General features: G+C 41.7%; 2 protein-coding genes across 2 annotated transcripts; both read left to right on the top strand.

The window, feature by feature from the left end:
* Positions 1-3,109: 3,109 nt before the first annotated feature.
* dusp3a (dual specificity phosphatase 3a) lies at positions 3,110-19,394 on the top strand. The gene is made up of 3 exons (XM_067487247.1): positions 3,110-3,453; positions 9,826-10,058; positions 13,166-19,394. Exons 1-3 carry the CDS (start codon positions 3,275-3,277, stop codon positions 13,393-13,395), a joined length of 642 nt encoding a protein of 213 aa, XP_067343348.1. The 5' UTR covers positions 3,110-3,274; the 3' UTR covers positions 13,396-19,394.
* Positions 19,395-30,310: 10,916 nt separating this feature from the next.
* sost (sclerostin) lies at positions 30,311-35,793 on the top strand. Its single transcript, XM_067488873.1, has 2 exons — positions 30,311-31,323; positions 33,538-35,793. Exons 1-2 carry the CDS (start codon positions 31,074-31,076, stop codon positions 33,945-33,947), a joined length of 660 nt encoding a protein of 219 aa, XP_067344974.1. The 5' UTR covers positions 30,311-31,073; the 3' UTR covers positions 33,948-35,793.
* The last annotated feature ends 27,886 nt before the right edge of the window (positions 35,794-63,679 follow it).

The following is a 63,679-nucleotide window of genomic DNA, read 5'->3' as shown; positions in this document are numbered from 1 at the left end:
TAAGAATGGTTGTCTTTCTCTGTGTTGGCCCTGAGATAGACTGGTGACCTGTCCAGGTGTACCCTGCCTCTCTCCCAGTGACAGCTGGGAAAGGCTCCAGTGCCACCCATTACAGACTAAGCATAGAAGATCAATATACTGGACATTACAGGAGCTCAGTAGTTGAGACTGAATCAAAATCCCTGTCTGTCAAAACTGTTAAATTCACGGCTGTTTTACAATGGACACACACATGCACACAGGTGTGAACACAACATAGAGCTCAAATTGTGTTCCAGAGGATGCGTTGTTGCCATGGCATTGTGCTGCATCTCCTTATATTGCCATGGAAACACAAAAAATGATGACTGGTATGGGGCTTTAAGTGAAGTGGGTCAAGAGCATCTGAGTCAAGGGAAGCCGATCTGCACTAAATGGTCTAATTAACGCAGTGATTGTCAGCTGTTCAGATGTGTGTTCTACACATGCAGCCATGCAAGGATTAAAACTTCAAATGCTCTTACTTTAGCTGGAACGGTTTTCATTTTACACAAATAAACTGCACGTGCAAACACTGAGTGCAAATTTCACCCAAGCGTCTTCTGCTTACAATATTTTTAATCCACTTAAACCTTCATCTTTTGTGAAAGAGACTCAATAATGCAAAAATGTGAACCCTGAGATGAGATGGGAACCGTTAAGCATGTACACGTGAGTACTTTGGACAGGATGTGATCATTTGTGGTCCACTGGCTGAATGCACATGAACTGTTTGGACTCATTAACCTACTTCATAAACGTCTCAGTCAAAGTCGCCACCAAGGGGTTAAATAGGAGAACGACCCCCCCCAGCTCGTTTACATGACAAATGAAATACAGTCCATTGTCATCATAATTATATTATTATTTACTGTTTATTACGTGCTTTGTTTGGTTTAATGGAGCCTGGCTGGGCCATAAAAAAGATCGTTTCCCATGTGTAATTATGGTACAAGTATGTTTTATTGATAGACATGTGGCTCCATCTTGTGGTTGTTTGTTACTGTGCAGTAACTTAAAGCAGAATGTGGCAGAATGTGTAGACGTATCTTCAAATTCATCTGTATCAGTGTGAAAAATCTGAAATCTTAGATAAGACAAATATTTTAGCTGTGGTGAAGTCTTTGCTGTTCTATTGTTGCTATCCGGGAAAAGCAACACATAAACGTGGACGCACACACGGACGTGCTCGCTGTATTTGAGAACCTTTACAGACATTCTGTGTCCGTCGTTTCCCACGACAATCCCATAAAGTTCTGCTTGGAGGCTTCTTCCCTCTCCTCCTCAGTGTTTGTCCTGTATTGCTGTATTAAACGTCCTAACCAAGGAGACAGCAAAGCTTAGAGCTAAGCCAGGATAAACCTGCAATTGAGTGATGTTGTGTAAACTTTGTATGAATGACTAAATCATACTTTTGTGTCTTTTTCTTCCTTTAACTCACACACACATACACACACACACACACACAGGCCATGCAATATTCTGTCATTTTGTCCCCCTGTCCCCCGTCCATTCCCTGATGCACCTGCTGCTTATTGCCCCCTGTTTGGTAGCAGTACTAATAGTTGCCTTCCCCGTCTTCCGTGTCCCAGTGTCTGTTGTGTCCTTCCAGCCTTGGTACCAGCCTGACCCTCCAACCGCGATTTTTGCCTTTTGCTTGTTTGCCAAATCCGATAAAGATAAAGAGTCTTTGTCTGAGCCGAGTGTGAGTGTGTTGCATTTCGTTTTGCAAGAGGAACTTGCGCGGGGGTCTGGGCAGTTGCCATTTCCCTTCATTAGGAAGCAGCGAGTGGCATAAGCAGAGTTAATGATCAATTCTGCTTTTCCGAATATTGTATAAAATACCCTTTTGAACGTTTGACTGGCTTCACACTAGGTGTTGAAGGTTAGAGGAGATGGTTAAAAATCCCACAGGTCAGGTTGAACTGGCGATTACACATTATGCTATAGGTGAATTATCCCTCAGCTTCCCCTTTGTCATTATTGCTATTTGATTAGCTTCAGCTTAGCACCTGCACGCATACATTTGTTTATCTGCATAGACTCCTGTCAATGAATAAAACCTAAATAAATACGATAGCAATCGCAAACTAAATTGATCGGTTTGCGCATGGGTCACCTGATATCCATCACCCTAACCCAGCGACAGCGGGATTTCATTGTTTTGGGTTTGAACCACGAGCAGAGCTGCTTGCTTAATTTACTATAGAGAGATAAAAACGACAAATCAGGATCCAAAACCTGAACTTCGGGTTTAGCTAACACTTAGTAATATTAGCAGTTTGACCAGGAAAATTAATAAATGACTTCTTCTCAAACCATTGGGCCCAGTGGGGGATTCCTGTCTACGGCCATGTGTGTCCTTACAAACAAACACATTATCTGCAAAGCAAAAACATACACTTACACGAGTTAGTATGAAACCTGACCAGAACTTATTTGGGGCGGCTATGATCGGCAATTGAAGGCACCACGGTGACCCCTCTTGTTCCCCCCTCTGGCCCAGCTCTCCTCTCAGGGGGGTGTCTGACTGCTGATGGGTGTGTCTGCTGGAGACAGTGGTGCGCAAAGGCAGCTGGGTCAAGTGAGCCGCAGACACAAAGGCACCAGATGTTGTCGATAAAATAAAAGCCCAGCACTTCCGGTTCTTTTTCCTTTTGGAATGGCAGCACATAAGAATAGACTCAATTGTATTAAGATACGAAAAACACTACTATTAATTGCTGCATCAGCCTCATCTCCTCTGGTTTTGTGGTCTGCAGGGATTCGTTCATACAGTAGTTAGTGTTCAGGTCAAGTTAATGTTAATAAAAGGTAATGATTGTTTTTCTCGTATTATCTGTGTATTACTTTAAAAATCTGGGACTCCCACCTCATTTATCTTTCTACAAGTGCGTTTATTCGAGTACTATAGGATACCTAAGTACACATTTGGGGTACTTATTTGTTCTCTAGCTGTTCCAGTGAAGGGCAGATGGATCCATATGTGAGGACAAATGTCCTTTAAGCCGGAGAACAAATCATAAAAACACAAAGATCAAAATCAACGTGTTTCTTTATTTTGAAATTTTGACCGGAACTACTTGTAAACAGTACCATGTACTTGACAGAGCTGGTGAAAAGCTGTGGCGCTCCCGCCTCGTCAGACACCTTGTGGACGAGAGAAGACGGCGTGCGCACGACTGGTGCGTGCGGCTAACATGCAGCTGAAGAATCGGACGTGGGTCTCCACCGTCAGTCCCGGAGAAGAGGAGCCATGAAGAAACACCTGAGTCCTACAAAACAACAGAAGCAACCACCGCCTGATGTCCCGGCTCCCGCCTGCGAGGTTACCGTCCAACAACTCAACGAGCTCCTGTCCGACGGCAGCGGCTTTTACAGTTTACCGACTCAACACTTCAACGAGGTCTTTCCCAGAATATTCATCGGTAACGCGTGAGTCGTTTATTTATTTATTTATTTAATACTGCAAAGGTGATGAATGAAGCTGTCCGCGGACAGGTAGGGCAGCGTTCACATACAGCGAAATAACACAGATGCTCGCTCTCCATCCACCACCCAGACGCGACACAACAGTGGCGCATGTCGCGCAGCGCGCACGTGGCACGCGCTCGTCATCTGTGGTGTCTACCCGTTCATCGAGGACGAAACGACAGCCTGTTGTCAACAAATAACCGGTTGTCCGCGAAATAGCCGCTCACGCCAGCGAGCATCCACCTGCTGGATATTACGTAACACTTGATCACAATAATAAGAATTACCGTCATGTTTTGGAGGCGCAATCGGATTCGATATCAAAGACGCGGTTTTCCTCAGTGAAGCCCTCCATCATTAGTAAGACTGCTGTGTAATCACGTCCTCATCAAGCCGCTCCCCGCTCCAGCTGGGCCGCAGAGCCCCAACACATACGTCTATAAGTGTGTGTGTGTGTGTGTATATGTTCTCTCATTCATAATTCTGCAGTACAACACATGCGAGCATGTGACAAGATTCGACAGCGTGTGCGTCCCGCAGTCGTGCGTGTGAGATTCCCGCTCTCATTATGAGCAGGTAACGTCACACCTTTCTCGTCACCTGTCTCCCTTCACTTCGTAGCGCCGTGTAAGTTTTTAATAACACACACAGTCACCACTTTCAATTTTGTAGAGGCTTTGAATCAGTTTATGGATTATGAATGTTTTTATACTAACAGTTGTTACTGTGCACCTGGTGACCATTGCAGCTACCTGCTATGCAATGCAATGTAATTCCAGCAGCTTCTCATGCGTCCAGAGCACAATCACACACGTACACTGCGTATAGACCTGCAGTACATGTTTATTCAACAGGGCAGGGGCCAAACCATAAATCCTGCTTGTTGGGTGACTGGGTGCCATTGAACTAATGCTGACTCTTTAGAAATGTGCAGCTTGTTACTCCAGCAAAGTCAGTTCCCCCTGATTCCTGTACAAACGAATAGACAGGTTGTGTTTGCCTTGTAGAATCTGCACCATCGGTTTTGTAGAGGATCTTCAAGTGATATGAGCTGAAAACTGCGTGTCATCTTGTTGCCAGCCTTTGGTTTCAGATTTCAATACGTTTTTAGTTATGGAAGGAATGGATTGATCACTGAATGGGCCACAGGAGCCTTGAGGTCCTACATATTGGCAGAAGGAGGGGTGGAGTGGGTGGGGTGTTTCCGTTTGGTCACAGTGAAGAAAATCCATTATTTTGACATTGTCCTTGCAGATGCCGTGTCTTGTTTTGTCCCACAATTTAATTAAATAAAGAATGTGAGAGAGAATTTTTTGCCACTTTGGTTAAAACACATCCATTACTGTTTTACTGATTAGCAAAACTGGCAGATTGTCTTTCTGTCAATCTACAAAATTATTACTTGTAGATTTTGTTTGTGTTTGTTTTACACAAACACTAAAAATGATCAATAATAGCACAGATCATTGAGTTTGTTTTGAAGGATCAATATTTTTTAAAAAAATATTTGAAAGTTATTACAGCTAAATAAATGTAGTTATAATAAAAAAGAATTGTGAATACAAATACTCACACTTTATAAATTAGATCACAAATACAGGATAAACATTTTTCTCACCCACCGGAGTAATTTAAATTCTTCTGGAGCCTGTAAAACATCAGGTTGTGCAAATATTAAAAAACATTTTTAGTTTTCAAGTGTCAAATGTGTCAGAACACCCAGTGAAGAAAATGGTGTAAGAGAAGATTGAAGTTTCAACTATCTTTTGCTGAGTTGTGATCTTATATAAGCTTTTACAGAGCAGTTCAGGATCGAGAAGCCATCCAGGGGCGCCCCTGAGAACCTCGGTGCCTGTATGCAGTCCCTCACTTGGCTCCAGTCTCTGCCAGCTGAGGAGGGCGAGCAAATGAAATACAAGCACATTACTGTACTTCAGTGCTACAAGAAAATCAATGTGGATATGCCAATCGGCCCTGCCAAGTCTCCAGACAAAGTGCTGGCAGTGGTCATGCGCTCAGCTGAGCCTGATCACACATAGCTGTAGGCTTGAAGGAGAAACTCAAATGTGCTCTCAGCTTCGTGATTTCTCCTGAGGAGACGCTTCTGTTCACTGATTATGAAGAACAGAGGTTAGATTGGTTTTTGAAAGTAATATTTTTATGTTGGCTCTCTGTGTGCTTTGTTTTACTATTACAGCCAAACCTAAGTGTTTGCTTCCATTTACCTAAATGTCTCAGAACAAGCAGGGATTGATTGCTGATTCAAGCCTGAGCCTCATCCACTGTTTGAGCCACTGAGACCCAACAGGTTTTCTTTTTTTTTGGCTGACGTATCCTATCAGTTGTACTTTGTTACAGCTCAGATAATGTAGTTGCTGGACAAAATAAACCAAAACAAAAGCACCAATTGATACGATGCTCCAGCAGTACATACATAGTGCAGGCCACTGAGCTGTCCTTGAAAATATTAATGAGTCTCTTCCTTATCATAGGGTCCCTTAGGAATCGGGCCCATTAATTGTTTTTAGGCTGTAGAGTATTATAAATTACTTTTTTTTTTTTTTTTTTTAGGTCATGACACAGTTAGATATTATTAATAGTTCAGAATATTCCTGTTTCAGCTGCTAATGTGGATGATAGAATTACTTGTATTTCTGTAGCATTGGTGTCATATCTTTTTGTTTGTTTGTTTTTTATTTCTCGTTGACCAGAAATATTCATGGTTACGCTGCAACATGAAACCTCGTGGCAAAAGTGACAATATCTGCTCTTCAACACCTCAACTGTAATCAGTAAAGGAGCTTCAGCGTCCAGGACGTCTTTTAGGTTTTGATTATCTTGCAAGAGAGAAGTTCATCGACAGAGTTTCAAGTCTCCGTCCTGTGCGGTTCTAAACTTCATACATCACACATTAGTTTTAAAACCTTCCGTCAGGCTACTGCTCCCAGCCCTTTGCTCCTTTTCTGGAAACTTTTTCCCTTTTCAGCACTTTGATAAGCACCTGTGAGCATGGAGTGACTCTGGGTCACTACAGCGTGGGATGGTCTGCTGTTAGACAACAACTGACCCTGGAGCAGTTTTGCAAACACTTCAAGACAAAACGTGTATATGAGACACAGTTTGAACAACATTTTAAACATCCTTCAAAAAAACACTGAGTTCTAGTTGCCATTATAACGAGGTAAAATGCAATCAGATGTTCCCTCACAAGGCTCTGCTCTGGTTTACCCAGCCCTCCCTCCCTCAATCTTTGCTCTTCTACCATCTGATAAGATGGTACTAACACCAACCCTTTTGGTGTTAGTCGTTATTAAATTACATAGAAATTACTGGTCAAACAGAAACACCTCGCCACTATAAGATACGTTTTACAACATATTTCTAGTGAAAACATTTCCCTTTGCAGTAGAAAAGAGGTATTAATGTTGCAAACCCTAACCCGAACGTTTAGTTAGCTGTAATGAAATTGTTTTTCTCCACAGAATTAGAATTAATTAAGTATTTAAAGGACAGATTAGGTCAGCAACAATATAAAGTATAATAAAATGATGATTTGCATTTGATGATTTATAATCATTTTGTATTTATTTTTTGTCCTTTCGTTATCCCGTGAGTTCCCAGCAGATCATTTGTCCGCATGTGGATTCGAGACAGTTTTTACACTACCAGCTTTGTGTCAGGAAGGGTGTCCTCCCCAGTTTCTGCTGGGCTTGGGACTGGCACGGCACGGCTGGGGATGGGGATGGGCTGTTGGGGGTTCAGTGTCTTGCCCAGAGACACTTGGACATGTGGTCGGGAAGAGCGTGGCGCGATCTCTGATTGTTGTCCTCAATTTAATTTGTAAGCTGATTGTATAAAGCCTCCAAAAAAGTACATAAAATACAAAACAGGAAAAGGCACAAATTTAAAGTGATCTGTGGCCAGTTTCAGTAAACAAGACACTGACACATTGCTTGTGTTCACTCTACTAGTCAAAATGTTCCCAACACTAAATGGATAGTGGCTGTACTTTCTGAGCTCCTTACGCTTGCGCTCAGATCCGTTCTAGTCAGCACTCAAACTGTGGTGTGCAGCTCAGGGACAGACGTAAGGTGTGGTACCTTAAGTCTGTCCCTGAGCTGCACACGTTGGAACGTGTTGGCTCTTTGCGAAGCTGGTCTTTAATAATGCATGCTGTGGGACTGCAGATCCCAGGGCGAGTAGCCCGGGACAGGACAGGTAAATAGGAAGAGTACCAGCCAGTGTACCTCTGCATCGTGTTGTGTAGAAGTACAGTAGTGCTCTGATTTGTGCTTTGTACAGTCACTGCAAATGCACACGCTGCACCTTTGTTGCTGCACCTGCTCATACTGCACCTGTAAACATGCATTCAGTCATTTATGCACAAAAGACTAAAAAGGGGGAAAACGTGAATGTACTGGGAGCTTTGCTTATCACATTTGTGAGTCAGAGCCCTGCAGCTGACACACAAGCAGATGAGTTGCTTCATCCCTTCTGTTATGGGTTTAATAAAAAATGGTGGCAGAGAACGTTTTTTTATTAGTCTCTCAGAAGGGGCTGTGCATCCGCCTCCTCCAGGGAGCTGTCCAGGGTCACCCAGCCTCGCCTCACCAGCCTCATATTGAGTTTAAGCACATAGAGCTGGCAGTGCTGTCAGGGAAGAGCATTTCACATGAGAATATATGGTTCTTAGCTCTGAATAGGAATAAAACAAATACACGTGATGCTTTTAGCTTTTATAAAATTTACAATGATGCACTTTCTGCTTAGCCATTATACAAGTCACCGCCACTTTGGTGTAATTCCAGATTTGTGCAACTTCTGTAAGTCTTTAGCAGCTGTACAGTGTGTAGAACAACAATATGGGGCTGCTTTTGTTGTTTAAACATAAACTGTGCAGATAATTAGTGAAACTAAATGCTCCATAAAACTTTAACATATACAAAAAAGGAATTTTGTAGAGAATCGATGGACACTGCCGGTGGCCACGTTGGATTGTTGTGGCCGTGGACGGAGGCATTTTGCCAGGCAGGCCAGAGCGGCCAAATCGTTTAGCGCTTTGTTAGCTCGATGAGTCCGTTCGCTCCGTACAGTGCAGCTCTAACATGCAGTTCTTAAAGACAAAGATTTATTAGAGCACAAAAGAAGAATAAAGTATGAATAAAGAATTTTTTGCTTGTAATAATTCCCTATCGAAGTTGCAAATGTCTTTGTTTGCATGTGTCTTTTTTGTCTTACATTTGAATTTTTAATCCATCTCTTTTAGTCCCATTTTCTTCCTCCTTTCCTTCCTACATAAAGCAACCACCATCCCTCATCCATTCCACCACCAGTCCTCTGCTTTGACACCCACCCATCCACCCTGAACTGCCACTTATGCTCCTGCCACCTTTATTCTGGTCACTACATGTCACCAATGTATCACATGGCTTGTTGAAAATGACAGCACTGGCAGGCAGTAGGTCACCTACTGAACCATTAGTTCAGAATGATAATTGCTGATGCAATTTTAACTCAGTTTCACATCACTATAATCATTTTTAACACCTTTCATAGAGGATAGTGCATCAAAGCAGCCAAATCTCCAATTCCTTTGTTATGGTTTGCTAGCTGAATGGGTCTGTTTGCTCTGAACAGTACAGGCCTAATATACAGAGCAGGCATAATATGCAGCTTTGTGGTTCCTAAAGGTTTATTAGGGCAGAAGGGAAGTACAATAGAAAAGATGTATTGTTTCCTGTAATTATGTGGCACAGTGAGCAATGGCGACCATGTCTTTGACATGTCACTGCAGAAAAATTACAGGTGTAAATAAAATGAATGAGCTTTGCTCAGCATCATCCTGAGCTTAGGTCGAACTACAATAAATAAAATCAGCCTTTAAAATGTCACTTTTGCTAGTGGCCACTATCGAGACAGCTTTACAATTTAGAAGGACATTTAGGTTTGATAAATGTTGCAAAGCAACCACATGCAAGCCCTGCTTTTACCCCTCCCAACAGATATGTTTGTTTTTGTTTGGCTGTGATGCAAGAGATGCTGTGATGCTGTCAGCATCATGCTCGGTAAAATGCATGCAGAGACGCTGTGAAAATCTCATTTTAAAATAAACTGTGCTGAGACGCTGCAAACCTGTGTCTGTCCGGTTTTATTGTCAGTGCTGTTATTGGTCTATAAAATGTCTCATTTTGCTGTTTTTCATCATCACCAGACACTGTAGTAGTTTTTACTCGTCTACAAACTTGTCACAGAAGTCAGCAAACTACTAAATTACATTACCTTTTATTTTATTTTTTTCTACTCTAATTCACGTATCTCATCTTGCCGGCTCAGGTTTGTAGCCCAGAATGCCATGCGCCTGCAGAAACTGGGAGTGACGCACATCCTCAATGTGGCGGAGGGTACTTCCTTCATGCACGTCAACACCAGTGCAGAGTTCTACGCCGGCACAGGCATCACGTACCACGGCATCCAGGCCAATGACACCGAGCAGTTCAACCTCAGTGCCTTCTTTGAGGAGGGGGCCGATTTTATCGACAAGGCCCTCGCACACAATAATGGAAAAGGTGAGACTGATTTGAAGTGGGAACTGTGATGATACTGTAGATGATAAGCTCCACTGATGGAAAGTGGACTAAAATCAGATCATTAGAATAGAAAATCACATCTTATCAGTTCCTGCAAATGCACCTAAAAGCCAGAGATATCCCCCACCCCCCCTTTTTCACTTCGGTAGTGTTCCCTATAAAGTAACCTCTTCCCATAAGTTTAGTTAAGAAAACTAGTTTGTTTTGAGTTAAAGCATCTTTAGGTGATTGAATCTCCGTATGCTTCAGTGCTTTACGTCTTAAAGGGAAGACAGGAGACAATCATAAGAGCTCTGAGTATCTCCGGCTAAATCTGAAACACTCCTGAGCCCTGTTCTACATTCCACTATCAGACGATGTCCCTGAAAGTCTACGTTATCAAAAGGATCTATGCACAATTCAACAGTAGCACCAAGGCCAGATCCACCTAGTTTTCTTCCCGACGATGGCTTAATTTGGTTGAACGGGCGATAAGGCTTTTTTGGACTGGGTAACAGAATTAAACAAGTAAAAGAAACAATAAGTCCCAGGAGATCTCAGCCCTCCCCCACCTCTAGTTCTCCCAAAGCCGCAGCTAACTTCAGTCACATGCAGGTGATAAATGGACTAACCTGTTTAATTCGTGTGGTTAACCCTTTATTTCATTGCATAGATTTCTTGTCAGTATTGGCACCGAAAAGCATTGTTGCCTAAATGCTGCACCTGTGGTGTCAAATTGATGAACTTGTTTTATTTTTTATTTACATGCGTTTTCTCAGATTGCAGTGCTTTGGGCTCTCAGGGCCACCGTAGTCATGTTCACAGCTTCATTTTGCACCTTTTACTGACATTAGTCAAAACTATGAGCCCCACATACACCTACAGTTGATCCTCCACACATACACAACAAGATGAGGTGTAGGCGCATGCTTTTGTTTTATTTTAGAAAGATTTAACTAGTGGTTCAGAGGTTCAGTATGGCTGAAGTGAAGACTGGAGTCCACTGTCTGTCATGTTGACGCGTTGAACGACACAGGATTACGATGCATGCTTCTCTTCACGACATTCATGGTGAAAACGGATGAAAATAGATAGAAGTTAAAATCCAGCATGATTTGTCACATGCTGTACGTCTGAGCAGTCATACTCACACACAGTGAATAGGAATGAGAGAGTGAAACATTCTTTGACAGAATGCATGCTTAAAAAAAATGTAATCACAAGAGGCGTGAGGGGGAGAGGGATGAAAGAAAACAACTAGTGTGATGGAGTGCGAGCATTCAGTGAGCCAAAGATCGGGTGTGTCTAACAAGAGGATACACGAGAATCAACATTGATCTGTGGCAGGCAGGGTGATTAGGTATTGAACAGGTCCTTTCATTGGCAGAGGAGGGTTCTTGGTGAAGAATGGAGAACGAGGGGATAGAAGGTGATTATACAACGGAGAACAGGGACATGTTGGGTGTAACACAAGGAGAGGGACACAGAAAAGTGTTGGGTTTCCAAAAAAAGTGCTAATTCTGCAGATCTGACCTGAGCCCAACACACCAGCTGCTCTGCAAAGTGAAATCCCTCGTGGGGGTTTTGGCTTTGCTGTAATGAAAGTGGAAGTTCGACAGATACGCACCTGAGAAGGGAAACACAAACAGAAAAAACCCAGAACCAAACAAAATTCAGCATAGAGAACACGCATCAATCCTGTACACACACACACACACACACACACACACACACACACACACACACACGGCACACGTTTGTTGCTAAGCGCATTGACCCTGTGAAATCGGCAGCAGAGGCTGGGTCTTGGATTGGCATCTGCTGGCACAGAAAATGCAGCTCTAGGCAAGTTTGGTTACAGCATGTGTTCCCCAGCCACACTCACTCTCTTTGGTTTTCTTTGTTTTTTTTTCTTCACTTTTCTCCTAGAGTTTTATAGTTTTCTTGATTAAAGTCATCTGTAACTCAGATATATTTATGCGCACTCCACTGATTAAATAGATTTGGAGACAACTGCTCGACATTATACTACATTAGCTTGTAGGTTGTGGGTCCTGCTGTAAAGCTCGCAGCTACTGCTCACCGGCAAATGATGTGGTTCCTTAGCGACGACTGCAGTTTGGGTAAATTGCACAGAAAGTCCATCCAAACATGAACTGCTAATGGCTAATTTGGCCAAAGTTCAATTAGGGCTACATGATATTGAAAAATCACTCTTTGTGATATTTTCTATTCCGCATTGTATATTAAAATATATTATATACTTTCACCAGATGACGTAGTTAAAACCCAACTGACCTATATGTAGAGTCCCTGAATGCCTCTGCTGATGTAGGATTAGGGAGCGATTGTCGCTGATCGGAGAGTGTGGCGATGCCCATCGAGCAAACCGAGCATTTGCTGCTGAGGTTCACGGTGTGTGTTAGCACCCACATTCAGTGAATCATAGAACACTGGCTATCGTGTGAACACGCGAGCACCGTGACCACTGGTTTTACACGGGCAATGTCATCTTTTCTGTAGCCAAAATAATCACATACAACTGATTCGTGAAGAACCCATAAATGTGAGCATTTCGGCTGTAATAGAAACACGTCTCTTGCATGTCTTTGTTCGTACCAAGCAGAAGAAAAGTTAAGGGGGGATGTGTTTGAGTTAGTTGGCTGCAAATCCTGCCATGTGACTATACCAGTGGCGATAATGCTTTCATTGATGCTTTTAAGTTAGCAAAATGCTAACTGATATAACCTAAAATATGGGAATCGGCCTTCATTTCTAAAACACATTACCTAAATTATGCAACAAAAAGAAAAGAGCATTTACAGTTTCTACTGAAACTTGAATGATGTCTCTGATGTTCTCTTTTGTAGTTTTTGATGAGTTGATTGCACACACACACACTATTTCTCCATCCACACGTAGGAATTAACTCCTGTTTGGGCAATGATTGCTAAAAGCTGCTATTCGACCTTTTGTCAAAATGTAAGTAGTTTTTGAAGAATTCTGGATGGGATGGTTAGAAAAGGACTAGAATGTTGTTTGCTTTGGTCAGACACCTTAAAATGACAGTAGCTGTCCTCCTGCTGTTCTCCCTCTGTGTCCCCCAGGGAAGGTGTACGTACACTGCAGAGAAGGCTACAGCCGCTCCCCTACCATGGTTGTTGCTTACCTCATGCTGCGCCATAAAATGGATGCCCGGCTGGCAGTGGCCACCGTAAGGCATAAGAGAGAAATTGGGCCTAATGACGGCTTCCTTCGCCAACTGTGCCAACTAAACGAGAAGCTGGCAAAGGAGGGCAGCCTGAATGGGGAGGTGGGCAAACTAAAGACCAAATGAAAGCAGGAGTAAATATGGAGAGACCCTCTGCCCCGTCGCGCCTTTGACGGGCTTCAGCTGCTCTCGGAGACGGACCCCACCCTGACCAAACCAGCACCCATCTGACACACCCAGGGTATTCAGAAACACAAACATACATGCATTTGTCTGTGTAGATAATTATTCCCCGTGCACACACAGAGTCCCACACACATGCACATGCAGATTTCTTTCAAATTCACATCTGTCACTGCTGCTCTGTAAGACGATGGCAGTCAATGAACGTTATCTCCAACACTTAGTGCAAACAGACCCCCTTTTTTTAACTCTGACGTCTCGCTCGTTGTCCCGATCTTAAAGCATTCCTTCAATTGCCACACGCGGACACGCGAGAATTTAAATTTTACCTAAACAGTTCTATAAACAAGATTATAGCACAATCATTCCATAGTTTTCCACTGCCAGGAATGTCAGTGACGTCGCCGCCAGCAGAAGTACTCTATAAATTCCAAACAAACTAAATATCGAAAGTGAATGGATGGAGGAAAATTCCAAACATTCCATGAAAACTGATTTGCTCGTCCACGCAGCCCTTCAAATGATTTAACTCCTACGATCACATTTTAATGCACAAACTATTCTCACTCTAAATGCAAACTGTGTGTAACCTCTACGTAGAATTTCAGTCAGCATCCTTGACTCTCCGGCCTCTAGTTTGACAGCAGCAGCTGGTTTCTGACATGCAGCAGCAGAATCGGTGAAGCTGCAACAAGCAAAAGCAAAGGTCAAGCTGGTTAAAAATAATGAGGTGTGAGTGTTGGTCACATTTTTTAATTTAGATTTGTGTTTTTTTTTTTTTAAAGTTTAAAAAACAATACATTTAGAAGCTTTAGTTATATTATATTTATAAGTCTTATCAAATATTTGTTTACTAGACATTGCATTTTAAAAAATGAATGTGGAGAGGTGCTGTCGCTGTCAAGGCCTCTTGAGAACAGCACAACAGAGTGAGTCTCTTCCTTCTGATTTCTGAAGAATTGTTTAGTGTAATATGCTGTATTGTTTTTATAGTATTATAGTAAGTTTTCCTATTCACTTCTCCCTCTACTATGCAGCAGAATGCAGCGCAGTAAAAACCCGGCTGTGAAGCAGTGCGGCGCTGTAACGCCCGATGAGACAAAACGCATCAAAGCTCCGTGGAGAAATGATCAGATTTTCATTAAATCACTCTTTGATTTCCACAGTACATCTCTAGTTATAGCTGCAGTATGCAACATTTTTCATAAATTTTTAAATGAGAAATTACAAAACTTCAAAAACTTGGCTTCAAATTGTTTATAAGCGAAGCCAAATGATTGGTTAATAACAGCTTCTTATTTATTATAATTTGATAATATCACAATAAATACTAATAACCAAAGTGTGCTACAGTGTAGCAGAGTGCAGCAGAGCAGGGAGGAGGAGGCTGGATGCAGCAGAGAATCTCGAGCCAGTGCTGTCTTAAGTTGCATGTTGTGTAAATGCTTGATAACCCGTTTTAGCAACAACACAACACAATCTGCCAGTTCAGTGGAGGCAGGTTGTGTGGTGGGAAGCATTTTAATACTTTATTCCTAAGCAGGGAATTCTTAGATGGTATTTTTAAGCCCCGCCTCCCATCAAGCATCCCAGAAGGGTAAACAGGGATTATACTTTGGATTATTCAAGTATTGTTGAGTCGACGCAGACAGATTTGTAATGGCAACATCCCAATTCACACTATTCCACAGAATATCCCCAACACAAACGCATTACCGCTTCCACAAAAAGCATGACAGTATCCGTGTTCTACTTTCAAACTAGAGGTCTTCGTCTAGTTGTAAACTGTCAGACATCACCAGAGGACGTTCCAGTCATCATGCCAGAGAGTTGTCCACTGCCAGTCCCTGACACAGCCATTCACCATGTTTGATGGAGGTCCATACACAGCATGTTACATGTGTCACTCCTCAGTGTGTGTGCCATACTTAAATTCATTATGCCTGACTGTATGCACACACAGGGTCAAATCACAAAGCCTTTTTTGTTTGTTTGTATGTATTATAAGCATTGCAATATATGTCAATCCCCGATCAGATATACAAGAATGTAATCACATGCAAACATGACTCTTCAGGCTGTTCTTACACACACACACACACACACACACACAGTGTGATGAAGTGTTTTTCGCACCTGAGGCGCAGAAGAGACGTCGTACGTATGGACATTGTGAGAATAAAAAAAGTGCAAATCAGAGGCCACGTCAGTTTGCACACAGCACTCGAGTGCAGCCACACACCACACAGTGAAAACAAATGGCCTGAGGCATGTTGGCATGAATCCTGGGAGATCGTTGTCTCATTGGTGATGGTAACTAGGGGAGCTCACACCATTAAAACCACTATTTATCCCTCCTTTGATATATCTGTATACATATGAATATATACATGTATACTGTATATACATATTTAAGTGCTGACATATATGAATGTATGAGCAATGTGTCTATAACCTGTAGGTATTGTGAGTATGTCTTATATATCATGTTATATTTGTATATGACATCTCTGAAAAGCTCCTTCCACAGTTAAATACATGCACATTCAAGCGTGATGTGCACGTGAAAAGTTCTTTGTAATTGTGATGATGTCACAATTGTGCAAAACTTACTGACTTTTTATTTTTCTTTCCACCCAAGCGTAGCATGCAGTCGTCGTGAAATTTCCATAATTGATTCAGAATTATACAGTTAGCAAGGTGCAGGTGGCAGCACGAGATGCATCATGTTCATCTCTTCATCGGGTGCTTCAGAACAAAGTTATTTCAGCTACACTTTTCATTTCATTGCATTGTTTATTCATTTGCAAAACATAAGCACTTGGGAACATTATGCAGCAGATTTGGCTGCAGAAAATGAATCAGCAGCTACATTATTTGGATAACTGACCAATAATTATTCAAGCAATTATTTTCTTTCTATACCATCAATTTGGTTTTGGAATACTTAGTTTTAGGAGCTCTGGAAAAAATGTTTTTATCATTCTTCCAGCCCAATGTGTCCAGATTTATAAAGACAGTGGAGCCATTTTGAGACCATGTGTTTATACAGCAAGATGCTCTAATAAACTCTACTCTTTCTCTCAAACATGCATTATAATGTCCAGTGGTGCTGCAGCCTCTCACTCATTGTTGGCCAGGAGGGAAAGGTCAGAGAAGACAGTGTAATCACAAACGCGAGCTCAGCTGCAGAGCACTGCCATGTGTCTCAATAGCTGGTTCTGGCTCCCAGCGATGGTCCCGTGCTGGTTGGTGCACAGGTTGTTGTGTACACTTTGGTCCCATTTGTCATGTGGTCACGTCACACTTCAAAATGTTTCAGATCCGTGAAGCAGTGCAATCTGAGCTGCAAACGTAATAACCCCAGTTTGGGCCCCTGATGTATCATCACAGGGTCCTGTAAAAGATAATTGGCAGGTGATGTTTCAACATGTGTCTAGAATCCACACAGGCTCTTCTAACCAGCTCAATGATGAAATATTCAGTCCGATCAAAGCTCCTCATTTGCTAATTTCTGAATCAAACTGACAGCAGCCTTTGGAGCATGTGGATGGGAAGCAGCATTAGATATTTTTCGTCCTGATGGTTGAAAGAGTCTCTGGGGATTCTGAGACGAATGCCAGGTGCAAACAAATGGGCAGGTGTGTAAACCTGTCGCCTTTCATTTCTGTGTTCTAATAGGTTGTTTGCATCGTGTTTCAAAAAAGGATGCGTCTTAGCTTTGGAATCTGAGAATCTTCTATTCCCAGATTTCATTAGAAATGTTTACTGTGTACTTCTAACCACGGTGTATCTCCACATGAGCTGTGGATACATATTTGGTTGCTCCTTGATAACAATGAGCAACCTTTCGTGGTGACAAGATGAGAATAAGGTGCGAATACTTACGGTGTAACTACTGTGTACTGTACCGATAACAATAGATTGTCTAGAACACTACAGTTCAACGGATTTGCACGATTTTCCGAGCTTTGAGGCAATGAAAATAAAAGCATGACTGCTATTTATTACTAAACTGCTGCTGCCTGTTATACAGTAGGTCCAAGAAATGAGGGCCGTGTTTAAAGTGGCGCCTCCGACCCTCTTCTCTGCAGTTACACAGTAGTTCCACTGTTCGGTGCAAACTTTAAGAACCTTTTCGAGTCTAATTTCGAGTGCAAAGTCCAGAGCAGAACCACTGACCTCTGTCTTTGCTGTTACACAAATATTGGCACCTGCCCTCCTCCTCAACACACACAAGGAAACAACATTTTATACAGTCTGGTACCAAGTGAATCTTTAAAAATACTGATCACTTCGGTCCGTGATGACCGCATAAACCTTGTAGCTTCGGCTGTCTGCACAGACCCGATAGGACCCCTGACAGGACAAACGTCATTATGCGGCGACACAAAGATCTGCATGAATCACGCTCCTGCATGCATTTGGTTTCCGATCAACACTGCCACCTGCTTCTCAGCCAATCTTGTTTCTTTTTTAATTACCAAATGGTTCCGGTGATTCCATCCGGTGTGTTCTGCCATTTCCATCTGAATGTGAACCCCTGTAATGTCAAAGAGAACCACTATCATGTTATGGGTTTTACTCAGAAACATTATGTGTAACTAAATGTCAAATGTGAGATGCCATCGATGTATATTGTTCTATATACTGAGTGTGTAACATTATGAATTTTACTGTCATTACTAATAGAGTATAAACAGTAGCTGTGACATTGTTTCTATTAGATCTTGAGAGTTTAAACATGGCTTTTAATTTCCTCAGTGTTTCAATTTCTCCTGCTACAGAACAAAAGTTAATTATAGGTTTCATTATTTTGCTCCACTAATAAAATAAAGGGGTATTTTCTTTGTACAGTGGGATCCTCTGAAACATCTGTGAAAGTGTGATTGTGACCCACTTCTCCAGCTAACTGTACCATTATCCATGTTGCTGTGGGAGGCCTCATTTATGATGGTGGCCAGACGGTGACTGTAATCCTGCTTGTTAGAGGAGGATTGTTAAATGGTTCAGATACATACAGGTAGTTGTTGTTTTTTTTTTTCATTGCATTAAAATCACATTTCCTGTGATTTTTGCTCCAGTGTACAGTCCCATGTGGTGCAGCTCAGACATCTGTGCTCACGTAGGCAAAAACCTGAGATGTTTAAAGCCTCTGTGACTGACAGCTGATGGCTCACGTCATGGAAAAAACATCTGGCTGAACTTATCTGAACTGCCCACGATGCAGGAAACTCTCCAAAGTGTTCAAGCAAACCAGGCGCATTACTTACAAATGCTGTTTGGCCCAAGTCGAATTTAGAAACTAGAGCTGGTTTCCCTCCTCCTCCTCCTTCTCGCCATCATCGTCATCCTCCTCCTTCTTCGTTTTACTCCTCTCATCCTCTTCCCCCCTCTCCCTCCTTCTACTTCTTCTACTCATTCACCTCCTCCCCAGTGTCGTCCTCCTTTTTCTTCTTCTCCTTCTTGTCCTTGTTATCTTTTTTTTTTTTTTTTTTTTGATCCTCTTTGTCTCCTCCTCGCTCCCTTTCTCAGTTTTGTCCCCTGTGAGCTCACTGCCGTCTCCTCACGTCTCCTGTGGACCTTAGAAACCCATAGGAAAATGGGATCCACGAGTGGAATGTGTTCATCCTCAGATGTCACAGAGGGCGTGGTTGGGATGTTGGATAGGCTATTTAAGGCGATAATCCATACATGCATTTATATATTTAACGCCCATGACATCCCTCGACACAGCACCCCACCAAAAGCCTTACAGGAAAGACTGACTTTCGATAAGTTTTGAGTGTGTGTATCTCACTTCACGCAGTAGGAAGGGCCACGTCCCACACAGAATGAGGCATTGTGTAAGTGCACTTGATTTTCAATTGTTTTCAATTTTTCTTACCTTGGAGAAGTCCCTTCTTTCTTATGTTTTAAGAAATAAATGTATTAACATCTTATCATGAGTGGCTTATTGCTTTGACCACCAAAGAGATGCCTCATGTGTATTGTGCAAAAACAGCTGGAGATCAGTGTCTACCCGTCAGTATAATGGGGTCCTGGGCAGTGATGAAATGCTAATATAAGTTAAATTATCTTCAGATGTCTTGTGTCAAGTTGTTGCATCAACTCTTTGAATTGCAACATATTTATATGACAAGCAGTGGTTTTAAAAGAAAAAGGTACTTGGATCATTTACATAAAAAAATGCTCAATGTAAAAATACTCTGTTACAAGTAAAAAAATACTTAAACCACTTAAAGTAACTACTCGTTGTGCACTTTAATGTTGCACTTTAACAACATGTTTTATTGATGATGTGTTAATTGTAGCTTGAGTTACTTTTTTTACAGTGGGAGGTCAGACTCCTATGATTTTATTGAATTTAGTTTTGTTAGCCGGGAAATTTTTTCAGATAAATGAATGATATTGCATGAAAGATGCAGAAAATACTAAAACTCAAGTAGAAATATCTTGAGTTGTACAAATGAGTAGAGAAACTTTCTGCATTTTTTGTCCATAATTATCAGTTAAAAGTAAAGTACACTGAACAAGAGGGGGGATACATTTCAAATGTCCTTTATGTAACCAAAAGTTATTTCATATAATTTTTTGAACCAGATAGATTTGACCATAATTGAAGCGCAAATATTTTTAAGACAAGGTTGTTTCCAGTATTAGCGACCGATGACCTAAGATCCTGGCCACAATCCTGCTCAAAGACAGAAAGGCGTGAACGTCAGGACTCAGGTAAAAAGCTGGTTTTCGAGGGAGGGAACAGAGAAGGAGGTGGAAGCAGCTGATATTTATGCTGCCATGTTGTTTGTTAGGAATAATCTCCTACCACATGCTGAATGTTGTCTTCATCAGACTGGACTCGTGTCAATATTCAGAAGTTACCAGTGGGTGGCAACAATGCTCCTTGTAGTGGCAGGAGTTAACCAATACAATGAAGAAGAAGAGAATGGGGAACAGGTGTGCTGGGAGCAGCAGGAGCAGAGAACGCTGGTGGCGTGATGGTGGAGACGACCTGCAAAGTTTCAAGATGGAACCAGAGAGTGGGCGATATGGTAAGTGTCAGTACCTGCTAAAGCTTGTGGCTGCTGAGTCCCTGAACACAGAAACCTGGGAAATCTGGTCTCAAACTATTTTTCAGAACACGGGCACAGTTGCTAAAGAAGAATTTACCCCACAGTGCATTTGTTAGGGACTAAACTCAGTGATGCATTAATACATATTAAGAGCACTAGTGTATCAGGTGTATGACTTACACACTGTAGGCCTAAAGGTGTGTGTGTGTGTGTAAACGTGCACAAGAAGTGGTGAAGAGCGGTCGAATGCAAACATTTAAACTGTCAAAAACAATGAGGTTTGTTGTGCTTCGTGTACTGATCAGAGGAAGGTTACAGTCATCTCATGAATAACTAGTACAATCGAGTATCAACCGTTTGTTCGTTTTGTGATTGTTTTCCATTTTAGGGTTAATTTCACTGGCTTTATTGTAGTTCTGCCATTTTCCAGCCATTCACCGTCTCTACAAATCATTTTTTGTGCCTCCGTTGTCATTTGTGGCCACTTTGTTTTCTGGTAATGTTAAAATGTTCATATTCAAATCGTATTAATCGTATAAACCCATATTTTCACAACTCTACAAATTGCTCGTTTTCTCGGTGCCGTCTTTGAACAGTGACCCTCTTTACACTTCACACCAATCGGCCGCATGCTGAATCTGTGTCTGCAGATTCCAATAGGTGGAGGCAAAGCCCTGTTCAAAGTCTCCATCTGAAACACAGCGATGTGGACAGAGAGAGGAGGCAAGGGTGAGAGGGAAAATGACGTCAGGAGTGGGAATGAGATGACAGAGAGTGCAAGGGGAAATCTTCCAAGTCCAAGACTCCCAGTGTTGATGCAAATGCCTTTTTATGTTTCACAAGACTGGATCAGAACACCTGGGATGGACCGGCCACTCAGCATGATGTGCAGCAGAGTTGCTCCCTCTACCCTCAGAGCTGGACCTTCCTCTCCCTTGAACGGCAAATACTGCAGACCAGCTGTGTGGTCCCACAGGGGCCAACGGTAAAGCAGAGGCCTCCTCCCAAGTCTGACTGGATTCTATCTCTGCAAGTTGAGAGTTTCGGTCGGCACAGAAAAGGCCCTTTTCTAGAAATAAAAAAAAAAAAAAAACTAGAGATTCAACTTAAAGGATGTCTTTTACAAAATTAGCCTTCGTGTTTAACTCCATCTCCATGAGAAATATGCCAGGTGCGGCATCCACCAGGGAGAACCGAGGGTCAGGAAGTAGCTCGTGGAAAAATGGAGGGATTATGTGTTGCAGCAGGTTATAGCTCCCTCTCTGCTGCTTATTTGAAGGAACCCAGGATGCTTGTTTCTGAAATCTCATCAATAACAGCGCCGGGCTTTGGGTGATGAAGTGCCACTTATTTCAGCTATGTGCAGCCGCAGTTTCTGCAGCGCGGAAATGTTTATAGCTGAAGCCGGAATCTGCGCAGACGTGTTCCGGTGCACAGTAACGTTGGCTGGCGATTCAGGATGGATGCATTTAATTGTTACAGCTTTTCAAAGAGAAGCAGATTAAAAACAAGAAAAACTTAGCGATTGTCTTGTTCAGACCAGGTTTTGAATGATGTCAGAGTCACTCATCACGTTTGAAGAATATGGCCGGAAGCTTGTGTTTAATACTTGTTTATGGGGGGAAATGATTCACCGGTGAGAAAAAGGAAATCAGTCAGTTTCACATATTTTTGGCCTTGATGACGCTGAATTTTTCTCACATAATTTCACTAAATAAAGTTATCAGTCGCCTTTGAAAACTTCATTCCTGGCTGACTCGTGTCCCATTTCCCTCTGGGTTTTTAAGGTCAATCACACTTGACGCATTTTTTTTTTTCCTACATATGTTTAGGTTCATCAGCCTATACTAAGATGTAGTTGCCTAAAATTTCCTGGAGCTTTCATCTTTGTGCTTGCTTTTAATGGCTTTATCAAATAGGAAGCATATGATGCCGTCTTTAAATCCTCGTCTTTAATACGCCACATTCGCATCCAGTGGTTAAAGAGGGTCGAATCACAGTAGGGCGACGGAGGAGAAATGCACATCTGTGTCGCAGCACTAATTATCAGGAAATATTGAGAGCGACGGGCTTTGGAGGGGAGCAGCCCTCAGATCTTCTTCCAAGAGTCTGTGCCCGTGGTGGTGTCCGTCCCTCAAGTGTGGTTTTTCTGCACTTGCTGTGCCGTATGTGGATCCAGTGCAGTGTTTATACCCACACCCAGGAACGTGTGTGGGTTCGATATAAAGCTGGGTCCACTGAAGTGAACACAAAGACCCCAAACAAGTGCCAGGAATCAGTGCATTTCTCTCCCGCTTGATTTGCGGTCAAAAAGAGGGAGAGAGATACATATTTGGTAATGAAGATGAAAAACGCATAATGGGAACCACTTGATTGCAGTGGGAGGAACAACACGCTAAAGTTACACATAAACAAAAACATCCTCATTGAGAACAGTTTGAGCTCCGGCTGCAAAGTGACATTTAATAGTCGTGGAAAGTCGTCAGGCAGTTGTCAAAACGCAGATGTCGAATTGGGCTTTAAAAGCGATTTTTGCATCCACTCTTAAATTGTCAAGGGCTGTGCATTATCGGCACACATTTGTTAGTGAGGCAGCACCAAAATGAAAGGTCCCCTCGCTGTTCCCTTTAAGTATCTGGTCATTATTCAGCCTGTCTGCATCTTTTCAATTGTCCCTGTCCTGCTGCAGGAATTTGATTCGTTTAGTTTAATCAGCTCCACATGGGCTGCACACTCAATTAGCATCACCTGCTCCAAGTTAAAAAACTCTCTCCGCTCGAGCTTTATGCTGCAGCAGTCGGTTAATACCAGGGTGTTCTGCTCTCTTCTTTAAGGCGTGGGTTTCGGTTTAGGAGCGTTTTCAGTCTGTGCCGCTTTTGGGGGGTTTAAAGGAAGAAAAGTGACATGCTGTTAATGGAAAAGCTGCATAGCAGTGTGTGCCGCACTTTATTTCTACAGAATATCCCACGTCACATGCCGTCGTGATGTTTGCAGGGGATCCACCCTGTTTCTGTCTTCACTTGAAGGTTTTCTTGCTATATCCTTTGATCACATGTGCAATGCATGCAACCATTTGTGCACCAAATAACAACAACATGTGTGGTCCCACTTTGTGAAAAGGTGCAGGAACATAACATTTCAGCATAAACCAAAGGGTGGACAAGCTCTGGAAGCTGTACAGTAGGTGGGCCTGGAGCTGACGGCGAGCTGCGGCACCTTGACAGGCTGAGGCGTGACCTCCTTTAATTCCTCTGGTTATAATTAGCTTTTTATTGCATTAAATACAAGAGGGGTGGATTGTGCTCACATGCTTGTTATCTCGTTTTATTAATCTCGTTAAAAACAAAAACAAACAAACAAAAAGTTATGAGTGATTCTCCAAGCTCGGAAAATAACTTTCTCTGTGAGCAAGAAGCTGCAGCTGAGCCTGTTTGTACTTTCAGGCCTAACTGGGACACCTTGAAAAGTATTCTGGGATATCGGGCATTTAGAAAAATGTGCAGCCCTCACCCTGAAGCAGCACCAGATTTTTCATTCACCACCTTCATTTATCACAGCTTGTTTATAGGGATTTTTTTTCGTGAGCTGGGCTTTGGTGAGATTTCTTTTTTCCAGCTTGCAAATCCACTTGGCATCAGTCATTACTTGACATCTGACAAGTGCAGCACTGAAATATTAACACAAAACGTTACAAATACATTAAGGATAACTTTAGCTCTGTATTTAATTTAAGCAAAAACCTAAATCAAACTTTTAAACGAGTGATGCACTTTGGAAAACACTCTTTGTTTGCTGGACTTGCAGGAGAATTAAAGCCGATTGGCTCAAACTTGAAGAAGTGAGTATCTCTGCTCTTCTGTGAGCCTAACGTCACAGGGGGCTTCGACAGCCAACCTCGCGCCCTCAAAGTTTGCGGCCAACACATTTAAACTCCCTCGTTTCCCAAATGGAATTTTAAAAATGATGATTTGTTTGTCTCGTGTTTTAACGAGACAAGTTCATTGGATCATTTATGTAAGAAAAAGTTCTATTTTCACAGTGTAGAAATTCTGTTAAAACTCCTGCACTTAAAATGTTCCTTTAAAAATACAAAAATGTAACTTAAAGTAATAGTAATCTGTGTTTATCACTTTACTGTTGCACTTTAATAATCATATTTTACGTTCACATTTTTAAAATGTACTTATGTTTTGATGCAGTAAGGCTAGCTGTTCCCATCCGTTTCCAGTGTTTATGCTAAGCTAAGCTAACCAGCTGCTGGCTCCACCTTTAAGCTCAGATATGATGGTGGTGTAAATGTTCCATTCTATATTCGAATTTCTGTATAAACTGTTCATATAAAACAACCAACATGAAACTAGTCACTAGCTCTTTAGTTGACACGTGAGATGTTTTACTTTTTTTTTCTTTTTTTTTTAAACCACCAACATTAAATGACCAAACAACACAAAACACACTTGTACACAGACAGAGAGGAGGCCAAACCACAGTGAGGCTCTTTGTCTCAACACAATGGTTAATTATTTATAGCATTAGTTCTTTTCAATTGGACCAGAACATACAGACCTATAAACCAAATACTGTGTGTACAATATATTTGCAGCCTCTTTGTGTGAACCACTGTATTGTAAAAGGTTCAGAGACGACACTCCTTAATCTGCCTGTGTCTTAATTGCCCCCTCTGTTCTGTGGGTGCTATGCAGATCATATTTAGAAGTTTGAACCACTCCTGTTTGATTATACACCGTTCAGATAGTGGGGAAGGTAGAGTGTGTGAAATATGTCATGTGCTCGTGCAGTGGTTTTCAGAACCACAGTACTACAGTTTATCCCAGAGTCGTATTTAAGCTCTTGTATGTGAAATATTTTATAGATGTTTTACATAATTAATTCATTTTGAGAAACTCTTTAATTGCTTTAGATTCAGCGCACTGTCGTAACTATGTTAAAAAAAAGAGGAAAAAAAAAAACAAAACAACCTTCCAACATCACTAAACCTTATTAACCACAGGTGGAAGTACACTGAAGTACAAGTGAAAGTATTTGCCTAAACAAGGATCTACTACAAGTAGAAAAATCACTTTGGAGTGAAAATGTTTAGCACTGAGAAAACGCTGTACTGTTAACACTGTCAAAGTGACACTGACAATGTCTTGTGCAGATTTATCCGACAGGCTCTCAGTGATGAAAATGGTGTCAAAGAAAAGTTATGATAATTAATAACCATTTTATGTGCCGACATAATAATACATGGTTATTTATTAGCTGGACTTCATATTAGCAACAGTCTTCATCGGAAATAAAACCGTTCTGCTGCTGCTGTCTCCTGACGTTTCCCGTCCAACAACTACAGTACTGTAGATGTCCTCAGACTTTTCCTACTTACATTTCCTCTCTTCCACATGTCAGAAGCTGCAGCAAACCCTGAGCTGCCCAACTCTCTGAACTCTGTGTGTGAGAGAGAAGATACTACTCTGCTTTGTTGTGAAAAGTCTTCTTGTGTGAATTCGCTGGAAGCTAAGAATAGGCCTTGCGGCCGGCTGGCAGACAGCGTGCTGGTGGTGAGCGGTGTGCTGGTTAACAAACAGCTCAGTGTGGCTAGTTCCCACAGTTTCAGTGGGCGTTATTTCTATTCTGATCATTCTCTGAAAAGCCCGAGACGAACAATAGAAATATCCTGGAGCCTGATTTATAGGAGCCAAGGGTTGACTCTTCTGTTTTCCCGACTGGAAGCCACATAAAAGATCAGAGTGGAAGAAGAGTCCCACTTTGGACTTTGGGACTTATCGTGTCTCGGCTTGAGCTCGCCCGGAGCACTCGGTCACCTCCCCGTGACCTCCTGCACTACTGAAGAAACCCACAGTGGCTGCCAGCGCACAAACCCATTGTACCTACGCTTAGAGAGACGACAGGGGAAACACGAATTACTGACAACATCCTGGGCTCTAATCCTTTTTCCAGCCTCTTTCTCCCATGTTCTCATGTTTAATCCGTTGCATGAAAAAACAAAGGCTTGTTACTTTGTTCCCTCGCAGCGTTTCACAACTGCACAGTGATAAATTCTAATTTTCTTTTTATTATTATACAACAATGCACAGATATGGTTTGGAAAGAATGACGTGTCTTGTTGATAAATGATTTGCCTGAGCTGTTGGACAGCATGGAGCGAAGTAGCTCTGGTATTTTTCTCTACAGTGGGATATACAAAGTGATGAACAGCAGAGCCACTGCTGTGTCAATAATGAAGCACTTTCAAATATTTCCCGGGTCAACGCGCCGCAATTTATCAACCATTACAGCGCTCTTTGTAGCCTGTGCCGATTTATTTGATATTCTTTACACATGCATGAGTCACGAGCGCAATGAAAATGTAAGCACAGGAACATTATTTCAGTCCAGCAGCGTTGTTTTCACGTAGGGTCCTGTGTTCGTAGTGCAAAGAAAGGAGAGCAAATGCATATTGAGATGGTTGTTTCTGGGAAAAGCTGCTTCTCTGCAGGACAACACGTACATAGTCTCACTAGAAATGAAGGTAAATGTATCCAGATGTGGCGTTAGCTAAAATGCAGATAGTGAAATATTCTGCCCAGCTTTTCCACGTCGCCCCGCTCCGTAACTTAATCCGTCCTCTTTAGCTTAGAATGGCTCTGTCACAAGTGATGTGCTCGTGCACATTCGAGCTCTGATCTGCGAGTAGAAAGCGATGCAATTTGTTCCTAGATAGGTTATATGACAGTTTTTCAAATGGACTAACAAGCAGGAATTTTTTCAAACCACACTAGAACACCATGGTGTTCGGTGCTGACCCACATCTAAAGAGCACATGCAACAAATTTTGAAAATAGTCTGTTTTACAACGTGTTTTACAGCATCTTCCAGTCCACAGGGCATAAATATACAGTATGCGGCTTTGCTCATGCAATATTTTATACAGACTGTCCATTGTAATGACAATCACATGTAGGTTATGAAAGATCTTCTTGGGTTAGAGGGAAGCAGAAACAACCCAAACCATGTAAGGCTTTTTTATTTTTTCGAAATAAAATGTAAAAAAAAAAGAAACCCGTTAATGGATTAGAAGGAAATGGGCCCCTGGGCAAAGACAGATGGGCCGTCCACCTTTTCTTTTTGGTCATCGTTGCTCTTTTCATGGTCACTTTTTACATTTGTTTTTCATCATGTTTATTTTTAGTATTGTGTTGCTTCTCGTTGAGGTCATCTTATGTCCATTAACTTACTGTTTTTGGTTGAAAGAGCACAGTTAAGAGGCTCTGGCTCGGTGGCTCAGTGGCCCGCTGACCCCTCGGGTCGCTGAGCCTGTTCTGTGACTCATCCGTGCAGAAGATGTTACTTATTTAACAAAAGCAGCGAAAGATCTCTCATGTTTTACTGAACACAAAAGCAAGTTGACTGAGAACTATTTTCAAAAACTGTCAAACTTTGGTTTGAATCTATAAACAGCATTATGGAAATCTTTGTGTCCAGACTTTTTCAGTCCCTTTGTTCCATGGAGATATTAAATGCCAAGGCCAACTCGGGCCTCAAACAGTACGATCTTTTTCAGATCGCTGGCTATAAAATGTTGTAAGGTAGTTATTAAAGCCGATCTTTCACTTTGTGATATCAGGGTTGATATCACAATGTGCAAAGCCAGAAAGCTGAACTTGAACCTTTTGCATGGTTGCATTAGACAAATCATGGATAATTCAGTCAAACATTGCAGTGCATTTAGTTCTGAACACATAGTGTCTCCCTGCTGGGCTGTAACTGTTTTTTTTTAAAAGAAAAAGGCAGATGTGTTTGTGACCTGTGTGAACACGTAGTAACTACAAACTCCGAAGTATCACAAGAAGCTGGAAAGATTTGTTTATGGGCTGAAAACAGTTTTCGCCCCGATTTCCATAAAAATTACACTCTGCAAAAAGCTCAACATGGCAATCTGGGGAGCATCTGACTGTTATTTGGGCCTCATTGTACTGTTATCATGATAAAAACATTGTGTTGGGGCCCAAGGCTTCTATTAAAAAAAACCCCAGCGAGGTCTAAATTGAGACTGTGAGTGACATTCGTCGCAATGTCGGCAAGAAGGCTGTAATCAGAGCTGGCTTTGTGTAGACAGTGGGACCATCCGTCGCTTACTAAAAACAAATCTGCACAATCTCAGAGCTGGAGGGAGACACACAATAGCAGCACAACAACTCTTCCTAAAATGAAAACGACAGAGTCCCAATTGGAAATATAGGTTAACGCCAGGGGCTGATCTAGGTTTTTCTTTTCACTGGGGTGACCAGACTGGGGCACCCGCACACCATAGGGTGGCACATTTTGAAAAAATATTCAAAAGGTTTTAAACATGTGCATGTGTGTGTGTATAAACAACAATAATAATAATATGTTTTACTAATTTAAACAGTTTAATAATAATACAGTTGGGAGGCAATGATTGTTTTTTTTTATACCCAACAATAAACAGTCAGTGTTTGTGCATGTCACAAATAGCAGCAACGTAAGAATTAAACGGGATGGAAAATGAAAATATTCACATTCAGTGGCTCGAAATATTCACCTTCAATTTTGTTTCCATCACAACAAAGAGAAACGCCTAAAACTTTTTTTTTTTTATAATCGACAGCAGCTACGACAAATAAAGATCTAACACAGCCTGTGACTGCAGATGTGGTGCATGAAATGTTGCCCATTTCCACTACTGACTCTCGGTCTTTCAGACCATGAGCCTTTGGAAAAGTAATGCAACAAGTTACTTTTGACGGGGAGTAATCGGTAATAGTAATCATTTTGAAACTGGTAATGAGTAATTTACTACATGTTTGTGAGTAACCTGTAAAAACAGACTGAGTGAATGCGTCTCCGTGTCCAACGTGGTGTTTTTAATGTTCCTGACAACCTCTGTAGTCTTATTTAGCTGCCCGTCTCCTTTTTGAAGACACGTAAAAGCTCAATAATAGCACTATGGGGTATTGAATGATGGATTTAATGTCGAAGAGTAAAACCTACAAATCTGTTGACCTTGTGTTAACTACAAACCTTGTCTCAGACGTGTAACCAAAAACCCTTTAAAAAAAAAAAAAACCCTCCAACTTTGGGACGAGGGAAACAGAAGTGCAAAGACACAAACAGATTAATGCCGTTTAGGACTCACTCCTATATTTTCCTATTATTTTCAACAACTAGATCTTAACATGCAAATAAAGTTGCACGAGGGGGAAAGACGAGGTGCATGCTGGACTAAAGACACATGGTCACAGAGGTTGGACTTCATCAGAAATGACCACTCTGGGGTTGTGTTGTCTAACTTAGGGAAAGACTCTGTTGTCCCTCATCCTTATAAAACAGCCTAAATAATGATGTTTATAATGGCTGCAGCTACACAGCCTGATTTAAGGCTTGGAAAAAACCTAGACGGACCGTGAGGGCTGCTTGTATGATTATGGAAGCATCCGTGGACCTCAAATGAACGGGTGCAACGTGTGTCAGAGCAGTGACACTGACCTTGATAATGTTCTCCACATCTCTGGCTTTATGTTTTCTATTATCTTCCGAGTTTTTTTTTTTTGATTGTGTGTCTTGCCTCTGCAGGCCCATGCACCCCCCCCCCCCCAAAAAAGAGCTGTGCACACTTTGATGCTAATGAGCTCTAATCCTGTCATTTCCGCCTCACAAGACTTGTTTGTTCTCCCTCAAGGGGGCAGTGTTTGAATGAAGGAGCCTCCATCAGCACTCGTCAAATCACCGGGATGCGAGAGATGCCGAGGAACTTGGATGAGCGTGTACACGCAGTGCTCAGGTTACATCATTTTATTCAAACCAGACTTGCAGATATGAAATACTGTATTGAAAACACTGGACGAGTTCAAATGACAAAACCGACACGCGGTGCTGAAGTGAACCTCTCTGCAGCAGAAGGCGCATTGATGAAATTCAGTGGAAATGTGTGTGTGGATGCTTTATAGTGAGGAGGTTTAATAATGTGACACAATGATTAAGTTGCGTTCAGCTTCGTATTAAACTGGCACTGACACGTGTGATGCGCACGTAACAGCAGCTTCACGTCTCGGCTGCGCCCAACAGAAACCACCTTAAACGCGCCTAAATGCGTTTTGGAGCTCGCAACGCGTCGGGAAGTTGTTAAAGGAGGAGAAGGTGCGTTGGTGCGTTTGTCTCCAGCAGCAACAACAGCACAGGGAGATGTGCTCTTCTCACCTTTCACCCCTCTTTTCTCATCATCCCCCTCTCTCTCCTTTTCACACCCTTTTCTCCTCTCCTGTCCTCACATTGCGCCCACGTCCAAACTCCTCTCAATGAGCCCCGGTTCAACCCCTCCCACTCGGTGTAAGCGTTTAATTGTCATCCTTGACGAAAACGTGCGTGGGCTTAAATACCGTGTGCGCCTCTCGCACTGACAGTGGAACTGACCAACTCGTCCAAGCGGGCATCTCTTCTCCTCCTGTTTCTTGGTTTGATCTGTTTCCCCCCCCCCCTCATCTCATTGTGCGCGCTGCGTTACTTCTGCCGCAGAGACCGAGCAGCATGCAGGTGTCTCTGGCCCTCCTCGTCTCCAGCTCCGCGCTCCTGCTGCTCCACGGATGTTGCGTGGCTGTGAAGGGATGGAAGGTACTAAAAAATGATGCGACGGAGATTTTACCGGAGTTCACGGAAGATACTCGCACACCCCAGGAGGCAACAGTACAGGCATCCAACGCAAGGAACAACAGCAACAACAACTTAATGAACAACAGGGCGAAACCCGTTGGGGGAGCAACAAACACAATCTCCTACAGTAAGTTTATTTTCAAGTTAACTGGATTTTAAATCATTGCTTTATGTTTATAATAGCGTGTATGTTTGCAGCATTTTAATTTCAATCATTTATTTGGTTACTGGTGCGTAAAAGTGGGAAAACGGCAACACCCGAGCTTTAAAGAGCGAAAACTTCACTGAGATAACGTTTCAGGGTCAAGCTGTAAGCTGCAATGTCTGAAGAAGTGAAGTCATTTTATAAGTTACCCCAGGTGTTATTGATAGGCAGCTATGTAGACGTGAGAAATGTATTCTTGCATTATTATTATTTTTTTAATTAAAAAGAAAAAGAAAAGCTGATTTAATTGGTGTGATTGTAGACAAATCCACCTATAATTAAATGCTGTGTATTGTGCCAAAGGAGTAAATGATTTAATTATAATATAGTTTGATAGTTTGACTTGGCTCACGGCTCAGGTCTATTGTGTTGGGAGCGTGTTTTTATTTATTTATTTATTTATTATTTATTTGTGCTAAATTCTATTGTCACAGTTGAGGGTTATGAGAACCGTGCGCACACATTTTCCTGGTTCCTTCCACAGTCTGAACTTCTTTCACGTTGTTGTCCAGGTTATTTCCTTCTCTCTTTATAGTATTAGTCAAACTCTACTTACGCCATAATTATTTGATTGCAACAACATGTAGAAAAAGCCCACAGTTTGGGGATGTCTTTTTGGAGGAGTGGGGGGGTTAATTGCTTTTTAAATGCAACACTGCCATTGAGAATGATTCCCACCTGTGGCCAGTGAGGGTTGTACATAATATTCAGACAGAACAGTTGCTCATAGAGGGAAATAATCTCTTGGCTTCATGGTGGGTGGTGCAAAATATTCTCCCGGTTTTGCCTTCATTTGATCCTGACCACTCGAATCAGAGATCAGAGAAGAAGATGATTGATTGCATTAGAAGAACAGCTGCACACAGGAGGAATTAGCAAGTCAAGATCTGTTAGTGGTTTTATCTTGGATATTAACACCTCAGGAGATGGGACGAGAAATCACATCCATAGCAACAAACCCACACCTTAAACAAGCTTGTGTTTCACATGCCTGAATTCTAAAGAGTCACTAAGGGAGAAGACAAATCCTGGTGGATGAGCAGCACTATGCTGCTTTTTTGAAAACGGCTTCTCGCCGTCCACGTAGGGTCACAGCAGAGGCTTTTGACCACTGCCTGGCCTCACTTCAGTCCTCTCCCAAGGCCTGTCTCTCACCGCCGGAGGAGAAGAACACGCAGCTGTGCAGAAGTCTAGCATATGTTCCTTTTTTTTTTTTTTTCTTTCTCTTTTCAGGCCGACCTCATTAGTAATGTTTTTTCCGGCTGACAGTAGAGACGAGCACGAGGAATGTAAAGGAAAACATAAAGTGAGACCAGATTAAAACGCACCAGTGGCACTAGATGAGCTAGACAACATGATTCGGGGGATGTCGAATAATGCATCATCAGGTTCCAATGGGGAGAAAGAAAAGGAAGTCACCTCACATAAATCCTTTGTTCAGGCCTTTAGCAGAGGAAGCCACAGAGGAAAACAGATCCCTCTCAGAGTGTATCATTTCTTAACCAGCAGCTCCTTTGCCCCTTTTATTACACGCTGCTTGTAAAAAAACACACTCAAAACAATAACTCATGCACACGGCTGTTAAAAAGCTGCAGCTGAAATATAGGATTACAGGCTGAGTGTTGTCTCAGATCAGCCTGGCAGATGTCCAGTTGGTTCAAAATTGTACACTGCCTTAAAATAACCAGACAAGTTATTTACTCTTCCATCACCACATACGTTTCCTGAGGGCCAAAGCTGTGTGCCAGCTTTTTCTTCCAGCCCAAACCTCCATTAGGTTAGATGGAGCTGTTTAATGGCCCTCTGGTCTGGATTTGCTATCAGCTGATTGCTGCCAGCTGGATTTCTTTGTCAAGCGCACATCATCAGTTAATGATCGGAGCGAGAATCCAAATCAGGAAACTCTGATCTGTTCTCATTGGCTCAAAAGTTTAAATGCTCACATTCTTTAATTTTTTGCATTAAGTTTATAAAAGAGAAAACGGGTGAGTTGTTAAACCGAATGTGAGATATTAGCCTGCTGCAGCACTGAAGTAGTTGGCCTGCAAAATGTCCATTCCAGTGTGCCGCACTTCAAAGTGTTTGTTTTGGGCTGAAGCCACGAGTGTAACTGTGATATGCTGCTCTTCAACTCAGGTGCTTCGGAGCTGAGCTGCAGGGAGCTACGCTCCACCCGTCACATCACCGACGGATCTTGCCGCAGTGCCAAACCTGTCAAGGAGCTGGTGTGTTCGGGCCAGTGCATGCCGGCGCGCCTCTTGCCCAACTCCATCGTCCGCAGCAAGTGGTGGAGAAGCAGCGCCCCGGACTTCCGCTGCATCCCAGCGCACTCCCGGACACGGAGGGTCCAGCTGCAGTGTCCAAACGGCAACACACGGACTTACAAAATCCGCTTGGTCACCTCCTGCAAGTGTAAACGCTTCAGGCCCCACCACAACCAATCTGTGGCTAAGGAGGTCCCAAAGACACAACGCAGCAAGAAGCACGGCCGTTTGCCTCAAGACCGGAACAAGAACAACACACCGCCGATGGGCAACTCGTACTGAATCTGCTCTTCAGCCAGAGGACAGAGACCAAAGCACATTTATACATACGCACATAATACACAACACACCAAACAAAACACATCTCTATCAAATAGGGAGGAGAAATTACAAAGAGAGCGAATTCATAAGCTATGAGTGCTGGGCTGAGTTTTAAGCCGTCTGTCTTTAATGTTCAGCCACCGATCAGCACATTTGTGAACTTTGCATGACAAAATGTGCCGGTGCCAGAGCTTGCCCCGATGCAGACCTGCCCGGAGATGCACAGTATGTTGGATAATGCAAAACAAGTATCTGATCTCCCCAACAGCTCCAAACATCCCTGGACTTGGTTCTGTCTCCCACTCACACTGATTTCATTTAAGCATAATGAGAAGTCCTCCCTGTGGCCTCAAGCCCATCTGTACAAACATCCAGCGGATGCAGAGCCACGCTGCACCACAGCTCCCTTCCGAAGTGAATAGGTGCATTTCCGCTCCAAAGTGGTTGTAATCCATCTCCTTTTGGCTGTGTGTGGTGGGGGCTCTGGTGGAGGGATGCCGACGGGTTTGGAGAGGCCCTGGCCCTGTGTGGCCGTCCACAAAGCTCTGTGACAACCCACACAAGGCTTCACTCATCGAGTCAGCCCTTCAGCGCTTGCCAGACTGCAGCAGCCGCGTCCAGGGCTGTCGGTTCCAGTAGCGCTTTTCCCACGACTACGTACAAAAAAAAAAGTCCGGAGAGAAAGCAGATTTGTCCGCACTAACAGCAAGTGGGCAGTGGGCATTCCTGTGACTGCTCTTTATTACTAAATGAGCCCATTCCTGTGTTAGTCATAAAAAGCCATTTCCTCTAGCTAGTTCCTGTTTGCTAGAAATGCACACACATACACACACATACACACACACACACACACACACACACACACACACACACACACACACACACACACACACACACACACACGAAAAGTGCACGTGTGTAGGAGGCTTCCGAAAATTGTGCGTGGTTGGGTTGTTACCTAGGGGCAGATAGCTCTCCGACACACCCACAGCGGAATTAAATTTTTTTCTGTAAGGGCCCAAATAGAGCAGCAATCAAGCATCTGCAGCCAACATCCATCCCCTGTGTTAGCCTGCGAGATCCAGGACACCTCCACTCCTCCCTCTGCTCCCACTCTCTAAATGGCTCCATCGGGAAAGATGGGAGGAAAAATAAGTAAAAATGAAAACAATAATTCAGTTTTTATCATCCGGCGACATCAAGGAAGCGCCGTCTATCATTGCAGACAACACAATCTCTTTCCCCAGCGACGCCTCAGACTGGACTTACTTCATGAAGCATATTCCCAACGTGTCCTCGTATCGTCAGCAGACACTTGTTTCTCCTCTCATGTTGCTTGCTGATTTTTGGTAGTTTCTTCTTGCGACTTCTGTGTTTTGAAATAGCAACTGGAACGGAGGAGGGTTTGTGGTGTGAGCCGAGAGCAGCGACGCGTACCGTGATTGTACCTGCGCTGGTTTTCTGCGGTGGTGTCCTCGCATGTTGGGGTGCTGAGCAAGCAGGGAGGGAGGGAGGGAGGGCTGTTTTCTACAGATGCAAAGGAGGACTGTTAAAAAGAAAAACATGCATATTTATTTTTTATTTCCACATTTAAATTATTTATGCAACTATTGTAGTAAATGATATGCATTATTATCATATAGTATGATAGAGACTTTGGAAATAAAATACTGTACAGTACATGAATAAAGTAAAAGCAGATGAATTTGAAAGAACTGATCTTTTTGTTATTTGTGTTTGAAAGCTGCCATGTATCTAATGTCAAAACATTAAGTGTGTAAACATTTATTAAATGGTTCATAACAGACTTGTAAGCAGATATGTGTTTAATAATGAGTCTGTCATTAGTGTAAAGGCCATCGCGCATGATTCACATCATTTTTTGTGTTTTTATACTCCTCTAACCAGTCAGTGACACCTCGTGCTCTTGGCATTGAGGCATCGTCATCCGGGAAGGTTCCACTCTCATTAGATAAACATGTCACACGATGTGATCACTTGCTATAACTTTGCATCGATTTGCAATGGTCCTTCCCTCGGAGGCGACAGGTGGACTCACCGTGCCAGTAAAAAGCCCCCTGTGCTCTTCTGTCAGTTGATTCCACACATGCACTCGCCCACTTGTTGACAATAAGTTAAATGATGCCTCATCTGATGATTATTGCTTCTTTCCTATGTGTGTAGAGCCGGTTTTTGCACCACTGCATTCTCAGATCTTCATTCGTTGTAATGATACTAGGGTTTACCGCTAGTATAATTCCCCATCTGTGTAATTGTCGCCGGTTTATTCCTACTGACACTGTCTGATCTCGTCCTCCTCTGACATTTTCACTCACCGCACCACTGACGGCTTTAAATTGTCATCAGTCTGTACATTATGTCTTCATGGTAAAAATATCCATTGTTAGCAAATGCAGTACATTAATAAATGTATGATTATATGTGTACAGCAACATTATGGAATGTTACAGACCATTTCGTTATTGTTCGGATGCCGAGTTTGACTAGTTACTAGCGGGTCTTTATTTATGCGTACATGCTTGCCAATCCCAATTTGGTTCTGTCTGGTGGCTGTGCAAAGAAATTCGGGCAATTAGGCAGATGAGGTTTGAGGTTTGCCACCGTTTGTCTGCGCACATTTGCAAAAGAAGAGGAATCTTCACTCTTGAGATTTCGGCTCAGCCACAACAACAACATTTCTTTGTTTATGAGGGTGGATATGAGCCATAGCCATCAATCAGCATCATTCCTCTCAGCCCTCTCCTCCCTCAGGGCTTAAAGCTTGATGCACTGTGAGTGTGAGAGTTCCGAAGTCATTAGTGTTGGTTGTATGTCAGACGTCGAACACACTTGCCAACAGTACTAACGTTGGAGCCAACAAGTACACAGTGGTAGACACAGTTAGACAATCCAGACACAGAACATGCACCAAAGTAAATGAACTGTTTATGTTGAGTTTCACCTGGAGGTGTGAGCTTGGAATGCAGAGACAATGACTCCTTAAACCAGAAAATCGCTCACCGTTAGTCGTCAAAAGTCCCCACATCGTCGACAATGTGCAACCAATATGCATTTTCGAGTCCTGCTCTCCAGGTGAAAGCACAAACATGCCCAGCATTTACTCTAATAGCGTGGGATAAGTTACCCAAAACATTTCTTAAGATTACTTTAAAAAAAAAAGAACTAAAGTTGAGTGAGCATAGGCCATGTGGGACTGCACATGCATTGACCTTCACACACTGAGGTGCAGCAGAAGTCGTAGTCGATTCCCAATAAATGCAACAAGTCAGCAACAGTCCGTCCAGGCCCAAATGTAAGTGTCAACGAAGTTACCAGGTGCAGAAGTCCCCGAGGGTCCCTACTCTGTTACATATGTAAGAAATAGAATTCAATTAGGTCCGAACAACGGCAAGAGTTCACAAACATTTCCTGGTTGACTCATGGCCTCTATAAGGAATATTTACAGAGCTGACAGACTGACTCTAATAAATAATATTCCCCCATTCGAACCGCCTTCGACCCAACGGGAGAAGATTTATGTTGTGTTCATCTGCTTGAACAGACCTTCAGCAGCCACTTCTCTCTGCAGACACTGTGTCTTAAGCTTATCTTTCAACTGACAATTTCTTAAGATAATCACCGTTTCTCAACAAAAACACCACCCTGCCCTCGGTGCATTATTATAATCAGCTCTTCCCCCTCTCACCGCATCTTCAGTTTAAGTCTCTGTGCAGGAAATGTTGAGATACTGCTTCCAAATGCGTGTTTAGGTTCTGGTTCCTGCTTTGAACTCGGTAAAATATCTAATTTCAGCTTTGTGCAGCGCAGCCTTTTTGTTTGGCCAATAAGTTGTGTAGAAGGCAGCCACTTGAATGGCTTCGACGCTGTCAACACAGGCCCAACTGATGTTCTGCCAAACGCCGAAGAGCCAGTCAAATAAAACAGATTGTACATCATCTGCAAATAAAGACGCGCTTGACTGCTCCGGGTTTTTGCCAGCGGTATCCAGCTTATAAAAACAAGCAAGTCTCTTCTGTTGACTCCAAAAGCACCAGTGGAAACTGACTGGAGGTGGCATCCGTAGCATGTGAAGCACTTTCTCTCCAGTGCCAACAACTAACCCCTATGAAAATATTTAAAGTGTTGTGTTTCTGGTCAGCTGCCTGTACAATTTGATTGTTTATAACAATGCTGCAAGCCGCCCAGACGTTTACTGAGATGGAAAATACTAACTGAGTGACAGAGCACAAAGTATTCAGATAGTCCAAATACTTCCACACCCCAGTAGTTTCACCTCCAGGCCTTTGAATCACACTTTTCCAGGAGCGGATATTTTTGCCCCAGTCAAGCACATATGGACAATGACGGATGTATTCAGACACGGATGTTTGTGCTCCACCAACCACTCCCTTATCAGATCCTGAGCACAAATAGCTTAAAACAAATGGAAACCAGAAGTGATGTCTGGCTGCCTTAGAGAATAAGGAATGTGGAAAGCATGATTTCAACTAATTTAGTGTTCCTTAAAATGATACAGGTTTTGGAAGGCGGCTAGTGTTTCCTTCAAGCTGAGCGTTGGATTGTCTGCGAGGAAGGAAGAAGCCAGGGGTCAGGACGGAGGCGAGACTAAAGACGGCCCTACAGTGGTAACTATACAACGACGAGACTGCATGTTAATCGCATCGTTTACTTGGATCTAATAGTTTCTATGATCGAGTAAACGCTGCAATTTCTGCATTGGAAAAACAATCTAGAGGCACTGAACAGTAGGCGACTGCTTTCCCAGATGGACAGTAGCACCATACGGGTCAGGAGCTCCTACTGAGCCATGTAGGCCTCATTCTGTCATCTGAGGCCAGGCAAGAGGCGAACCAACCATATGTGCTCGGGACAACAGGAGGTGCAGAGGAATAGGAAACAGGGCCGTCAACAAACAATTCTAAACACACCAAGCCCCAAGACTTTGGAGACAGAATGCAGGTCCTTGCTTAATCATCACCTCATGGAGTTTGTATCTCGCAGACACATCAGTAAAATATAATCTAATATTTTCACAAATAGGATCCTCCTGTTCTGAAAGTGCTGAACAACATGTTGGACATCTATGGCCAACTACAAATGTTTCATCTCACCTTTACAGGCACATGTGTGCTACTTTGTGCGTGACTGAGTGCGCGTGCAAAGCTCAATCTAACACGTGTAGGATCCAGAGTTTGCACAACCTGTCGTTCATTAATTAACGGGAGGTCAATGGGACTGACGACAGGGGGGAAAGCTGACACGACCGAGGTCAGTTCCTCCACACACACGAGCAATTAAAGCTGTCTGCAAACATTTGACGTGTTGAAAATGTCCTACGTGTGTAACCGTGACACAGTGAATCCTACTTTTTCCTTCCATTAATGAGGTCATACAACAAAGATGTGTCCATCAAATGTAGACAGAAGAAGTGAAAATGGTCCCACTCATATCTCTAACCATAACTTCTGCAACAGTTGATCATTGCAAATTTAAAAACAAAATGAGTTGGGGAACATTCTAAATCTTAGTTGCCTTAAACTTACAAACTTTTGCTCTGACCTTTTGCAGGCTAAACAGTTCAGTTGTGACTGAAGCTTTTATTTTTGATTTTAGGGTCACAGCTCACGGTGGTGGAGTGGTTAGAAGTTCGCACCTCCGGCCATCTGTGGTGGTGGAGTTTGCATGTTCTCCCCGTGCTTGCGTGAGTTTCTTCCAGTTTCCACCCACAGTCCAAAGACATGCTTATTAGGTAATTGTTAGGTAATTATGAATTATTAGGTAACAATTAAACTAAATTACCTGCAGGTGTGAATGGTTGTCTGTCAGTGTACGTGTCTTTGTGTTGGTTGATAGACTGGCAACCCATCCAGGGTGGACCCCACCTCTCGCCGAGTGACAGCTGCGATAGGCTCCAGCCCCTTGCGACCCTGAACAGGATAAGAGATTGAAGATGGTGGATGGATCACAGCTCATATCCTGCAGTGTCAAGACCCCAGAGGCTTGTGATCTCTGGTGCTGTGCTGGACATTTCAGCAGGTTTTCAGTCCCCATCATTTTACAATCTCATTGGATTTATTCATTTCATTTCCTGCCATCTTCAGAAAGAAAAAAAAAAAAACCTGAGAGCCAGCAAACACAGTCGCTAGGAAGCTACGCTGTATGTTCTCCCGTCAGTGATACATTCAGTGTTTGGCTTTGGACCATTTACTCTTGGTGGGACTGGCAGCATTAGGTCCCAATCAGACCGTGTTTTCTAGCAGCTTGAGGAGAATTATTGGAAGTGTTTTAATCACTGCTTTCATGTTTCTGAGCTCCTTGCATTTTTTTACGTGTCTCTTTTGCCGCACCCCGAACGCCTCCAGGAGCAAGCTATAGACTTTCCCCTTTAAAAAAAACCAAACAAAGCTCTTCCTTAACAACGCTTAGACTGACTTCTTAAGATCAAGCTTGTGTAACTAGTGCAGCACGACGCTTCGAGAATGAAACACGCTGGCTTCAAATTAAAGCTGACAGGAGAAAACACAGACAACTTGTTCAAGTAGTTTCAACAGTTAATGTTGTGGTTTGAGTTTGCTGTTTGATGTCCACACATTTATTCAGTTTGGTTAAAATTCATGTGAAATGAGCTGACTCAACTGGTCATTTTCCAAAGACAATGACCCGGGTCTTGACCAACCCAGCCCAGCACTCCCTCACAGGGTGGAGTGCAAGAAAAAAAAAAACATTTACAGTGCAATAATTACTGCTTCTCATCATGTGTAAAATATGTCTGTGGCATTCAGGAGTTTTTGTCAACAAGTGTGTCATCTCCAGATGGTGTCCGAGCAAACGGCATCCATTTGTTAAGTAATGAGAATTGTCTTTTTAAGTAGCTCTGTATCGTATGCACACCTAAAGACACAACCCCCCCCCCCCCCCCCCCCCCCCCCCTTCCACACACACAAACACACACACACACACGCACAAAGCTGGTGGTCGCCCAAAGCACATGTTTTCAATACAGTGAGATAATTCAGAAGACATTTCTTTAAACAAAAAAAAAAAATAACAAGTAGAGGGATTATGAAAGTTTGCCTCCTTTTAAGAGACACAGCACAGAGACAAATAAATGTGCTGCAGACGATCTTTAAACAAATGTGGGCAGTAGACATGGCATGTCGGGGATTAGGCAGAGACACAGATTTATGACAGGCAGTAGTCGGCCTCCTCGAATCCTCACAGAAAATAAATACAAGGCATGAATCAACCCAATTTTCTCGGTGTCATCATTTCTAACCTCAACGATGCTGATTCTATTAATGCGGTGGTGCCAAGCAGACAGCTCCCACTGATCCCTCCCTCCCTGGAGGCTGCTCTCCCTTCACTTACGCCCATAATAATAATATTTCTCGGGGTATTACAGTTGATTCGGATCACGGCGATCCTCTTTGGATGGAGGCTCGCTGATGAAAACTGTGTCTTTGCCCCATTTGAATGTGTCATTCTATCACTATTTGCATCTCAAGTCCATCTTGGAAAACCACTGACACCATGCAAAGCTCAGTTCACTGGCTTTGCAATATCAACTGTGTAACATGGAGAAGGTAAACATTGGCATATTCTCCTTTCCAGAACAACAAACTGGAGTTTCTTCCACCCCCCCCCCCCCCCCCCCCCCCTTTATGACTACTTCCACAGACAGGACGGTGCCTTTGTGTTTGTTTGTATGTTTGTGTCATAGCTCCTCAACTGCTGGATTATTTCGGATGCCAGCGTTACTGCAGCATCACGTACCTGCATCTTCCAACATTTCTCCGACAGAACGCGACAGTCAGTACATTCAGATTTTCTCCCCCAGATGTTTTATTTTTCAGTCAAGTTGCTAAATAATCTTTTTTTTTTTTACTTCATTCTGACCCCCTTTGGAAATGCTCAATGCAATCAGCTCCAAGTGCAGTGGAAATTGCTTCCTATCCGTTTGGCCATGGGTGCACGACCCAGGAGAGGCCACAGCAGATATCTCCACAATCTCCCCAGCTTAGGAGAGTTTAAGATCCGGATCAATTCAACTCTCCAACCCTTATCAGATGTCAAAGAGCCTCTGGAAATGTATGCATTATGAGTGTCCCTTGCTTGACCCAGATTGCAAAAAGGGCCCCGAAAGTATGTTGTTTCCCTGCAATGCACAATAATGGCCCTGAATGTGGTGCAACACATGATTGTGGGAGGATCTGTCAAGCCTCATGCAACTATAAAGTAATATTTTCCTCAGAAACGTAATCTTTTTCTCAAAATAAATTGTAATTTGTCCTTGGCAGCTCTGACTCTGCTTGACAAACAACAGTGTGATTGGTAGCTGGGCATGGCTGCATTCACTTTTGTCATGGAAAAGGTCTTCTAAGTGAATTGTGTGGTGTGAGAGCAAAGCAGTGTGATCCTAGGGCGTGGGGAGGAACAACAGCGAGGGCTGATTGTTCATAGAATGGTTCTGTGAGAAAGTGACTCACAGTCAACTATCTGCGTATCAACAGAGAATTCTCCTCTTTTATATATTAGGCATTTGCATCGTCTCCAAATTCTCACCGAGATCATTAGAAGCCTGGAACGCGATTCAAAAATGTTCTTTCCTTTGAGTATTACAACATATTGCTTACATCTTTTAATGATAGCGCTCGAACAAAGTAGTGAGGGTGACGGCCTGTTTTCTGCCTTTCCATCCCTTGTGGTTTGGTGAGTCAGTATCTCATGCCTGAATTTCACTGTTGCCTGCAGAGGCCTTGTTTCGTGTCGCTGTCGCTGCGGAGATCGTCCTCTTAGTCTGCATATCTCACCCAGCAGGGAAGAGCACACATTAAACTGTAGCTTTTCTACTTCCAAGGTAGAGTTAGGAAGCAGGAGAGAGCTGATTCACCCAGCAGATGCCTCTGGACGCCTGTGCAGACAAGCGATCTGTATATAGATTTTTGAATGCATTAGAAAACCATCTCAGGCTGCTGTGCATGGTGCCTCAATTACCAAATATGAAAAAAACAGCACATTAAAGCCTTATTGTGCCATTGACTTTGGAAGCAAACTTGCACGTGTCTGCAGTATTTTGCTTACAGAAACCCTTTTATTTTTTTTATTTATTTATTTTTTCCCCCAACAAATTTGAATAATACTGCTGAATGCCAAATGAAATATGGCTGCCAGACAGCAAGGCCAAACACCTTCTTGGAAAATATCGACATCAGTGAGGATGAGGTTTTTATAACATGAGTATTTGCATGCAACATGATATTTTGCAGCAAGTTGGCCAAAACTAAGTGCATTCAGAAACAAACCCAATAAATTAAACCTGATTGCTGTTAATCACCCAGCACAGACAATATGTTTTCCCTCCAATCTCTGCGATATAAATGATGTTTTCTCTGTTTGGTTCAGGCTCAGTCTGGATGGTGATGAAACACTTATTGAAGTGTTGAAGTGAAACTAAAAGAAAAAAAAACACAAGTACGGTACGATTTACAATTTCAATCATATTTTTCTAATTATCCAAGTGTAATCTTATACTCTATAATGGTAAAAACAAACCAGAAGTGGAGAGAAGCTCTTGGACACTTTCTTGTCCTCCAAAACAAAACAACAAAAAAAAAACACAGGCCGTCTCATAAAGCCAGACCCCCATCAGGCTCAGTGACTAGACTCCAAACTTAAAACAGCTCAGTTTATTAGTCTGAGGCGGCAAGACAAACACGGCGGTCGTACATTCAATACATGGCCTCAAGTATGTAGACTCAGTTTGAGGTTTTATAAAATGTTATATAATACAAACTGAGAGAAAATCTTACGTATGAAGACGTAACATCATTTGTTTTGTTTTTTTTGCTGCAGCTGTGTTTACCTGATGTTTTTCTCGGTTTTCTGTAGAAATATTGTTTTGTGGCCCCGTGGGAAGCGTCTCACGTGAGTGGACCTGATAGAAGACACAGATTCAGGTCGTGTTTATGTGTGTGTAGCTTGGGTGACACGAGCTGACAGGTGAGCATTGCTTCATTCATTAAAATACGAGTCTTATCAGGGAAAGATGCAGCTGACTTTCTCTCTGTGTAAACTCAGCATTAGGGTAAAGATTGTGGTGTCGCTCATTCAAAGTCCTGCATTTTGTCAACTTTTTCCTTACAAAGACTTTGCAGACTATGAATTACATCACCAAATAACAACTCTGTTGCCTGTCATATTTAGCACAACTTGTTCCACGAGTCTCATTCATATTATCTATGCCACTAGGTAGGATGACCTTCCAAACTATAACTATGGGCTGATAACTCACCTTTCAATTGCATGATGATTCTCAAATCATCTGGTTGGGAAAGATGCTGCATCACCTAATCACATCATGCAGGCATGATTTTTTATTTATTTATTTATTTTTAAGACAAAAACAGATTTTTCCTGTCTGCCTTGACATCATCATGAGCAAAGATGAAACAGTTGCTGCTGGGACAAATTTCCAGAGTTGCAAAATCCCACGTGTGAGTTTTACAAACCACTGTGCTGTGTTTTGATGTTTAATAAGCTTGAAACACAAAAATTGACTTCAAGTACAATTACTCCTACATAAGATATGAAGGAGATAAAAAGCTTTGCGCAACACATGATTTAGACCTCTGTCTGAAGTATGACCATTAGATCTGAGTCATGGTCAAAGTCTATCTGAAAGAGGCCCCTTTACTGCAAACAGGTCGCATTTATCTTATCTTATCTTATCAAGCATGTTTGGCATCAGAACAATTAGTTTTGGGAAAATATATCTAATTTATATCACATTTTCTAATAAGGTATCTGGGCAAATAATGAGCTAGATTTAACGTGTAACAAGCAACAACAAGCGCCTGCATAAAGTGCCAGCAGAGGAACAAAATTGTTTTCCTTACTTTAAGAATAAGAGCAATTACATTCAATAGTTTGTACACGTATGTTTATGTGTGAGTACTGTGAATGTAAAAAAAAAAAAAGGACTTGCTGCTTCACAATCTACATTATTATCATAAAGAGACCTGCAACTAGAAAAGCACACAGCGATGGCTCGTTTTGTCTGTATTTAAGTAAGTTTTTCTTATCTGTAGCGGGTCTGTTTTTGCAATGCGCTGATTGAAGACTGTTACAGCTGTAAATACCCATGTGTTTAGAATTAGATGTTCAGCAATAACATATGGGTGTAATGTTCACCTCCTATTGTTCGGACCTTTCCTATCGACCAAACTCACACACTCTCTATGCCACAGCAGCCAACAATGCAGGTCAGGAACTCTTCCAGCTTTCCCTGAATCTTCAACTTACGAATGTTGATGAACCTGATTAAAAGAGCAGATTAGCTTTGGATAGTTCTGGTGGTCTGCCTCACTTCCACCTCTGGAATGGCCATATTACAAGCTGCAATCAGTTCCCACTTCCAAAACTGTTACAAGCTTGTAGTTCATTTCAATGTCAGATGCCTTTTGCTTTTCTCTCTTTCCCCTGCACCATGTAATGGCCTTCACTGCATCGTGTGCAGGCAGAGCGCTTTCTGCTCCCATAAATAAGGTAGGATCCGGCCTGTTTCATCCATCACCGGAGCTGGAGCTGTGTTTGTAGAGCAGGAAGGAGCAAGGAGGGCATATTCCTCCATGTTCGAGCAGCCATCCCCCTGTGGGAACTTCACACAGGCATTAAACACCTCATGGCAGCCCGTTAGCTGCTGGACCAGCTGAACCGAAGAGAGCACTGCAGTCCCAGTCGTCCCCGCGGACGTGTCAACAGATTTTTCATTTAAACTTTTAGTGCATCTCAGGCACATAAGTCTGCCCATATAGGAGGAACAGAGGCCCACACTGTACATATGGAGAGTCACATGAGTGTGAAATGCAGGGAATGCGTGCATTTTAATGTGTTCACAGAAACAGAAATGATAACATGGCATAATTTTATTCTGTCAGTAAATTTTATTTTCAAAGTGATAAATATTACAAATGAGCATTAATAAAAGGGCTATTTAGCGGAATTACAGCTGAAATAACTGTGGGGCAGCTGTTTAAAATTATCTTAAATCAACTCCGTGGTTTGAAAATGTCCCCAAAGTGAATAAAATTGACCGTTTTTAGCAGCTACAGATCAATGCGGACATGAAGTATCTCATTAAATCCCACAATCTTCAGCTCTGTCCTACCGCTTTAGGTTTTTTTTTTAGTTGGGCTTGGCGGTAATCGTGATGTCGTCGCATCCATGGCGACGGTGATCCTTCGATAAACACAGATGACTTTTGGATGTCAACAGGCTGTTTGAGAAAACCAGCAGTTGGAGTGTAAGGGGATGTCAAACATGCCCTTAAGTCACCCTTGGGAGTGAAATGAAAAAGTGGTTTTTATGAGGGAGTGGAGCCCAGGTGTTGAAATTGACAGACTGTGCTGTAGATTCCCAAGCTTTTTAAAAGCATGCATCTGGACTAATAAAACCCTCCACATACAACGAGAGGGCAAGACCCAGATACATGTGTGGCGGCTGTCATCACTTGTCACTTTGTTAAAAATCTGAATACAAAAAACTGGGTCATAAACAAAAGGAAACAAACAGCAGAAAATCCCAACAACCAGTGAAATTCCCCAGCTCCGGTATTTTTTCCCACCCTGCCGTGGGAGCGGTGCACGCCGTTTGATCTCACCTCGCCCTGATTAATTAAAGGAGAATGCCACAGACTCTCCGTGTCTCCATGGGTTTCACGTAACTATCCCAAAGCGCCGAGTCAGATCATTTATTGAGTGGACGGCATTGAGCTGCTGAGGAAGACTGAAGCGGGGGCTCCTTCCAGCACTCCTTCAACCCACACTCCACATGCCAGGGATTCCTTCTGACCGCACAACTGCGCAGGAGCAGATGCTTGATTGATGAATAGTCTTTAAGTGTGTCTCCTTCATCAAACAGCCACTCTGTCTTTAAACTTTAAATAAGTTATAGTTATTGTATTAAACCGTTCTATCTATAAGCCACTGTCACAAGTGAAAAGATCAACACTATCCATTATTTTCTCTAATCATTTATTATGAAGCGGGGTCCATCTAGTCGGTTCTTCAGTCTATTTCAGGGCCAACACGGACACACAACCATTCACTACAGCACTTCTGGAGTCACCAAATGACCTTTGGACTGTGTGTTTGCTGCAGGAGCACAGGAAAGCTGCCGCCAAGCGAGACTTGAACCAGTGGCATTCTAGCTTTGAATTTTTGTATTTCTATTCTAATTCTGAAAAGTAACTAGAAAACATAAACGTGGAGAGAAGTACAACAAATAACATTTTTCTCTCCAATGTACTCAAGTCAAAGTATAAAGTAGCAGAAAACAGAAAATACCGTAAAGTTCAGTATTAATTAAATCTTATCTCTCTGCTGCTTTATATTAAATGGCCTTTTTCAGAGATATGATGGGTTTATTGATGAGAAATACATCATTAACGAACATTTTATACTTTGTCCATAAGCCACAATTAACCATGTCATAGTTAATATATACATTTTAGGTTGCTAGTTTGGGGAAAGGCTCTCCTGGTATATTTGTAATCGCTCTTTGGTTAGAAACATAACTTTCACGAGATTGTGTTGCTCTGTTAAATGTCGGTCATTTACAAAGCGTTTGTGAAAAACACTGACCAAAGTCTGCTGTTTTAAAAGTAATGAATAAATGGTTGCTGTGTTAATGTGTTGTTTTAGAAAAGGTTTTATGAAATGCAAAATAAAATGAAAGGCTACACAAATCAAGCCTGCAGCTCTACCAGTGAAAGAGTAATTAATAAAGGCAAATAAACAAAGTCTGCACCTGTGAATGGCATCAATTAAGGGTTATAAATCAAGTCTGTGGTTATTAATGATAAGCTCTTACAGCTTGTCTCCATAGAGTTTTCTCATGCCTTGAAACATCACTATCATTCTCAAAGCTTCACGTGCATTTGTCAAAACAGTTTATACAAACAGCACAATATAGATCGCTAGTGAAAGGAAACACCTCGCCCCAAACCGTTTGCTGATGTTTGACATGTGCATGAACTAATGTGCATGTGATGATGTGTGCAGTGAAATAATTCTTACTTATTTGGGAATCTAAGACTGTTGAACCGAGAAGCAACTAATCTACTTTGATCAGTAGGACATATACAAATGATAATTGTTCCATCTGTAGACAACTGGATTTGGTCCTTCGCTGAAATGCGTTAAACAACAAAAAGCCTGAGCAGTCCTGAAAGTTGAAGGACGCCTTCGGGCATATTAAACTTGCTTCTTTTCCTTCTAGTCTGGGTAGTAAATGTACATAAATGCCTTTAAACTTCCCTCTGAATTCCCTACATTAAAATACCTCTCTACTTCTAGCTGAAAAACTCCTCCAGATGACATCACTTGGGGGAACCTTCAGTTCAGATTATGTCATCTCGTTGGTCACACTATAGAGTTTGTAATCATGGTCGACCTGCTTTTCCAGAGCTCCTCTGATGACATCATCTGAATTCCTAAGGATAGAAAAAAACCTCTGGAGGAACTGTTTAGCTAGAAGCAGAGAAATGTATCGATACAGGAAAATCAGAATGTACATTTACACCCTAAACTAAAGTCATAGAGTTGCCCTTTAATGATTCATTTACAAAGGTCATAAAAAACGGTCAGATGTCACTAATTAGTAATTTGTTAAATCTCAGTTTGTTGTTATTGTGAAGCTGTTAATGAGCTTTGAAGCTTTTGTAAACTGTTAATTGCTATCAATTAAATTCTTGGTTACCTCATAAAAGTGTTTAACTCTTTCTTTCGGTACGTTTTCCTGACTTTCCTGAGTCCAAAAGGAGAAGAAAACCCACTTTTCTGCACCGATGTAGTCTGCATATATCTGGGATAAAGTCCACCGTTCTAAAGCATCTCTCTGGGCCCCATCACACAGCGTGACAGTAAGGACATGGCCCTGGAACCGTGACAGCACCTATAAGTCTCCTTTAGGGCTCCAGGCAGGCTGTCTCATGACTCTGTGCAGGTGCCTCTTAGTCCTGCTCGTGTCGCCAGCCATTCAGCCCCTAAATGGCTCTCGTCCTCCTGCGTCTCGTCTCACATCCTCCTTAAGCTGAGCTCCATCACGTCACTCGGTAAGATGTTCCACAGCCATGACGGGGCTTAGTGAATGACGCCATGTTTAGTCATTAGTGAGCAGGATATGCTGTATCAAATGTCACATCTGACAATAACTAAAGAGAGGAGCAGCATGTGTGCGTGTGAGTAAAGGGGTAACAGATCAAAGACAAGCACGTACGTGATTTAACCTGCAGTCCGATGATGGTATGACATTAGTACAATATTGTGAGATCCACCTGCAGAATAGTATGTATGATAGATACTCTGTATGATAGATTGGCTACCGCTATTGTAAATCCAATTAAAGGAACAGTTTGACACAGAAACAGGCTTATTTGCCTTCTTCCCCAAAGGTAGATGAGAATATAGACACCACTCTGATGTGTGAACACTAACTGAGACGCTACAGCCAGCCGCTTCCCTAGCTTTAGGCGAAGTTATGCTTCTCTTAAGGTACACGTAAACGTCTGTGCAGACCTACACAGAGAAGGGTGTTATGGGTAAACGTAGGTCGCAGAGGCTCGCCGGGAACTGACATGAACACTTCCCGAATCTAAACACCACACTGTGCAGAGCTGCACACGCTGTAGAGCAAACCCATCGGTTAACGTCATGAGGTTGGGAAGCGGGATTGAAACAGAAAGGCCACAAAGAAAAAGAAAAAAAGACAGCGAAAGGGAGATGGAGCAGCGGCTAGCAGATGAAATATATAAATACATATCTATGCCAACTTTTTCCGTGAGGCATCGGTTTCCTTCATTTTGCCGTTTGCCTGTTGTGGTCTGTAACAATTACAGTGCACGTTACATTCACCTAACAGCCAGCAAGAAAAAGCAACTAACTACGTTTGCCAAAATGCTCAACACCCCTATGATTTTAACAGGGACGTTAAAGGAAAACAAACAAAGTCGGAAAATGATGTGAATTCGACTTGAATTTGTTTCCTTCCCCCCGTTTGGGCGTGGCCTGTGACCCCTTCCCATGATTCCATTGTTGCTAACGGATGGACAGTACTTGCTGTACTCCTTCTTTATTGGAGTCAAACAACTCTCCAAAAGAAATAAATCCATTACTCTTTCTCTTGATGCCTCCACAGCTGTGGTTTGTCAAAAACAGGAGGGCTGAGATTGAAAGTAAATAACTCCACAAACAATTAGTGCAGTTCATGGCTTTCTAAACACCAGACGTACTCTTGTGCATAAAGTCACTGGCATGGCATGTGTCTGTGCAGGCCAATTGGGCTCAGGTTGTAAAATTTAGTTTGTTAGGAAACAGACCAAACATTTAACAGACTAAAAGGCAAATGTCCCACTGAGTCTGTAAAGACCTACTTAGAATTTTAACAGACAAGCTTTTCCCAAAAATGCACTAAACACAGAAAGTGGTTTGGAGTACATGGCGTACAAACGTGAACAACCACTGCTAATTGCCGTTACCTATTAGGTTTGTCATGACATTTTTATAACCTTTATACCCTTTTATTTCATTTCCCACCTGATTTTTTTTGATTTTTTTGCAATACTTAAGAATCTTCAAAAATGTAATTCCCAAATTATTTTATTACCTGACGTACTGTTATAAACTATATATTGGCCTAATTTATCTTTTTCTGTTTGTTTATTTGTTTGTGTTTGTTTTTAATGCAAAGCAATCACAATTAATTATTAAAAGACTTTCAGAAGGCAGATTATAATAAAATGGCCACCTCACTCTTCCTTTTAAGTTGTTTTGAGTCTGTATGTGCTCGTTTTACATTTGTTTTTTAAAGTTTCATGTGTTTCTGTCAGTTGATGTGAGTGTTTTTGAGTTATTTCACATCTTTTCATGGTTGTTTTGAATCTCTGTAGGAGAAGGAAAAAGACCAAACCTGTTTAAAATGAAACAGTACAATAACTAGAAGGGGTAATGTAATGAGTTGGGATGCAGAAGGCCACGGGTTCGAATCCCACCCCACCAGGTGTGGCCCCACCCAGCCACCAAGGGTTACCCTGGACAAAAATGGAAACGCATAATGTTGTGCTGGGGTGACCCCTGAAGGGACGAGCCGAAAGCCGTGGATCTAGTACAGTAACTACAAGTCCCTCTGAAACGTAGAAAATGCAATACATCAATATTTTACACGTTGTAACATACAGTACATGCAAACAGAACAAAAAGACATTGAGACATTGGTCAGACAGTGAATTATTACACGGAGCAAGTTGTGGTTTAAAATAGAGGAAATCGATATCAAGACAACCTGATTAACATAGTAGCGTTTCATAAAGGCTGTTTATTGTTCCAGACGACCAGACTTCGACGCTCGGCTGCTGGGAGAGATGAATCATTCAGAGAACTCAGTAAAATCAGCTCCCGTATCTTCTCACAGACTTTGGTTTCTGTGTTTTCTATGGTAACACAGCAAGCAGTGGCAGCAGGTTGAAAAGTCAAACAGCCATAAAGTTTTTCCTCTGCAGTGCCGCTGGCCTCAGGGATGTGGCTACTGCTGTTTACAGTGAAAACAATCGAGGCAGCAGCATGACAGCTGGCATAACACTTACTCGGTTGGCAGTAAACCTACTGCAGAAAGGAGACTAAACTGGCAAAATCTACTTAATAATGCTCTGAAAAGGGCATTTGAAGAAGTGTCGAACGATGCTTACTGATATTTCCTCAATATCTGTGTTAATTGTTGGGATGTCTCTTGTTTTTGTAGATAAAAAGTTGTTTAAATTGTTCAAACTACTGATGTACTGAATTACTATGGCACTGACCTACTGTGGCAAACTTTTTCAGAATCATGTCAGAAATTCAAAACGCAAACCCCAAATCAGCAAAAGAACACTTGTGTAAAATGCTACCCATGTAATAGAACATAAATAAATAAATTTGCCTCTGAAATGTAGTGGAGCAGGATAATTAAATATTACAACTCTACAAACAGTAAAGCCACAGTTATGCAGAATGACTAAATCACTTTACATCACTGGTATCAACTTTATCATGTAATTGTACAGAGTTTACAGGAATATTTTATAAAATGTATCAGGATGTCTATTTATACATCTGGGACTTCGTGTATACTGTGTGTCGCAGTTTGTTAATTAGACGTTTCGGTTTGTTGATTAAAAACTGTCCATTTTGTACATTTTCAATCATTGTAATAACATCTTTTTGAAGCTAATTTACTATTTTGTGGCTACAAAAGCACTTGGGTAAAATTCAGTTTACATTATTATCATTTATTTAAACATATTCACTTAGTAGTTAACGCAGCCAAAATAAAGATCAACCAATCAGTCGAATCATCTGATTTTGCTGTGAAATACAAGCCCTAAATTGTTCTCGAGCTTAGTCTGTGTTTTATTCTGCTCTGCTGGGAGGATGTTTAGCTTTCAAACCAGCTGCAATCCAAATATTTTCTGAGAGGTTTCATCGCCCAAAGGCATATTTCTGCTAGTTCCCAAAGACCCAAAGGACTGAATTAGCACAATTTAACAAATCTTAGCTGTAATTACATATTTTCGCATTACATATTGCTGCACCGAGTGACACAACACCACAGATCTAGTTGAAATAAAACATAAAAATTGTTCAGCCAAAAATGTCTGACACAGACGGCAAACATTTGACTCCACATTACAGGTTCAACAAGTGAGGAGGGAAAGCAAAATGCTGTAGGATTCCACTGATGTTTGCGCCATCAAAAACACGCGTCCTCTTGTGAATAAAAACAGAATGACGTCCAAATGGGCTGTTGTGTGGAAACCTTAGATCACCAAGGGGACTAAAAAAACTTTTTGCAAGTTAATGCTTTCCTTTTGGAGGTAGTATCACACATGTATCTTCATCTTGAGAAATGTTGTGGCGTCTGTGGCTCTTGCATCAAGAGCACCAGTTAAGGAGTAAAGCAGGGTAAACTTAAGGTGGGTCAGAAAAGTGTGTAAAGGTCACGGAAAGGTGCTGCAATATCCATTAGGAGAAACTGCAAATAGAGCAGAGTGCCTCTGAGGTGCTGATTGAGTCGGCAGATGGAGAATAAATTATAAAGAAAAGGCATTAGCAAGGTTGAGCCCCCCCCCCCCCCCCCCCCCACTTCTCTTCATTTATGCTTAATCTGCAGCCAAGGAGAGATTTTATTTTCCTTGCAGGATCAGGGGAAAAAAACGGCCGGGGAATCATTCTGCTAAACCCTGGGCTGGCAGCCTCTGTCTCGGAGTGGTTCAGCATCTGTTGCTTTATTTTTCCGATGGAGCTCAGAATTATTTCTTGCACCATGTGAAATTAATAATCTTTCCTAATAGACTAGACTTAATTTTGAACACGTCCCATATCTTGAGTCCATGTTTTGGCTTCAGGCACTGAAACTGAGGCAGTATAATAATAATAAAGGTTAGAGCATAATAAATGGAAATAGTTTGTTTAAATAAACATGTTTAATGGTGATGTCTGATCTGGTCTGGTCCTGGTAATGGGTTGTTATTTTGAAGTTTGGTTTAGTATCACAGCAATTAAAGTCGTAAAAGAGAAAATGATAAAATCCAATAATAAAATAGGAACTGAGGAGACAAATTTATGGAAGACCTAATATATCACAGCTGACCTCTAAGTCACTCTGAAACTAAAGCAAATATTGCTACCAAGGTTGTGCAATTCTTTAAATTTGTTACTGTAATAACCCTGGTGTTTTTAGAAATTCCTAAAAAGTTATTGCACTAACTAAAACATAAATAGACAAAGAGAACCAAAAACGCAACCTTCCAGGGCATGGTAACAAATTGGTCAGGGGTCTGGGGAGCTTGGGGATGACATAACTCTCTTCCCTTCCACAATCTGATTCAGAAGAGAAAAAAAAAGTAGAGTCAAAACTATTTCCAATCCTGCACAGTCAGTTGCAATGAAGCCTGACTTTGACCTCGTTCCCTGTGACTCCATCATGCACCTGTGCAGTCAAGGACCTCAGGGAGAGTTCCTGTTCCAAACCATGCATGGGGCCTCGGGGCTCCCTGTCGTGCCTGATGTATTGTTGGAGTGTCCCGGGGTTCTCTCCCCGTAGGTGTGGGTCTCCCTCCAGAGGCCCGATTAAAACGGCCTGCGCTCTCAGCTGCGCTTGCTGCTTGTCAAACTGTCTGGTTTATGGGCTTCATTAGTGGAGGAGGTGGGTTACATACGGGGAGTGTGTTTTACTGCCACTGGCTGTCTGTAAAGTCCAGAGATCATGACTTGTCTGACACTCAGTAAATCAGCCAAGCTTTTGGTACAGTCAGGGAGCACAACAGGATGGGAAAAAGGAAGAGACTGTTATCAATACAGAAAAGCTTAAGGAAATAGGAGCGATACAAAATTCAGCAATATAAGATTTTATGATCAGTAATCGATGCTTGACCGTCTCTGTTTTCTGAATGCACAGCTTAAAAACAATTTTAATCGGATTTTGCTCTGTGTAGCTTTGTTCTAGTCTTGAGGACTAAAGGGGAAAGAAAACCGATGTGTGTGGTTCATACTTGGTGTTGACATGATTTTATTAGAGCACATTTGCCTTTACAATAAAGTTTTTTTAGACTTTTTTTGTAAATTTGCAAGCCATCCAATAAAAGTAACTATTGTACGTTTGAATCTTGACAATTAAAAAGTCTTGAGAATTGATAAATAAGTAAAAATAAAAGAAGCACAAATTTTTGATTTTCATTATATTTACTCAGAGTTAAGAAAAACAAGAAGTTGAATATTCAAATTATCCTCACTTCCCTCAAGACAAATAAAGATACCCAGCACGGAATCATGTTATGTTTTACATTTTTCTGCAAAATAAACTCAACAATCTGTTTAATATCAAAGGTTCAAGAGCTGAAAACAAGGTATCTCTTCTGCTTCACTGAAACACGTGGTGTTTCATCCTTCCAGCAGAGCTCTAGAGACATAAAGAATCAATGCCAAGGCACAATGAAACTGTTCTGGAAGCCCCTTGGTAGCCCAACACCTCAGGGTTTTAGTTGGTCTTTTCATTAAATTTGTAACTGTCCGATGTCACAAATCATGCTCATACATCCATGTCAACAGAGATTTAAGCTTAGAGATTCTTTCCCTCTTCCACAGATACATGTGAAAACAGCTGATGTCATTTTCTGAATATGCATTGTCCATCATTCTGCCTAATCAAGAAAGAACATCTCATTAGTGTGTGTGAATGCTGTGCTTGGCTTTGGCCTCTAATGTCATGTTATGCTCGTATGTTTGTGTAGTCTGTCCTTATTCCAGGTCTCCATGGTAGAGAGGAGGCTGTGTGGTTCGAGTCCTGTGGGCAGTGTCTGGAGGCTGCCTTAAGTCCACCCTGTTCTATACTGTGTGTCTAGAAAAGGTAATGTTGTTATTCATGGAACCCACAATATTAATCATCTTAATCATTCTGGTGTGTTTAAATCATGCATCATCTACTGCATGGCTGTCCATCCTGGACGAACGATCCGCTCCTCTGTTGCTTTTTCTTTAGGTTTTTTTTTTAATTTTTTCTTCTGTATCCCACTTAACCCACAACCAAACTACTCTCTGTCAAAGCAACAGTTTCTTAAAAAAAAAAGGTAATTTCAAGGCCGGTAGCAAGGTAGTGCAAAATCAATACAAGTGGCCTAAAGGCTCTTGGTGACTTTCCACCACAAAAGGGATCATATGGAGCATTTTGAGCACATAGACAGAGATTGGGATTATAAATAATACACATATTTTGTATGTTTTTTTTTTTTGCTTGAGCATTTATTGGTCATTGATCGTGTTGAGGTCACCTGTTCTGATTTTGAGACAAAGATGGCGGCGGTCTGGGGGAAGCGAAACCGGAGAGTGGGCAAGGTGGAAGCGGCTTTCAGGTTGGACACTGTCCTAGTAACCTATGTAATGAGAAACATTGTTGGATAAATTGTTATTACTCAGTTTGTCCTGATTAACTTTTGGTCCACTGTCTTGTTTGGACGGTTACTGGACGTATCCAGGCCCGTTTAACGGTTACTAGCCGCTACGTTAGCAGGACGCTCATTAACGACACAGCTAGGATGGAACCTAAAGGTTAGCTTAAAATTAGCTGGTGCTAGCCGCAACGGTGGCAGGAATAAGGATGTTAGTTACAAAGGTAGCATGCTAAGAGAACCGGTTAGCATTGGCTAAAAGGTAGCTTGTGCAAGCCGCTAAGCTAGCGGTAAAAAGCGTGTTAGATAATTACAAAGGTTGCGTTCTAATTTAGCAACTACTGTTAATATGATAGATTAGCAATAGCTTAAAGTTATTTTGCATAAAATTAACCGCGGAGCTCGAACCTAACTCTAGTTTTAATTTCAGAAAATTGTGCGGGTCCATAAACAAGGCTGGTCAGATGTGGACTGGACGCTCCCCCCCTTTCCCGAGACGCACCTAATTTGTCCAGGACTGGAAGAAAACTGTAAGTTGTACGTTTTTTTTTTTTTTTTTTTAGTTCTCTAACGTTTTTCAGGACAGCCTGGTGACTTACAAAATACTTTCTGGGTATGAATCAGGTACTTAATGGTGCTCGCAGTGGAAGATAAGATGCTAAAACATGTAACTAATATTACACGTTTCACTAGTCTTTCATATGGTCCAGTTGCTAATCAGCAAAGCTACAACTCATTTAAGATTTTAGTTTTTTTTTTTTTTTTTTTTTTGTTCTAGTGACTTAAACATAAAAGCTGGTCAGAATCCCTAATATCTTTGTCTCCGTAGTAGTTCAAGTCGGTTGTACTGCCAATAATCTACAATGTGTTTAGTATTGGGTGGAAGGGCGTCTACACTGTAGTCAGTTCAAAGAACATAAGCTGAAAAGCTGAATTGCTATAGAGCTAATGTTTAACCCAGGCCCTGAAAATCTCCACCAACTATCTTTATATTCCTGACCACAGTCATCATTTCTGAAGGCATTTATTTCAAGATTCACATCCCTGGGCTTCTAAATGCAAAATCACATCACTGCCATCACACAGCCTCCCAGAGTCCTCTTACTGCATAGTGACTTGGTTTGTTCAGGTGCATTGATTGTGAAATTCTGGGCTGAAACAGATGTTTAAAAAATATAAGTGGACATTGAGTGTTGTTTTTCAAAATTTGTTAAAAACAGCCTTCAATATAATCTTTGATCGCATCTGCCCCCTTGGCCTCAGGTACTGTACCTCATGGATTCGGAAAGAATACTGTCACAATAGTAATTATTTGAACCTGTTACTCCTGCAGTAGCTGGCTGTTGTCCTCCTGTCTCTTCATTAGTTAAAGCTTGGTGCAGTACAAGTTGAAACCTGGAAATGTCCAAAACAAATGAACTTCCTATCTAAATCACACTTGTCAGACTATTCAGCTTTTGTTTGCTTAATACCTCTTGTCCAAATGATGGGTTCAGTAGTTTAATAGTCAATAAATTGTTGGTTTATGTATTTTTAATTAAGGGTGTAAAGCATCATAAACAAATCTTAAGAAATATTAGCGCTTTCCCTTCCCATAAGTCAAATATGCAGGCTACACAAAAGTCTGTTACTGTGTGGGTGTTTGTGAGAGAGTGTATACTGCATGTTTTTTGGTTTTCTTAGTCCTAAAAAAACAAAACGAATTGACTCCACGGGGGGCTGGAGTCAATTCCAGCTGTGGTTGGGTGAGAGGTTGGAAATTAATTAACATTCACTTAAGAGACCTGGTTATTTGAAATCTGTATATACGTATCTGCGTAATCTGATTTTTGTGACTTAAAGATTTCAACTATATAGTGACAGAAGATAATGCTTTCTGACTTTTAAAGTTTTTTTGGCTGTGTGCATGTGTCAGTAACAGTGCAGGGTGAGACACTCAGCAGTAATTAGTCCAAGCTTTCACAATGGAAAGCAGCCTATCTTTACTTTCACAGGCCACTTTGATTTAGTTTCAGTTTAAGTGGATATCTTGAGTCAATATATTTATATGTAATCAATAAAACAAGGCAGCAACGCAGTGATGTCTTCTTTCATTGAGTCTTTCACTCTGTAGCTTGCCTGTCTGTAGTCTTCTGTCATGCGTGTGCCCTGTTGTAGAAACCTGGTTATGCTTACGCAGTACATGGTAAAAAAATCTGTTTTCCAGGAGAAATCTGGTTTCTGATGGGGGGATTAAAAAAATATGAAACAATTTTTAAATTGTTTTTGTAGGAGCCAAGCCATGTTTTTTTTTTTTTTATATAAATGATAGCAAAATGTCACTTTAGGTAATTTTTTGTAATATAACCTTCTTCTCTTGAGAACTCATTTGTCTTATGTAGGTTTTAATTCCTTGCAGATTTCAAATTAAATTGGCCAAATGTTTGAAAAAAAATGCTGTTGATGTTGTCTGATGTTGATCATTTAATGATCAGCTGGCTGAAATTACCTTATTTGTATAATAATGTCAACCTCAACTTAAAATACTACAGATATAACCTTTTGATTTGTACAATAAATGGAAAGATGGTTTGTGCTTGTCATTTCTCCCCAACTTAGGTCTTTGGTTTATACACAGAATAGGATGCAGACATCGATTTTCAATTGTTAACTTTAGTTTGTCAAAGGCTGTATTTCTTAGTTCTTCCAAATCAAAATACTGGACGTTCACTAGATGTCCTTAGTCTATTAAGTCCCTGTGCCACAAATCTAATATTTGGAATTATTTGGACCTATGGGTCCAACGTTTGTTTCTACCAAATATGTCTTCTAATGCAGTGAGACACAGGAGCACTTAATACCAGTGAGTGAATACATATGGGAGCAAATTTCTTCCATCTCAGAGATTTAGTTGGCGGTAACCTAACTTTTTCTTGTGAGGAGTTGACAGAGTGAGGAGACGAGACTGAAAAGTCATAACAGAAGCCCTCATCTGTTCTACTTAATGCATACTGACCATCGGCTGTGACTGTCATTTTAATTCTCGCCCGTTTAGGGCAGTTTCACTACTGATGCGCTGGAAAATGATGATGCACAATTTGAGTCCCATGCCAGGCATGGCAAACGTGCTGCTCTTTGTTAGCAACAGCAGTTATGTTTCCCAAGACGTATTTCAATTTAATGATGCAGGGAAAACGAGGGCTTTCCCTTGAGCTTACTTTTTGACTTTTTCTATTTTTCAAGCAATTTCACCTGTCTACAGCTAGTCTTAGATCAAAAAATGATGTTGTGTTGAAGCATGACATTGATGTCTTTTAGGGTTTTCAGACTTTGTTGTGGAAAACTGGGAAATAAATGACTTCAGTCTCAACTGATGCATTGAAATACCTGTATGTGGGTTTGCTGTCACCGTGGGGTTTTAATAGTTTGGCACTGAGCTGACAAGCTAGCAAATCTGGCAACTTTTGTGCTTCTTTGGCAGTTTTCGTCATCCACTTTCCTGGTGGTCTTCAGACCACTCACTTTTTCTTTCAGCCATCTAAGTGCTCGGAGAGCAGGGGAGGCAAACCTGGCAAAGTGGCTTTTCATGCAGAGAAAGGCGAGAGTGTGTGGCACATTGCAAGCTGGTACGTGAGTGTGTGCGTGGTGGCGGTGGAGGGGAAGGGCATTTTGCGGGAACAGGCAGCTCTGTCAAGAATTTAAACAGCCCACCGAGGACAAGGCACTGGCAGCAGAGCCTACATCTGAGGTGACGCTTCATATAAAAAAGGCAACGAGCGTTTAATCTCCTTCTCCTTGAAAAAGTGCAGCTCCCTCTTTTGCAGAGTTCCCAAAAAAACACCGCATTCTCCAAAAGCGCAGATGGGGGGTTGAATAATTCATGGCAACACAGACAAAGTGTCCTCATGCTGCAGTTCTATAAAAATAATCCCATAACATCATCACAGTCACCCCGTTGCTTGCAGCGCTTATACAAGGCACCTGGGAGAGGTCTACTGGCCTTTAAGGCTCATGACTCAGACTTTATTCACTGGGCCTTCTCTATTCTTTGTGAAGAAAACTTACCAAGAAAGAGGGGTATTTTAATAAAGACAAACCATGATTTGTTGCAGCTTGACCGTGCATGAGAACTAAATAAGCCTATGAATTTACAGCCGTTCAAGTGGCCCAGTGAGACAGTTGTGCAAAATTCCAGTACTAGCATGCAGATTAGTAGCTTTTATAAAAGTTTTGTGTGTGAGCATGTTAACAATTAGGATTTATTATTGTATTATTACATTATTGTAGGTACATCGCAGTAGTGGTGTAACAGTGCACCGTAGCACAAACGTTTAGATTTAAAAATGTAATTGTGGTGGGGAAATATTATAAAATCAAGTCAAGTAAACTAATTCTTCGAAGTTGTAGGTAGTTAGTAGTTTTAGTTGTTGAGATTGGATTTAATCCATATAAAAAGAGGAAAACTAAGAAGCCATGTTTACTCTTAACATATCTAAGAAGGAAATTTTAAAAAATCCATTACTGTACTGTGAGCATATCAATCTATAAGCCCTGTTTTGTGTATCAAACCAAACCATGAGCTGGCTGAATTGTTATGTCCCCACATCTGAAGATAATGGACATGTCAGCATGTTGGGAGGTGTTGGACAGATTTGACGTGATTGTAGCACTCTGAACCCTAAAGGAGTCCACGAATGTCTGAACTGAATTACATCATTTTCCAGCAAACCTGTTCAGATTCATCTTTTTGGTGCCATGAATAGTTGTACCAAAAATCACAGCAATTTATCTATTAGTTTGATCTTTATCGAAGTGGTGGACAACTGGCTTAGATCCACATCATTAAAAAAATCTTGGGATGAAAGTGTGTGAATACAAGAAGAGAAGAAAGATAAATGCTATGTGTCAGCCGAGGGGAGATGAACTGTGTGTTTACTGAAGTGACTGGGCCTGAGCTCAGCTTCTAAGGGGCAGCCTACTTACTTTGGCAGATTTTGTTCATCTTGGCAGAAGCCGCATTAACAGTTGTCCACCCTTTTCCTTTTAATGTGCTTCCAAAGGCGAGTTGAACAATTTCATTAAAGCGGCACTTTGTCCTCATGGGAGACAAATAACGAGGCAGCTGACATGAACAAGCACCCAGGAGGAAGAAGGGAGAAATGGAGAAGACTAAATTGGTTTGATATTTCTACCACCTTTCTACCAGTGACAGCGGACTTTTGTTAAATGCAGTTAGTTTAGTTTACTTGGCTTTTAGCTTTTTGCTCACAGCTCCTTTCTTTGTGAGTAGAGAGACAAACTGACGCTATATGCTTTGTGGCCAAACTTCCCCTCCTCTGCACTGAAGTGATGTCTCCCACAGGGAATATTAACATTGCCCCCTCATGTTCATAATATGACCCATGAACAACCTTGCTGCTCTTACTGCTCAGTTTGTTCCAACACTGTAAACTGTTGTCAGTTTCTTCACGGTTTCACAATGTAGTTACAATAACGTGATTCTGAAAATGACATTTACATTGTGATAATGTTACAGGCCAGTTGCCTTGGAGCAATACACTTTAAATGTGTATGCAGTCAAAAGCACCAGAATCGCAGCCTGAAATCTGTCTTTAATAGAGTTCATTATTGTTTCTGTGCACCGTGAAAGTACTGGTGTAATGCTCAGGATTCTGCATTAACTTTAAATATAACGCAGGAAGAAAACTATTATCTTGAAGGCCCATTACTTTTAATTTTGACTCTAGTCTGTATTTGTAATCTAAACCGATCAAATAACGTTCACAAAATCCAGACATACATCACTGTTAGTGGTGTGTGTAATTAAAATCTGCATTTATTGATAAAAATAGTTCAAAAGCTTTTTTGTTTCTAGCGTTTTCACAAATGGGCCATGCAGTGGTGCGAATAAGTGGCTTTACAAGTGCATAAAAGTGGATATTGTTACAGCACAGAGGCTTGTGGTCAGAATCTCTTCTATGGTTAAAACAACAGTTGGGTTTGTGGTTTTTGTAAATCGCTGCTTTCTCTCGGTTAAACCCACGTCAAAAGAAAACCCTGACACACAATAGTTTCACTTCCGTCCATAAAGGGAATACAGCTCAAAGCTGAGCAATTAATGCAAAATAGTTATTGTATTCTCTTTTTTTTTTTTTTTTTTTTTTTTAAAGGCATTATAATCATGTGAACCTGCGAAGAGCTCCTCTATAGGGCAAATAAACAACAACATGATATTGAAGGCATTTTCAACCCTACCTCGTTTAGTCCGGTTGAATCAAAATCTGGTTTGTCTTCCCCTTGTTATGGGTCTTTGACTCACTGGTCTGACGCAGCAGTCGAACCCGGGTGCGAACCAAAACAACCGCACTGAAATGCTTCACTTGATCTTGTCTCTTAAACAAAGTCTGGAGCAGTTTGTTTGTGGTGAGAACATGATCTGACCTCAATCCGGCCCAAAACGGCTAGTTTTTAAATTGTTCTCTTCACAAAGTGTGAAGCAGTGTATTTTTGTGACCTGCATTCAGCATATGCTGTAATATTTTACTTGATTTATTGATAACTGAATGTCAATTGTCAGTTGTTCCATGTTTCATAGCAATTTCTCACTCACATGTTACTTTTGTCTTCTTTTGTGTGTGACTCTCATGTCCAAATGATGCATTTTGCTTAGAATTTTCAATATGGGAAAAAAAACAAACTAAGGCATAAACACACCATGTTAGAAAATTGATCCATTGATTCAGACTAGAGCAAACAAGCTACAGGTTTAAAAAAAGACTTGGTTATTCTCAAAGCAGAACCTGTGTTAGTTAACAAATACCACATTTCTCTTTAGAACTGTGGTATTTTGCTGGGAAAACTAGGAAGGCACAGAGGAATACTGTTGACCCCATAGATCTGCACATGCTGAGTGATTGAACTAATGTTCTTTAGACTGGGGCTCATCCAGATCTCACATGCATATAAACACACACGCACACACATAAGTGCGTTCTAGCCCCATGGGCCAGGGCGGGTCTCTTTCTCTTTGTTCTAGCCGAGTGCCTGATTAGAAACATCAAACACAATTTCCTAATTGGGTTGTCCTAACCACTTTCATATGGAGGATGCAAGATGAGCAGGTACAGTCGTAATCTAATAACCATGGATGGGCGGCCCACTCAAATATGTTACACAGCATGTTCACCCATGACTCAAGCTTTTCCATGGAAGAATTGAGTTATCATTACCAGCATTATCTTTCTCCACAAACCCACAGTGCCCTACAGCAGACCCAATCCGCTGCGCACTGCCTGCTGCAATTGCTTGCATCATCAACATATGATCTTGGTATCTTGGTGCTCTGGAAGCACATTTTGGATTTTGTATGTGTATTTTGTATTTGTATCTGCAAAAAATTCAAAGCTGCACTGATCACTAGGTTTTTATTTAGTAAGTGGAAAAGTGATTGTGACTTGTGTAATGATAAAGTTGCAGCTTTTAGTGACAAAATGAAAATATAATCAACTGTCCCATCCGTCTTTAGCTTTTTGGTGTATTTTAGCATTTTTCAGCTCGTTTTGGTTTTGGATGCTGTTTTATTCCACTGCTTGGTCCACTTTCCCCAATTGGGATGTGTCTATCGGGTTTGTTCAAACCTCCTATCTAAATAGCAAATTGATGTGATTTTCGTTTTTTCAAATAACATGTCAATTCAGATATGATATGCTCTCTAAGTTTG

The sequence above is a fragment of the Channa argus genome, chromosome 20, assembly GCF_033026475.1.
Source record: "Channa argus isolate prfri chromosome 20, Channa argus male v1.0, whole genome shotgun sequence".
NCBI lineage: Eukaryota > Metazoa > Chordata > Actinopteri > Anabantiformes > Channidae > Channa > Channa argus.
The sequence above is the reverse complement of the archived record's forward strand: the minus strand, read 5'-3'. Positions and strand labels throughout refer to the sequence as shown.

Coding starts and splice junctions, on each gene's coding strand:
- dusp3a (XM_067487247.1), top strand. CDS start 3,275: ATGAAGAAACACCTGAGTCCTACAAAACAACAGAAGCAACCACCGCCT. Junction 3,454..9,825: donor AGAATATTCATCGGTAACGC/GTGAGTCGTTTA, acceptor TTGCCGGCTCAG/GTTTGTAGCCCAGAATGCCA. Junction 10,059..13,165: donor CGCACACAATAATGGAAAAG/GTGAGACTGATT, acceptor TGTGTCCCCCAG/GGAAGGTGTACGTACACTGC.
- sost (XM_067488873.1), top strand. CDS start 31,074: ATGCAGGTGTCTCTGGCCCTCCTCGTCTCCAGCTCCGCGCTCCTGCTG. Junction 31,324..33,537: donor AACAAACACAATCTCCTACA/GTAAGTTTATTT, acceptor TCTTCAACTCAG/GTGCTTCGGAGCTGAGCTGC.